Raw genomic sequence first — 72,089 nt, forward strand, 5'->3', positions numbered from 1 at the left:
CAGCAACAACAAAAAAAAAAAAAAAAAAAAAAAGGAAGAGAGAATGAAACACAGAAAAAAGGAAAGAGGGAAGTAAAAAAGAAAAAAGGCAACAAAAGAAAAAAGACAAAGAAGGAAAGGAAGGAAGAAAAATAATGAATAAAAGATAGACAGAAAGAAAAAGAATAAAGAAAAACAGAAATAAAACAGGAAGAAAGACACAGAAATGGAGAAACAAAGATGGGAAGGCAGAAAGAAAGGAGACAAAAAAAGGGAAAAAAGAGAAAGCAAGATAAAAAGAGACATAAAATAAAAAAAGAAGAAACAAAGATGAAGAAAGAAAAAGGAAGAAATAAGAATGAAAGAACAAAATATGAAAAAATAATTAAGAAAGCAAAAAGACAGAAAAGAGGAAAGAAATACAGAAAGAAGAAAAAGACAGGAAGAAATATAGAAATACAGCCAAAAAAATGTAAAACAAAGCAAGAAAGAGAAAAAGAAAAAAGATGAGCAAAAGATGGAGGATAAGAAAGGAAGAAAGGAAGAACAAAAGACTAAGATTGAAGAAAATGGAGACAAAGAGACAGGAAGAGAGCAAAGAATGAAAACATGAAAAGGCAGAGAAATTCAGAAAGAAAATAAACCAGACAGAAATAGAGAAGGTAAAAACAAGAATAGAGAAAGCAAGGACAAAAATAAAGACAGGAACAGAAAAAGAAAAGGTAAAACAGAAAGAAATAACAGAATAAAAAGAAAGACAAAAAGAAAAAAATAGAAAAGAAAAAAGAAATCAGAAAGAAGGAAAAAAAGAAAGGAAATAAAACAAAGAAAGGAGAAAATGAATTAAGAAAGAAAAACAAAGAAAAATTTGAAAATGACAGAAAAAAAGAAAAGAGGAAAGGCAATTAGAAGGGAGAGAAAAGTTAAAAGAAACAAAGAAATAAAAAGCAAAAACCCAAAGAAGGGTGAAAAGAGAGAATGAAAGATAGAAAAAAGAAAGAAAGAAAAAGGAAGACTTGCAGAAGACTGAAAGAAAAATTGAAAGACAAAAAGTAGTAAGAAAAATATGAGAATTCAAGGAAAAAGAAACACAGAAAATGAAAGGAAAGGTTGAAAGATACCAAGAGAGAAAAAGACAAAAAGAAAGAGTGAAAAGTAGGAATATATAAACAACAACAAACAAAAGACAAGAAAAGAAAGAAACAAACTGGAAGAAAGGACAGAAAAATGTAGGAAAGAGGAATTCAGGAAAGGATGAAAGGGTAAAAGGAAGAAGGACAAACAAAATACAGACTGAAAGGAAGGAGGAAAGAACAAAATAAAAAAAAATAATGAAGATGGGAATATAGAAAGACAAAATAAAAGGCAAAACAGAGAAATAGACAGAAAAAGAAGAATAAAGAAAGGAAGTTGGAAAATGAATAAAGAATGAAAAGACAGGTTAAAGGAAGAGAGTCAAAAGGGAACAAAGATAGAAATAAAAACAGAAAAAAATGAAAGAAAAAACAGAAAAAAGGAAATGATGCTATAAAAAGGAAAAACTAAAGAAAGAGCTGAATAAGGGCGGGTAGAAACAGAAGACATAAAAGAGAAAAGGTAGGAAGTAAAAAAGAGAATGAAGAAAAACAAAGAATTTGATAAAGAAAAAAGGTAGAAAGGAAATTAAGGAAGCCAGGAAGGAAGAGAGAGGCAGGAAGGAAGAGAGAGGCAGGAAGGAAGAGAGTAAGCCAGGAAGGAAGAGAAAGGCAGGAAGGAAGAGAGAGGCAGGAAGGAAGAGAGAGGCAGGAAGGAAGAGAGAGGCAGGAAGGAAGAGAGAGGCAGGAAGGAAGAGAGAGGCAGGAAGGAAGAGAGAGGCAGGAAGGAAGAGAGAGGCAGGAAGGAAGAGAGAGGCAGGAAGGAAGGGAGAGACAGGAAGGAAGAGAGAGGCAGGAAGGAAGAGAGAGGCAGGAAGGAAGAGAGTAAGCCAGGAAGGAAGAGAAAGGCAGGAAAGAAGAGAGAGGCAGGAAGGAAGAGAGAGGCAGGAAGGAAGAGAGAGGCAGGAAGGAAGGGAGAGACAGGAAAGAAGAGAGAGGCAGGAAGGAAGGGAGAGACAGGAAAGAAGAGAGAGGCAGGAAGGAAGGGAGAGGCAGGAAGGAAGAATGAAAAACAGGAAGATAAATAGAACAAAGAGAAACAAAAGACAGGAAAACAGAGAAATAAAAGAAGAAATAAAGGACAGAAAAGAAAATTAAAGATGGAAAGAAAGGAAAAGAAAAGAAAGAAAACAAAGACAGCAAAGGGAAAGCGAACAAAGAGGAAGAAAAACAAAGGATGAAAGATGAATGAGTGAAAATAGAAAATACAGAAAAAGGAGAGCAAGGAAGAAAGAAGAAAGGAAGAACGGAAGATAGAGATGAAGAAGCAAAGACAGAATGATCAGGAGAAAGAAAGGCAGGGAGGGAGGAATAAATGAGAGAAAGAGCTCTGAAAGAAGAGGCAGGAAGAGTGGAAGGAAGAAAGGAGGAAATATAAAAAAAGGCAGGTGGAGAGAATATGGGAGCGTTTGAAGGGAGAAATTACAATCTCAAAAACAAATGAAAAATAAAGAAAAATGCCTAAAAGAGAGATGAAACAAATAAAGGAAAGACAGCATTCAGAAAGAAATGTGGAAAAAAGATGAAAATGAAGAAAAACAAAAAAAGGCAGAGTGAAAGGAAAAAAGAAAAAGATAAAAGAAAGTAAAGGAAAAAGAAAGGAAGAAATAAACAAGAAAGAATGACAGAAAGAAGAAAACCTGAAAGAAGAAGATAAAGGACAGACGAGGTGAAAGGAGGGTGTACAGGAAGGAGAAATGAAAACAGACTGAAAGAAAGACGAAGAAAGGACAAAAAGAATGACAGAAAGAAAAAGGAGGAAAACCACAGATAAAGACAAAAAGACAGAACAGCAGCACACCCAATACACTAGCACAGCAGTGCCCAGGCTACCCCACTGCAGCGGCACATCTGCTGTACCAGCACAGCAGTGCCCAGGCTGCCCCACTGCAGCGGCACACCTGCTGTACCAGCACAGCAGTGCCCAGGCTGCCCCACTGCAGCGGCACACCTGCTGTACCTGCACAGCAATGCCCAGGCTACCCCACTGCAGCGGCACACACGCTGTACCTGTACAGCAGTGCCCAGGCTACCCCACTGCAGCGGCACATCTGCTGTACCAGCACAGCAGTGCCCAGGCTGCCCCACTGCAGCGGCACACACGCTGTACCTGTACAGCAGTGCCCAGGCTACCCCACTGCAGCGGCACACCTGCTGTACCTGCACAGCAGTGCCCAGGCTACCCCACTGCAGCAGCACATCTGCTGTACCAGCACAGCAGTGCCCAGGCTGCCCCACTGCAGCGGCACACACGCTGTACCTGCACAGCAGTGCCCAGGCTACCCCACTGCAGCGGCACACCTGCTGTACCTGCACAGCAGTGCCCAGGCTACCCCACTGCAGCAGCACATCTGCTGTACCAGCACAGCAGTGCCCAGGCTGCCCCACTGCAGCGGCACACACGCTGTACCTGCACAGCAGTGCCCAGGCTACCCCACTGCAGCGGCACACCTGATGTACCAGCACAGCAATGCCCAGGCTGCCCCACTGCAACAGCATACATGATGTACCAGCACAGCAGTGCCCAGGCTGCCCCACTGCAGCGGCACACATGTTGTACCAGCACAGCAGTGTTCAGGGATGCTCCCCTGCAGCAGCACACTGGGATTTACTAGGATGGTAGCAAAAATAGATGATCTAGTACAATATCACAGGACACATGGTGTAGTAGATAACAGTGAACACAGCTGTGCTAGAGCAGCAATGCATGTGGGTGTATTAGTTTATCACTACCAAAAAATGTAAAGGTACTACTCTACACGGATGGACTAGCTCAGTAGGGCACATAGACACAGTAGTAAAGCAGAGCACATGGATGAACTAGTACAGCATACATGGATGTACTAGAACAACAGCATAGATTACTAGAATAGCAGTGTACCTGTTTATCCTAGTACAACTGTGCACATAATGTACTGGTATACCTGCACACAGGAATGCACTCATGCTCGTGGATGTATAGAACAGCAGCACTAATGGATGTAGTAGTACAGAGATGCATTGGTGCACTGGTACAGCCCCGCACACCAATGAACTGTCACAGTGGTGAACATGGAAGTAATGTTACAGCAATACACGCATGATGTTGTAATACAGTACAGGATATCAGTACAGTAGTGCGCATGGATATCCTAGTACAGCAGTGTCTGTGTTCTGACTTAGGTAGGATGATAAAAAAAAGAGGGTCCCTCCAGAATGTAATCCAGGCTCTGTGGCAGCGGGAGGAGGTTCAGCCTCAATGTACTGAACCTAGAACAGCCGTGCAGAAGCCTATTTATTGATTGTTACCCAAAAGTTGTTTATGGGTAAAATAAGTTCCTCATACCAAAGCCCCTGATCCAATCCACATGTTTCATGAAGGGAAACTTCACACCTCTGCAGCTTTAGTCCTTATTGTGCATTGTTTGCTGTACTCAATGACGCAAGACATTCCAGGTGCGCCAGGACCGTCTTGTGACCAAAGTCATGCAAAAGCTGTAAAGTTCCTTCAGAAAAACAGCTCTATAGACAACAAAAAACAATTGCTGTTTTCTACAATGACTTCTTCAAGGTCAAAGCACTTCTAGAAAACAGCTATTCATTCTGATGATCACCCTGGATACAGTGAAAGGCAACTACTTCATTCTAATGTTCACACTGGATACAGTGAAAAGCAACCACTTTGTTCTGATGTTCACCCTGGATACAGTGAAAGGCAACTACTTCATTCTAATGTTCACCCTGGATACAGTGAAAAGCAACCACTTTGTTCTGATGTTTACCCTGGATACAGTGAAAAGCAACCACTTTGTTCTGATGTTTACCCTGGATACAGTGAAAAGCAACCACTTCATTCTGATGTTCACCCTGGATACGATGCTTCTACCAGAATTCCTCTGCACAGCAGTGCACACGTGTCCTCGTCCATCCACGAACATGGATGTCCTAATAAAGCAGGGTACATGGGTGTATTACTACAGCAGAGAGACTGAATTACCAGAAGAGAAGCGCACATGGACTGACTAGTACAGCAGCTTGCAGTGATGTACTAGTACAGAGGTCCACTTGGATCTGCTAATACGGTGGTGCGAACAGGTTTACTATATAGTTGTACACAAATATGCAATAGACATTAGTGATACTGATTTACTAGCACATTACTGCACATGAACCTACTATTAGAACAGTGCAAATGGGTGTACTGGCACAGCAGTACACATGGGTGGACTAGTACAGCAGGACATACCTACTGGTCACAGATATCCTAGTACAGCAGCACACAATATTTTGCACATGTGGATCAACTAATACTGCAGAGTACATGAATGAGCTAGTCCAACACTACATACAAATGCACCAGTACAGCAGCCCACATGGATGTACTAATTCACATGGATGTGCTGGTACTGCAGTATGCACTGATGTAGAACAGCACCACACATGACTGTACTAGTACAGGATAGCACATGCATGTATTGCACAACAGTGCATTAATGTCCCTAAAATAGCACATATGGATCTGCTAGTACAGACACCAAACTTCTAGAGCTTCAGCACATAGAGATGCGCTGGTACAGCATGCACATGGGTTTTCTCCTACATCAAGGTGGGAGGTATCTTGCGTTAGTGATGGGGTTAAAGCTATGGTGAGGGTTTAGGTTAGGCTTGAGTTTAGATAAGGTCTTGGTATAAGATAATTAAATCTAGTGGCTAGTGTTAGTTTTATCTTTAGAGTTATGGTTAGATTTATGTTTAAGGCTAGGGTTAGGGATATGTTTAGTGAAAGATTATCAGTTGTATCTAAGGATAGGGTTATGCGTATTATTAGATTATGGTAGGACTGGAGCTATGCATGCATTATGGTTAGGGTTGTGGCTACATTTATGGTTAAATTTAAGGCTAGGCTTAGGGTTAGTTTGAGAAAGGGTTATGGATATAGTTAAGATTATACCAAAGGTAAGGGTAAGGGGTTGATGCTAGGTTAGTATTGGGGTTGAGATTATGGTTAATACTAGGATCATGGTTAGACTTCAAGCTAGGTTTAGAATTGGGCTTGGAATATTCTTATGGTTGGGCTAAGACATAGTCTAGTATTAGGGTTAGTGTTAGGGCTGTGTTTAGGGGAAGGATTAAATTTTTGGTTTGAGCTAGGAATCAGATCAGATATGGATGTTTAGAATTAGGGTCAGGTCTTGAGCAAGAACATGTTAAGATTAAGGTTAAGGATAGAGAAGCTTGTTGGAGATATATTCCACAAACTCTCCTTGTTCACAAGTCACCTTTGAGAGTAAGTTGTTTCTTTTTGCACCAAGTTCCCACTGCCCACCACCATTAAAACACCCATAAGCCTAGTTCCAGACCTGGCCCAGGAACCATCTTGGTCACTGAACCACGTTAGCGTGGTAAATGGTTTCTTCACTTTACCTGCTCCATCCCTGCTGTCCTCTGCCTAACCCTGACTCTAAACCTAACCCTAACCCAGACTCTAACCCTAACCCTGACCCTAACACTAACCATAACCCTGACAGTGACCCTGACCCTGAACCTGAACCTGAACCTGACCCTGACCCTGACCCTAACCCAAACCCTAACCATAACCCTGACACTGACCCTGACCCTAACCATAACCCTGACACTGATATTGACCCTGACCCTGATCCTGACCCTTACCCTGACCCTAACCCCTAACCCTTAGCCTATATACCAAATCTAGCACTTTCCTTTTACCGATAACTAACCTTATCCATAATGAGAATGATAAAACTAGGTCAGAGCTGAGAATTTCCCCAGCTCATACCTTAAAACTAACCATAACATTAACATTAAACCAATCACTAACTCTAGGCTTCATACAAATGCCAAAGCTAGCTGTAATAATAGAGCTACTTGGCTCTCACATTTAATCCTAACACTAACCCTAAGCCTAATCCCCAATCTACCTTTAACCACAACCCTCACACTGCCTACCCTAACAACATCAATAACCCCACTCAATCTCTAAAATTAACCTTAACAGTAACCTTGACTCTAATGTTAACATTAACCTTCAGTGGTGCTATAAATAATAGCAGTCCAAACTTAGCCCTAATAAAAATATTATCTCTGATCATTACTCTAAGCCTAAACACTAAAGAAAACCAAACTATGGCCATAAACCTACGTCTAATTCTACCCCTAAAACTAAACCTCAGGAATAACCATAAAACTATGCCCAGGCAAAATACTGACCCTAGTATTAAAGCAAACACTGACAAGACCCTAAACCTAAGCTAGATCTGAACACATCCCTATGCTCTAATCTTATCCCTGTCCTAGCACTAACCATAAACCAAACTCTAAATTTAACCCTAACCCTAGTAATAACAACAATCCTAAAACTAGCCCTGACTCTAACCATAATTCCCCAAACACTGCTATAAATCTTCCTCTAAATCTAATTCTAAGCTTTACCCTGATTTCAACACTGAAACTACTGTAATCCATCTTGAAGCCCTAATTGTAAACACAACTCAAACCATAACCATAGCTTTACCATAAACCTAATGTTAGTAACCAGAACACTAACCCAAACCCCATCCTAACTGTGGTAGTTTGATGTCATTGGTCCCCATGATCCCATAATCTTACAGAGAGCAGCACTCTTAGGAGGGGTGGCTTTCTTGGGGTGGTGTGGCCTTGTTGAAGGAAGTGTGTCACTATGGGGGCAGGTTTTGAGGTTTCACATACCCAGGATACCGCCCAGTGTGTCAGTTGATTTCTTCTGGCCTGTAAGATACAGCAGGCTAGCTCCAGCACCACCTCTGCCTGCACTCTGCCATGCCCCCTGCTATGACAATAACTGACTAAACCTCTGAAACTGGAAGTGAGCCACCTCAAAAAATGTCTTCTTTATAAGAGTTGCTGTGGTCATTGGTGTCTCTTCACAGCAATAAACACCCAAACTCAGACACTAACCCTAATCCTCGCCCAAGTCCTAAGCCTAAACAAAACCAAATTGTGGCCATAAATCTAAGCCTAATCCTACCTCCAAAACTAAACCTCAGGAATACCCCATACCCAAATCACATGTCAGTATGTACATGCATGTTGACACTAACCCTGATCTTACAATCAGCATAACCCTAAAGATAGCCCCAGGGTAATATATAACCCTATCACTATATTCAACCTTAACCCTGACCCTGACCCTGACCCTAACCCTAACTGTAAGCCAATAATTAACTAAACATAATCCTAGGTCTAACTCTAACCTAACCCTAACTGTAACCCTAACCATATGCTAATTCTACTCAAGTTTTACTCTCACCAGCCTTGACCTCACCTCTAATCCTAGCACTAACCCTGACCTTAGCTCTAATTCTAACTCTAGAATTAGCTCTAACATTAACTTTACATGCATGAAGTTTCTGAGCATAGTCACAAGTCTCTCTGTGTGTGCATGTTCACACAAATGCTTTATCCAAATATGGTCACATGTTGGTGGTGTGTGTGTGTGTATGTGTGTGCATATATATACATTGTCATATAGTTACATGTCAAGGTGTACATGCATGTTCATACACATGCAATGGTCACATGTTGACATGTGTGTAAATGTTCACATGCATGTAGTCTCAGAGCATAGTCACATGTCATTATGTCAACACATGTTTGCACACAAACAATGCCTATACAGGGTGAGCATGTATGTGCATATTCACATGCAGGCAGTTTCCAAGTACAACCACTTGTTGGTGTTACTTGCATATAGTTTTCAAGTATGATCACTCATCGGTATGTATGTGCATGTTCATATGTATGTGATTTCTGAGTATGGTCACATGTCAGCATGGACACACCCATTCACACACATGCGGTTTCCTAGCATGGTCTTTCTTTGGACTGCTAGTTCTTGAATAATGACAAACTTTTTATTGATTATGACATCTTGGCCTTAGCTTAGGCTTGTTCCCAACTAGCTATCAAAGCTTAAATTAACCCATTTATATTCATCTATGTTCTGCCATGTGGCTTATTTCCTCTCCTCAGTACTGTATGTCTGACTTCCTCCATGTCTGGCTGGAGAATCTCCCACAGCCTGATTCTTTCTCAGAGATAGGAATCTCTTCCTGGAAGTCTCACTTATCCTCTCCTGCATAGCTATTGGCCATTCAGCTTTTTATTAAACCAAAGTGCCTTAGGCAGGTGAGGAAAGACACAGACTCATTTTCACACAGTACAAAAAGATTATCCTGACATTTTCCCCTTTTAGTCCAATAAAAGGCTCTTTCTCTAACATTGATAAGCTATATACAATAAGGACAATTATCAGATAAGAATTACATTGACAGTGTCCAGTCCATTTGTATTTGGCAACTTTGGAGAAGGTATTCTATTATCTATCTTATCTTGGTGGGTCCAATGTTTTGTACCTAAATCACTTTCTATCATAACTTGTATTATAACCTAAAACTACCTTTTTAGACCTTAAAACATCATCTTAGATAACTTTTTTCTCTCTCAACCTTTATAAACTTTACATCTCTTTTGTGAGTTCCTTTTCTGTATTTGGTAACAAAGAAAACTATAAAACTATAACTATCTAGTCTTCAATCACATCAGAGACCTGAGAAGGATAGATATTACCTGAGTAAACAGGAAGCACAGAGTAAGCAACTTCCAAAACTAAGAAATGACAGAGATATATGGCTGCCTGTACAGTCTCAAGGTTCCTCTGTAATGTTGGAGCATCCCTCTTTGGCCTACAGGCCTAGAATATCTGACAAGACTTTTCTGTGAAGCAGGAATTTTGAATAACTGTCTCTCCTTGTCTTGGCAAAATTCAGCAGTCAACTTCTTTTGTGTCCTGCTTGTCCACTTCAGGAAGACTACTGTCAGTAGTCAATGCAAGGACGGTTTCTTGCTCAGTGACTGGCTTTGCCACATTTGAAGCAAACTCAATATGGAGGTTCTTCAATGACTATCATCTTCTTTGAAGTATATTTGTACTGCCAGAATCCAGACATGTCTCACTGACATGAAAAGCCTTAGGTTATTAAAATATTTTAAATGCCATATTCTGTAGATCTCTGAAGTGTTTGAAGATTGTCTATCTAAAATATATTTGTTTAACCTCAAAAATATACCTAACATAAATACAAGTTTGATTTATAGGTGACTAACTACTAACTTGAATTTCTTAATTGTCCTAAATAGTTTGTAATAGTAGCTTTCAAGGACTATAGCTTTACATTATATTTTTAAGTGAGTTGCATAGGTACAGACCTTAAACAAGAGCAGAAAATATGTACAGTATGTTGCAACAAAATAAGCTTGAATTTGTATCAATATACAAAAATCCATACCAATGTAAAATATTTGAGAGTGGTGGTTGCTTTTTAGTTTAAAAGTAGATTCACTAATCTACCCTTTCATCTATCATTCCTAATCCCCCTTTTCCTTTCATCCCATATTCTCCTTCCTTTCCCCAACATTAGATAAGAGAGAAAGAAGGATAGAGTAAGGAAAAGGAAACAAGAAATAAAGAAATAGAGGGAAAGAAAGAGAGAAAGAAATCTCTTATTTTAACTTCCTTTGTTTAGTTTACTCCCTGAACACGACAAATAAAAACTTGTAACCAACCCCCCTAAATGATGACAAACATCCACAATCCACCAAACTACCAAAATCCACCACCCCACCTCTTGTGAATGTGAGGATCATGTTCTTAAAACCACTTCCTGCTATTTAGATAGGGGGATGACAACATCTTTAGGGGACCCTGAGAAAATTGGGATAATGGTCAAGCCCTGGGAGAGCTACCTGAATAATTTGTTGTCCAGTCTCTGTGTGATGAGAAAGTACAGGGCTTAACTAAAGTCCTGCCTGGAGTAGTCTGTGAGGCTAGACAACCTTAGCTAGCTGTTTTGAAGTTGTTCTGGATGCATTTTTGAGGAAACTGCAATGGAGGTATTATCTGAGTCTAGAACATCTAGGCTACCTGTCTTGTCTTCATTGGTGCCTAGTCCTTTTGTTCTGAAAACACACAAACTTTTAAAATTTTTAACACAAGTATGGAATGTGCAGTGTGTACAAATCAGCTAAAGATGATTTTCTGCTCTATGTTTGAGCAGGTAAAAGGCATCTGTCAACTTTCTAAGTCCATTTGGACTGCATAATCAAACCATAATATAAATCTCTATCCATGCCATATGAAAGGATGGCATGTAATAATAATTCATGAGGACTCTGTAGCCAACAAGATTTATCATTTCTCATCCAGTCTCAGAGCTGTTTCTATATAGAGGGACCAGAATATACATCACCTACCTTGTAGTTTTACTTGGTTTCTTCCTTCATGTCTATAACTGAGATTTTCAGGAGGTCTCCTGGTCAAATCTAATCTTCATTAATTTTGAAGGAATCCATGGCTTTTTGTTTCCTGTGGAAACAAAGGCATGACCTCTCCCCAATGTAACACATTTCTTGACTTCCATTCTGAAGTTAAGACATCCTTAAAATATATAGGCTGGTTTAATCCAGCAATTTTTTCCACACTCCAACGTCTCTCAGCAGCTGTAGTTTTTGGCTCATGAACATTTAAAAAGTTTAAAGTTAATAAAGATAAAGCACAATATAGGGTACAAAAGTTCTGTGTTATGGTATTTCCTATCTTTACATGGCTTATTAATTTTATATTACTTTACTCTCTCTATAAAGATTTCATTTTATTATTTTCAAACTATTTTTTATGACTGTCTATACTCATTTATTTTTTCTTTAGCACCTAAGCATATTTTCAAGCATACTGTGTCTGTTCAGAGATTTTCTTAGTCTAGACCTTGCTTTCTGTGCCCCCGCAACCATTCTCTGACCATGTGAGCTAAGCCTTAAAGGACCAGGCCACCTCTGTGCATCTGTAGGCTCCTTCTACAGGTCTGCTTACCACATGGTCCTGGTGGCTGGCTCTGCCTTCCTCTGGCTGGCAAGCCACTGCTTGCCCTTCTGTGGGAGCTTGGCCTCACCCTACAGGCACTGGCTAGGAGCCACGCCTACCCATCCTAGCTCTGGGAAATTGCTGGGCCCATTTCTACCTCGTATGCTACTATGTAGCATGCCAGCTGCTCACAGGCCCTATGCTTGGATATATGTGCCTCCATGTTGGATACCCAAATATAACAGGTTTTTCTCTGAATGGTCAGCTCCCAAATAATGACATGGAGACTTTTTATTAATTATGAAAGCTTGGCCTTAGCTTAGGCTTCTTCCCCACTAGCTCTTAAAACTTAAATCAACTCATTTATATTAATCTATGTTCTACCACATGGCTCATTACCTCTCCTAATACTCTGCATCCTACTTCTTCCACATCTGGCTGGTGAATCTCTCACACCTCTGATTCTTTCCCTGAGTTCCTATCTCTTCCAAAAAGTTCTGCCTATCCTCTACTGCATAGCTATTGGCCATTCAGCTCTTTATTAAAACAATAAGAAGGTGCCTTAGACAAGTGAGGAAGGACAGAGACACATCTTCACACAGTGTTAAAAAATATTATCCCAACAAATATATCTCCCTGTATGCAGTTTTTATTGGCAGATGTTTCATGGCTTTGCCATCATTAACATCTTCAGGCCTCTACTGAAACCCAGGCTGTCCTTTCACAGCTTCTTACAACAGACTCTCAAGGCCTTCATGTGTTCCTACATGAAGGAACTTCCCTGAGACACACTGTGTGGTCTCAGTGGCTCTCTGAAACCTAGACAGAAAATTCATGACCCACTCACTCTTGTCTTTATGCCAAATTTAGCTGCCAGTTCGGAGTGGACTCTGGTTACCATCACCATCAGCTTTTGTATTTGGTTGCTTTCTAGGAAAAGTAGTAGGAATCTCCTCAGGTTCTCTTTCACAAGTTGGAGGCTTAGCTGGGTAGGGTCTTACCCTAAGGAAACCTTTTGGTTTATATAGTGTGTCTTAGGGTTTTTATTGCTGTGATGAAACACCATGACCAAAAGCAACTTGGGGAGAAAAGGGTTTGTTTGGTTTACACTTCCACATTGTAGTCCATCACTGAAAGATGTCAGGACAGGACTCAAGCAGGGAAGGAACCTGGAGGCAAGAGGTGATGCAGAGGCCATGGAGGAGTGCTGCTTAATGGTTTGCTCCTCATGGCTTTCTCAGCCTGATTTCTTATAGAACCCAGGACCACCAGTCCATGGATGGTAGCACCCACAATGGGCTGGGTCTCATCAATCACCAATTAGGAAAATGATTTACAGCTGGATCCTATGGAGGCATTTTCTCTATTGAGGTTCCCACCTTTCAGATATTCTTGTCTGTGTCAAGTTGACATAAAACTAGCTAGCACATAGTATAAAACAGGTCTCTCCTTGATGGAGTTACTTAACAGTTACAATTGCAGCCTCTCTTCCAGCAGTTGCCTAGGCTGTAACGTTGTTTACTGGTGCTCTTTTTCTCTCCAAAACTGAACATTTTGTAGTTATTTCCTATTTTCACATTTTCATAGTAGACCTGCATATAAGCATCGCTGGTAATAATCACACCACAGACTCAACATTATGCAGTCTTGAAATCTCTTCCACTGAAGACATGAACCAATTATTTTAAAAAATGTATATAAGTGTTTTGCCTGCATATATGCCTGTATATCACATATGTGACTGGTGCCCATGGAGATCATAGAGGGCGTGGGATCCTCCAGAACTAGAGTTACAGAGGGTTGTAAGCAACCATGTGAGTGCTGGGAATCAAACCTGGATTCTCTGGAAGAGTAGCCAGTGTCTCAAATGCTGAGTTATCTCTCCAGGCCCAGTATAGTATTTTTAAGGTTAGCTTCAGTCAATTTACTCAAGACATGGGCAGAAGGCAGCCATATTCTTTGTCCAATTATCTCAGGAATGGTCTGTAGCCTAGTTGCTAACCTCTTGAGCTAGGCCACCACTGACTACATCGCTTGCAGCCTTCTGGGCTCCTACTGTAATGTCTCTTTAACCTCGTCTTTTAGCCTTCATTTTTTTTTTTCTATTCCAAAGCACCAGAGTCTTCTACATTCCTCCAAGGTCACGGTCAGGTTCTTCACAGCAACACCCACTCTCTGGTACCAATTTCTGCCTGTTACTTGTCCTACTTTACTTTCTGTTGCTCTGATAAAACATCATGACTAAAAGGAAAGGGTTCATTTGGATTACAATTCCATGTGAAGATCCATCTTTGAGAAAGGCCAGGGCAGGGCCTCAAGGCAGGAACTGAAGCAGGGGTCAGGGAGGCAGGCTGTTTTCTGGCTTGCTACCCAGGGCTTACTCAGCTACATTCCTTATACAGCCCAAGGCAACCTGCCCAAGGGTGGTATCTCTCATAGTAAGACAGGCCCACCCACATCAATCATTAATCAAAAAATTGCCCCTGCAGACCTTGTAGGCAATAAAAGGTCTCTGCCCCCTATTATACATATACCGCCACCATAATCAGGAAGAAGAATGTGTGTGTAACAAAGTGAGAACATATGTTCAAAAATTGAAAATTTATTTTTGAGTTAATGAAACATATAAATGTTACCTACACTGCTGCTTTGTGTGCCCTGTTTAAGGAATAAGAAAGATTCTTCCATGTGCTTAGAGATTAAGAAAAGAATGTCACAAAACTGTAATAACAAGAGCATTGACTAAAGGTTCAATGTCCATTATGAGATTGATTAATGAAATATTGTTACAATAGAAAACCACAGAGCAATGTAAAATGAATAAAACAGCTACATGTTTCAGCATTAATAAATTCACAAGGTGTATTAAGTATAAAAATGAAATAAAGTTTCAAAATGCTATATGAATATAATAGACATGAAAAATAAAAGTAAAAATAACTATATGATGTCTAAAGGTTATAACAGTATAAAACCATGATTGAGAAAGAAAACGAACAAATGCAAGGCAATTTTTAAAAGAAATTTGAAGATATGGGCAAAATGTTAATATTTTGCAAAATGTTATAGTGAGTCCAGAGGTATTTTATATTGTTTTTACACATTTCAAGATAGGAAAATGCTTCTTCAACATTCTAGTAATTTTACATTTTGTGTCTGCTAAAATTAAATCATACTTGCAGAAATTCTACATAGTAGTGAAAACTGGAAAACTAAGGGTTAACTGCAATCAGAGACAGAGTGAACATGAGTTTTCCTTGTCACTGAATTGCCTTTGGATGTAAGCAGAGCTCATCTGAAGTTCAGCATTTCGAGGATGGAACATCTAAGTAATGCAAGCCCGTCTCCGACAGTGTACCGAGGGAGCACATCTGTGGAGAAAGGGGAAGAGCAGGAGTCTTGGATCACCAACAGGTCCTTGCATCTTGTCTCCATTGGAGCTCCTTAGAGAGGGTAGGAGGCAATGTATGACTGGCCACAGAGAAGTAGGACAAATCATTTGCTCATTGTTTTCTTCATTCATATATGAATTCCACTACTATCTGTTGAACATACACTAAGTTGCCAATTCTCTTTTTCTGAATTCCTTATTAAAGGAATATCAGAAATGAAGCCTCTATTTATACACCTCACACCTCTTTCTGAGCCCTGGCCCCTATTCCATATGCACATTCATCTTTCCCACCAGCTAGCATGTTCATTTTTTTGGATATGTCTTATTGGTTGACATCATAGGAAAATTCAACAATATGTGAGCAGACTCTCTGGAGTTTATGTATTGAATATTACTCCATTTTCACACCTGCAACTTCTACACTCAGAATCCCAAGGAATATAACTAGAAAATTTTCCAACTCCACATAATGCACAGGGTTGGGAGCCTCTAAGAGTTCCAAATGATATTTGGGGGTAAAGAGAGTATTCACAATCTCCTCCTGAGGCTAGATAACATTTGTGGTAATCTTTGAAGGAGTATCCTGTGCACACTGTATATTTACTGTGAAGTCCTCTTGCTACCTATGGCCATGGTTGTGAGCTCACCCTCTTAGGACTAAGGTCCATTTTCAGACTCACCAATCACCGGTTCCATCGCTTATACATGTAGATAGATAGTACAATCAGCACCAGAAGTCCCTTGAGGCACAGGAGCGAAGCCACAAAAATATGGATATATTTCTCTGAACCTAAAATACACAGGACAAAGGGACCAACAAATGGGGTCATGTGAGTTGAAATGACCAATGTAAGGTCGGTATCCAGGGAGTTCCTAGTATTTCCCAATTCTGATCCCATCCTTGGGCTTATTGCTATACAGTTCATGTCAGAAATAAGAGACCTGTGAAGTTTACCTTCAATTTTTCCCCCAACAAACACTACCTAAAGATCTGACATTCATCAGTTAATGTGCCAACATAAATATAATCAATGCCTTGTTTCCAAGATCTAGTGATCATTTAATGTAACCTTTGTTGTAATCTTAGAACATTGGCATTGCAAGTAACATCTTACAGATAAAGAAATGGATCTCTGAGTCATGGTTGACTGTGTTGCCTAAACTTACACAACTGTAACTTCTGAAAATTAATTTGAGAACAATTTTACATAAATTCAAATAATAATAATAGCAGCTGATATTTAGTGTAGAAAACATATCAATTCCATATCCATTGTATATTAATATCTAATCCTCAAGAGGATTCTATAAATTAGGAACCTGACTTACACCCTATTACAGGTATGTAGACTGGTGAACAGAGGATATTATGTTTATTAAATAACTAAGTAGAAATAACTATCATTAGAGTATCATAAGGCTGTCCCCAGATATGACTTTTTAAGTATGTCTTATAGAACAGTGTACAGGTAAGCTTACTCCCTACTCCAGAGACTACTTTAAGCCAGAGTCTTAGCGATAAGTATCTCATGGTCACTAGTGGATCAACACTAAGCTAAACTTTCTCTAGGGCATTTTAAAACATGAACTGGTAGAACATTCTCCTAATAAATAATGAGAGAACCATACTGGATGGTCACTCTAAAGGAAGCCACTGCCTGAAGACCATTCTATCTATTTAAGAAACCACAGACTCCCAATTTGGACAAGACATCAATTATCATGAAACTCTTTATCTTCCTAGTATCTTCTGTAATGCAATGAGGAAACCAAGGTGACCCCAATATGCCCAAGAGAAAAGAGGTGAACTTACTTAGGATCCCAATGGCTTTGGATGTGACATAGGATGCTGTAGACAATATAATGCTGGCCTGGATGGGAGGCTGGGCCTCATGTTCTACCTTGCAAGTGAGTACTCGATCAGGCCTCTGCACTGATGTGTTTATTGGCTTTGAAATTTCCAGAGTGTAGGACCCATCCTCATTTTTCCTTGGTGTAGGCTGCTCCAATCTCTTGAGCACATGGCAATCCTCTAGCCAGGTGAGATACACATCCTGTGGATAGAATCTCTCCACATGGCAAGTAGCAACCACACTGGAGACAGTTGAGGACTGGGACACTCTCACTGTAGGAGGAACTGAGACAAACATCCACATAAAGCAAATCATTGCTGCAGGAGATCTATTGGAAGTCCTTTGAGGGTGTGGTCCTCTGCTAGGGACCAACCTAGGACCTGCCACAAATAAGAATTTGAGGATTGGTTGATAGGGGTATGAATAGAGAAATGCACAGTAGGATGAGAGTCAGAATTCAGGTTTGGATAGATGGATGGAAAGATGGGTTGACAAGAGATATCCCAATATTTCTTCTTTTCATTTTGAGCTATAGAAAATGTATCAGATCCATTTAGCAAACTACGAATCAGTCGGCTTACTCTATGACTAAGTAATTCCAAGATTTGAAGATTCACAGACACTAAGTGTTAGAGACCAAGATACTAAGAATTTTACATAGAAAAAAAAACTCTTCAGTTTGGAGAAGTTAAATAATTTGTCCAATGCCTCAAGTAGCAAATCTTGGGGTTACAGCAGAGACAGCATGTGTACACTATATTACAGCGACAACCAAACCATAAGTCTTCTGAAATTAGGACCTGGTGGCTTCTAGAAGGGATTCATTCCATCGGAGCTGTCAGCATACAATACAATGTGTTCACAATGGCAGACAATGGTCATGGGGTTGGAAATCCCATTATGATCCTTTACAATGTCTTCAAATAAAGTAGCAGCATGGTAGAAACATCACACTAAACTGAAGGCTGAGTGGTTTAGATTCTGGTCTCTACACCAACATCAAAGCCAACCAGACTTTCTGTAAGTTGCTTTTGCTCTGTTTCTGAGACTTTGAAATTAAGACATTTCCAAATCAGCTCACTGATGTCTAAATTAGACAGATTTCAGCTCTAGTGTAGATAATGTAAATCCTTATGTGTTATAACTTGAAGGAACTCAGGGTTTGACCCCTTAAGTCCTGCTTTTAGACCAAACAAAGACATTTCTACTACAGAGAAACCTAGCTGGAGATACATGTGCTGAGCAAGGAAAGGTTGGAACTGCAGCTAATTTGATAAGTAATCAGTTCATTTGTGAAGATTTCTCTGTTCTATGACTTTTCTTTCTTAAACAATTGTCCTAGCTCCGGGGAATTATGTAAGAAATATTTGGGTAAAGAGGCCTCTCTGAGAAATAGAAGAGCTTTTGTGGGTGGACTGGGGTGGGTGGGGATGGGAATATGAGGGATCAGGTGAGGGTCAGGGGTGGGGGGGAGAGCACTGAAAGAGCCTACTGGAGAGGGAGACATTTCAGGGTCTGATAGAAATCTGGTACAAGGGAAATTCCCAGAAGTCTACAAGGGTGACCCCAGCTAAAACTCCTAAAAGAAGAGGATGTGTAGCCTGAACTGACCACTTCCTGTGACCAGGCAAGACTATCAGTAGAGGCACTGGGACACCAAGCCAGCCACATAACCTTTGACCTACAGTCTGTCTGGTCTATGGGGCGTGCTGGGGTTATGGGTGACACAGAGATTGTGGGAGTGGCCAACCAATGACTGGTCCAGCCTGAAACCCATGCCACAAGAGTGAGTCCACCCCTGACACTGCCTGGAGTGCCAGGACCCAGAGGTTGGATAACCCAGAGACCTAGGATAGAAGCAAACATGACTAGGGGGGAAATGTCAATGTCATGATGCCTAACAATATTCTGCTATACTCATAGAATGGTACCTAGCCCAATTGTCATCAGAGAGGTTTCATTTAACAACTGATGGAAACAGATGCAGACCCACAGCCAAACGTTAGGCTGAGCTCAGGGAATCCTATTAAAGAGAGGGAGGAAGGATTGTAGGAGCCAGAGGGGTCAAGGATATCACAAGGAAACCCACATAATCAACTAACATGAGCTCACAGGAGCTCACAGAAACTGAACTGACAACCAGGGAGCCTACATGGGACTGACCTAGGCCTTCTGTTTATATATATATATATATATAATATTACAGATGTGTAGCTTGGTCTTCTTGTGAGACTCCTAATGTGGAAACAGGTCTGTCTCACTCTTCTGCTGGCTTTTGGGACCCTATTCCCCATACTGGGTCACCTTGCCCAGCCTTAATAGAAGGCAAGGTGCTTAGTCTTACTGCTATGTTTTGTCAATGTCTAAAGAAGGTCTGCTCTTTTCTGAATAGAAACAGAGGAGGAGTGGGTGGTACAGAGAGGGGGGAGGTGGGGCAGGGACTTAGAGGAGAGGAGGGAAGGGAAACTGTGGTTGGGATGTAAAATAAATAAATAAGTAATTAAATAAATATTAAAGAAAAAAAGAAGCTGCCCTAAACTACTCTTTCCTATTTGATATCCAAACATACTGAGAGTGATAACACAGCAACCTGAATACATAAATAGTAGAGATGGACAAAGATCACCCACATGCTCATCAGCTTTGCAATACTGGGTGCTTTCATGTCTGAATCTGTTGCCTTTCAGAATAAGACAAAGAGTACAAGATACCTGTACCAATTAAGTAAGGCAGACCCCCCAACCCCGGCCATGTGCGGTGTTGGTTGTGAACTATGCTTACTGGGGGTAAGGCAGACCCCCCCAATGTGCTGTATTTGTTGTGAACTATGCTTACTGGGGGTAAGGCAGACCCCCCCATGTGCGGTGTTGGTTGTGAACTATGCTTACTGGGGGTAAGGCAGACCCCCCCATGTGCTGTATTGGTTGTGAACTATGCTTACTGGGGGTGGTGATATTAGTATTTTTGTCCATGTAAAATGATGAGCTTGTTTCCATGGTGATAGTATATTTCTTCTATTACGCAGCGACAAAAAATGAGGAGGAAAATACTTTGTAAATTTTGAAAGTCTTATATGCTTTAGGTAGTTTATTTATTGGTCAGTTTTGGACCTTTAAATTTATTTCTCAGTATGAAATATCATGATTTCCCTGATTTTACAGATCTACCAAGCATTGGTGCATCCTGTGAAAATCAACAACAACAAAAAGAAAAAAAACTGACTCAAATCCAGATAGGAGTAATGATCTCAGGACAACATAGTCCCTACAATTTAGAAGCTCACAAAGCCCTTCAAGTATTGTTTCTATAGAACGGCAATACTAAGACCAAACCCCAGAGAGTAGATATCCTGTTTTTGGATGAAGGAAGTGAGTTCTGAGTGTTAATATGAATAGTTAGAACAACAACTTAGGCCACTCTGCATAGTCATTCTGAGCAGAGCATGGTGCTAAGCACTTTACAGATTCTGTTTCTAGTGTTACCACCAAGTAAGGCCATTCCTCAGAGAGTGAACTGGCACCAAGAGAAGCCCACAGCCTACCTCAGCCAGAAAGAGAAAACAAAGTCTTACCACGGAGGTACTGATCCAAGTTGATGACCTTCTGGAAAATCACTGATAAGTTGTGCTCAACCCGACAGAGAACTGAAGATAATATGTCATCACTCTCCAGGGGGACAAGCACACTGCTAGTCACATTGTAGGTATTGCCACTGGAGAAGACATTGGTGTGGGTCTGGAGAGAACTATGGTGGTTTTTGAGCCAGGTCACAGTAATTTGATTTGTTGGTAACTCAGAGGAGGCATACTTCAGTTGGATGCTTGTGCCAGCTGAAGACCGATGCAGGGGGCCTTCAAGGTGATTAGAGTAGTCTTTCTTTCCTGCAAGAAGAGATGTTCCACATCACATCAAATTCTAGTGTGAACAGTTTCCAGGAGCCCATCTGCAAAGTCCCATAACGTCCTCTTTCATGGAGACTTGGATATTTCCTTCTGGTAGGAGGATTCTGAAGCTGCTAGCAGATGGCAAACAGTAAGACTACAGAGCATGCAGCTCAGAAGACCACCACCACACAGAAGACATTCATAGGAAACAATACCATGCTCTCCGGCCCTTCTAGAATTTATCAAATCCCCCCAACAACTCTACATGTAGCTGTTTCCATCCTCATTTTACAACAAGAAAAAGAAGGCAACAATGGATGGGAGAACATGTCCAAGTCCATAATAAGTGGCACAGGCAAGTAGGCTAGTCCCAGGGTCTGGGCCTCTGACATTATACTCAGACTTTCCTTCAGTCACTGCTAAAGGGCAATCTCTTAATGCCCACAGCCAGGCCATACAGAAAGACTGGCAGCTACATCTGACTCACACACACACACACACACACACACACACACACACACACACACACACCCATGAGCCCCAGCAACTTAACTTTCCATGACTCTGACTCCTCATTAGTAAAGTGTGGTGAATCTTATTTCTTGGGGTTAACAAGGAAACTGATGTTGAATGTATGATGTATGATAGTCACTTTACAAGTGTCAACTACATTAAAATCTCAAACCACCTGAGGAGTTGTTATTATCTTTTTAAAAAAATAAACACAGGTAGCTCATGCATTGATTTTCCACAAAGAGTCCCACAACTCTGCAAGTGACATCCCTACACTCTCAGGTCTAGTTCTGGGAGTAAGAGTCACCCATTGGAGTTTCCTGATGAGTTCCCACAAGCCCATCTGCACACTTCCAGCTCCAGAAGTACAGCTTTCACAGTAAATCTTTCTAAGAAGTCTACCCAGAACCCAAACTAACCATTCCATCTCTGAACCCAAGCTCTGGTCACACAGTTCTTGCACCATCCCAGCATGAAGTAGGCAAGAATCATACTTCAGACATACAACCAGGGAAAGAAATCCACATGCATAGGTCACATTGCAAAATCAACTATGAATGACCAAGATGCTATGTCCTGCCCCCACAACCACTAGTTCTGTAGAAACATTTCCCACTGAAGGTTACCCAGATGAACTATGGGATAAAAATGTAAATGAAAAATTATAAACATCATTGAAGAATTCAAAGAGTTTAAAGGAGACACAGACAGCCCAATGAACTTAAAGAATATACCGGCAAATGCCTGAAAGATGCTTAAGAAAAGACAAATATAAGGATGGACAAGAAAGAAACTTTGGAATTGGACAACTAAATTCAGTAAAGACATAGAAATGTTAAAGAAAACTCGAGCTGAAATAAACATGGGACTAAAAACTCAACAACCCAATTGAAAAGAATTACAAGGAGGATGACAAAATAGAAGTTAGATTACCAGGATTTGAAGATAAAGCAGAGAAATTGGACCACTCAAGCAAATAATATGAATAAATATTAAAAAAAAAAACCATGAAAGTAGCATTCAGGAATTATGGGATGCCATGAAAATAGTCATAAATGAAGAAGGGTCCCAGATCAATGGCATAGACCAGATCTTCAGCAGAATCATTCCCAAATTGAGGAAAGCCATCCCAGTACAAATACAAGAAGCACACAGAATACCAAGTGGGACCAGTAATGAAATCCCCCAAGGCATATTAGAATTAAAACATGAAATACAAGCTGCAAGAGAAAAACCACAAATCACAGATAAAGGCGAACCCATCAGAATAAAATCTGACTTCACAATGTAAATATGAAAAGCCAAAGGAGCCTGGAACAGTGTACTTCAAGTTCTGGAAGAATGTAAGTGTGTTTATGATAAAAAAAAGTTCTGGAACATATCTCAAAAAATAAAGGCTATGTACAACAAAACTATAGCCAACATAATGTTAGATGGGGACAAACTGAGAGCATTTCTTCCAAAATCAAGAAAGAGATGAGGACACCCACTCTCCCCTCTCTTATTTGCTGTCATGCTCCAAGTCCTAGCCTTAGCTTTCAGATAGGAGAAAGACACAAAATTTAATTGATAAAACAGAAAGGGATAAGGTCAAATTATCCCTATTTGCAGGTGACATGATTCTTTTTTTCTTTTATTGAAAATAGATTTTCTTCTTTTATTGAAAATAGATTTTCTTGGGGACTGGAGAGATGGCTCAGCAGTTAGGAGTACTGGCTGTTCTTCCAGAGGACCCAGGTTCAATTCCCAGCACCCATATGGCAGTTCACAACTGTCTGTAATTCCAGTTCCAGGGGACCTGATACCCTCACATCATTTCACATAAAATAAAGTTCTATAAATTATTTTAAAAAGAAAATAGATTTTCTTTTCATACAATATATCCTGATTATGCATTTTCCTCCCCCTAGTCCTCCTAGTTCCTCCCCACCTCCCCTCCCATCTGGATCTATGCCCTTTCCATCTCTTGCAAAAAAAAAGATGGTATGATTATATATATATATATATATATATATATATATATATATATATATATATATATATATAAGATTTATTTATTTATTATGTATATAGAAGAGGGCACCAGATCTCATTACAGGTGGCTGTGAGCCACCATGTGGTTGCTGGAATTGAACTCAGGACCTCTGAAAGAGCAGTCAGTGCTCCCAACCTCTGAGCCATCTCTCCAGCCCAATGGTATGATTCTTTAAAGACTCTATTACGTCTACTAGAAAACTCTTGGATCTAATGAAAGTTGACTGTAACATTTCAGAAGACAAAGTTTAATATAAAAAAGTAGTCTTAATTCATACCAAAAGTACTCTCAGAAAAAATTATATAACATTGGGATGCTCTTTCCTTGGGAAAACTATTTCCTACACTCTCAACATTCTTTAGTTACTTGTAGTTCTTTGTGTAGTATTGAGCCTCATGGTCTTTCCCTCACCCACTTTAGCATTTCTATTGTCATTATCTTTGTTAGATCATGTTTAGTCAGTCGTGTTGGTGAAATATGAGTGTAGCATCTGTCATTCTTAGGAGACAGGATCTCAGAGCAAACTCCCTAATCATTTGGCTGTTATGATCCTTCTACTCCCTCTTCCACACTGTTCCCAAAGCCTCATGTTCAGGAGCTGTTTTGCAGATGTAGCCATTGGAACTGGACTCCAGAACTCTATTTTAAAAGATAATTTTTTAATGGTCTCCATTCATTGCAGAGAAGTTTCCTTGATGAGGGGTGAAGGTTACACTTACCTGTGTGTATAAGGACAAATATTTAAAATGTAGTTAGGGGTTATGCTGCTTTAGAAAAGTGTGGTTTTAGGTTCACCAAGATCTATGACTTTAGTAGCCCTGGGGAGTTGGCTAGATTTCCAGTACCAGGCATGATGTCCCTCTTGTTGAATGTGTTGTAAGTCTATTTAGAGAGCAATGGTTACCATCAAGGTATACATGCCACTGCTACACCCTTAGGATCATCCTGCCATGTTGGTCACTGTGGTTCATAGGCATCCTAGCTGGGTAGAACTATTGCTTGCTTCTGTCTTTTGGAAGTTTGCATGGCACTTTCTGATACCATGAAAGCTAGTCCTCAGGGGAGAGATATCCTGGTCAGTTCCAGTTCAGGGGCCTCTGGGCATTGTGTATGAAGTACACGATGTTCAGCAGTAAGAACTTACCTTTCACCTCTGGGGTCAACCAAAGGCAATAGAAATAGCCTGTATGTTTTGGGAGTGTCTTGAACAAGCCTCAAAAGGAGGCTTCTCAGGTCTGATATTTATTGGGTATTTGTTAGATGGCCTTTGAGTCTTGGAGGGAGTATTGTTGATTACCCAGTACTAAATGGTCAGTCCTGAAAATGTACCTACAAGTAACATTATACAGACTGAACAGGTTGTGTGTGTATTTATGCATACATATGTATATATATGCATATATATATGAATAAGTGATGGTTGTCACAACTATTCTTCGTTTTCAACTTGACTACATGTGAAATTAACTAAAACCCAAATGACTGGGCACATCTGTGAAGGATTTTTTCTTAATTAAATCATTTGAAGTGGGAAGACCCGCTTCTAATCTGGACCTTTGAAGTGGTAAAATTCATCTTTAAGGTTGGTCACGCTTTCTCCTGGAAGTCTACATAAAGGATATAGAAGAAAGTAGTGTGCTCTCTTTCTTTGCTTGCTTGCTCCGACACTTGCTAACAAGTCTATTCTTTAACTAGAATTAGAGCCTGCTTTTCTGGGATTCTGGTGTACACTGAAGACCAGCTGAGATATCTTTTTTTTTATTTTATTGAAAATAGATTTTCTTGGGGACTGGAGAGATGGCTCAGCAGTTAGGAGTACTGGCTGTTCTTCCTGAGGACCCACTCCAGCTACATGACCGCACGCATGTGCAGTTCAGCAGCTAAGCAAGGGGTCATGTGTCTTATGTCATCATCACACACTGCGCTGTGTGGTCACACAATCTTCACATGCATGGTGTAGCTCCATAAGCCCACCTGTGCCTTAAAAAGCTGGACATAGACTCCTCCTCTTCCTCTCTCTGTCCTCCTCTACCTCTCTCTGTTCTCTCCTGCTACCTCTCTCTCTCTCTCTTCTCTGCACATGCTTTTTCCCCAGGCTTGGTTCTTTTGTCCCCCGCCCCTCTTCCTAATAAAGCTCTAAAAAGAAAAAAAAAAAAAAAAGACGAACTCCATGCTCCTAGATTGGTAGAATTAATATTGTGAAAAATGGCTAAACTGACAAAATTAATTACAGATTTAACACAATACATATCAAAATTCTGATGTCATATTTCACAGATTTAGAAAAAGCAATGCAAGGAATTAATATAGAACAAAAAACAATCATGAATAGCCAAAGCAACATTAAGGAGTAACAATACCACTGAATGCACTATAATATCAGACCTCAAACTATAGTACCTAGCTATAGTGATAAAGATAGCTTAGTACTGGCATGAAAATAGACAGGGAGATCAATAGAAAGAATAGAAGTCCTGGGAATAAAAAGTAAAAGCTATGCCTGCTTAATTTTTGAGAAAGGAAGCAAAAAGGGAATTGTTTACCTGAGGTCACACAGAGAGGCATTGCTCACACTGACCCTGCAGTATGACACTCGTCCATTCAACTGCAAAGTTCACACATGAGCTCCAAGAGCTGGGGAGGGGACATGCAGAAGAGGGACATACATGATAAAGTCACAGGCCTGGGCTCTCAGACATCACTGAAGTTTAAGTACTTGATTGAGGGAGCTGAGTGTCATGGACAGATGAGACATTTCCAGAAAAGTAAATACCTTCCAACAGGATTTGAGAAGCGTTCTGTGACAAACCTGAGGTCTGTGTTCTCAGGTGACAGAGAAGAGAAACACAGAAACGCCACAGTTAGTTTGTGATGTGACAGCGGCATTGTAAGCCTAGTGCTCTGTCACTGATATCTTACTCTGTCTGCTGCCTTCCAGCTCTCAAGTGTGGGACAGGAGTCAGGGGGAACAGTGCTGTGCAGTAAGTGCTCTGTGGTGATATGTGCTTAGTGCTCTGTGGGTGATATGTGCTTAGTGCTCTTTGGGTGACACCTAGTGAGTGCTGTGAGGGTACTAAGCACACAGGACAGGTGTGTGAGAAGATGTGCACAGGAGTCAGGGCTCTGAGGAGAGGGATCTGGGAAGGCTGTGAAGGTACAGCTACAAAGATGTGCTAGTACCAACTAGAAGAAGCCTCAGTGTCCAGAGAGGAAACTACCCCAGTAGACCCTGAGCTGTCTGGAACTATCAATGTGATGCTGCCATGGGTTCATCCTTCAATGGGGGGTCAGATGTACTAAATGGTAGTGTAGGAGAAAAATAAGACAGAAAAGAAGAACCTAGTATGAAGTATTAGCAGGTCATATTTATGTAAGTATACACACATACATATATGACAATAATGAAGAGATTGTAAATTTCGGAAGGAATGGGGGACACTGGAGGAGTTGGGAGGAAAGTGTGGAGTGGAATGATGTAAACACTAGTCATGTATACAATTCTCACAACAGTATTATAATAGAAAACTTTAATAAAAATGATGTAACTTGCTTCCCAGAAAAAGCATTATTTTGGAGTTTGTCACTCAGATCTGGACATCCCACTGGGTGAATATTATTCTTATTTCTTGGGCAATGCCAATAGGACCCAAAGAAATTTGAAGGTTTGTGTGATCATTAACTTTGAGAATTCTTAGAGCAGCAGAAAAGGGCTGGTTCTGTAACAGGGCTAGACAGAAATCAAGGCAGAAGCCTGCTGTGAGACCAGGCTGTTGGCTTGCCTGGCCCCTCCACTCTTTCTCTGGTAGCCACCTGCCCTGCACCACACTGCAGAGAGCCACACGCTGCCTTACCCCTGGCTTGCCCATGCCCGGCTATTATTCTGTCTCTCTGTGACTGTGCACCTGCACCTACACCTCTACATCAGTTCCTTCCCAAGAGGATGAAGCACACCTGGATCAAAGAAACAAGGAAGCTCTGGCTTGTAACGTCACAGTGCCCCCTTGTGGGAGAAATAGTATCACCTGGAAAGAGTGTATGGAGAAGAAATAGAAAAAATCACCATCAGGAGTGTGTGTGCAGAGAAAAATCTAAAAGGAGCAGAGAGAAGGGAATAACGGTAGGGGGCGATTTACACCCAGGTTGTGTGACCCTTTTTCCTAGCCAAGAGAGTCAATAATTCTGAAGCTCTTCAAAGCTGCTTTCCAGAAACATCCAGCTGAATTCAATGTCTTGAATAAATGCCTTCCCAGAAATTGTTTGGAGCCCAGTTATCCTTATCCTTGGCAATTTTTTGCAAAAAAAGAGACTCATTTCTTTGTGGAAGTATCTGGAAGAAGAGGGGTGCAGTTGGGCATGGCTATGCAACAGCATTCTCACTGGGGAGGGCTTCCTTTCTGCAATCTCACCAAGTGTTTCCTGAGTATCTAGCCTTTCAGCCACAATGCCCTGAGGATATGAAGGAGACAAGGCACATACCTTTGTGCTTATGGGAGGCCTGAGCTCTCAGGGTGATGTTGATCCACAGTGGAGGCTGGTCATACTGGAACACCCAGCAGCTAAAGGTGCTCTCATTTGATTTGGCATCTTCCTGCAATGTGTGCTTTAGAGAGTATGTCCCATCAGAGTTTCTGGTGGCCTGAGAGATATCAGGAGTCAGGATCTTGTTCTTATTCTTAGTCCAGGTGAGTTGCACATTTTGGGGGTAGAAGTGGTTTACATGGCAAGTCAGGTTCACTCTTTGATGAGCATGATCAGGGATCTCCGGGGGCTCTGAGGTGATCTTCAGTGTGGGGATAACTAGACAGGAACAATAAGTGAACAGAGGTGAAATATTGGTACTGTCTATTTCCTTATCCTAATGTCTCTCAGTCATTTTGTTAAGATTCGACTGAGTGGTTGATTGGCAGGGTCACAAAAATTCCAAGATGAGTTCAGATGAACTCACTATGTAGCCAGGGATGACCTTGAGGTCCTTGATTCTTCTGCCTCTGCTAAGCCATCTCTTCAGCCCCTCTTTTCTTTTCTTTTCTCTTCTTATATTCCAGCCAGTTGAATTTGTGCTGCCTGTAAACTCATGGGTTTGGGACAGTGGACTATGCTTAACCTACCAGGGCCACACCCTTAGAGAAAGCTCGCTGTCATTCCTTCAGAGACTACAAGCTGTCAGGAGGTCACAGCTAGAGGGCAGGGATCCATGAGGACCTCCATTTCATGCTGGAATGTCAAGTGCCTTGATCTTGTGCAATTCTTGGACAGGTGCTGTGAGTGAACAAGTGAAGTTCACAAGTTCACTCTCTTTTTAAATAGACAACTTTGTATATGTTTCATGTAAGACAAATAAGGATAAGTATAAATATTCATGAAATGTAGCTGGAAAAACATGGGTATCTACTGGTCAGAGTTAAATGTTCCATATCATGACATTGTGACATATAATTATAGAAATTATTAAAATAAATTACCCCACAAGAACAGGGACTCTACAACCACAACACCTACAGCAGTGCCTGGTTCACAGTAGCTGTTCATTGTTTATTGAGCAAATAATATTTTACACAATGCTGGAGTTTTCCATAACTCAGGATCCTATGCATAGAAGACAAGCACTCCAAGACTGAAGTACATCCCCAGCCACCTCTTTCAATTATTTTATTTTATTTCACTAAGTTGTCCAGGCTGGCTTTGAACTCAATCTTAACCCTTTAAGGACTGGAACTTGTTATATCCCTGTCTGTTCCCCAAGGAGCTGAGATTACATACTTATGCCACAAGGCCCAGCTAGTAATGAATATTTAGAAATTTTTAAACATTAGCAATGAAATAAACAGGACAAATATGTTTAAAGAGGGATGCTAGGTCCATACAATAGCAAGTCAAAGATTCGTAAACGACTTACAGTTGGTTAGGCATGGTTCATGAAGAACAACTGGTTTAATTTTCAGAGGAAACTTACATAATAAGTGTTGTTTTTATGCCAAATTTTTAGAGAAATCGAGACACAGAACATTTAAGACACATGGCCAATATTAAGTAGCCTATGAAATGATACAGTTAAGACCAAAGCCCAGCTGTCCAGCCAGGGCAAACTGTACTTTTAATCATATTCATTGTTCAAGGTTGGCAGTGATCAATTTCTATTCCCCGTTTTTAAATGGGGCATTTTGCAAAACCTCCACATTACCAGTGTGGCCCCACCACATATATCAGTGATCACTCACCTACGAGCACTTGAGAGAGATTGATTGTCATTTTTAGGGGCTCATCGAGGTCCCCATGGGTGACTTCACAGGTGATCTGAGAAAAGATGTCTTGTTTGGCCAATTCCACCCATGCCTTACTTGTGACGTAGTAAACATCTTTGCTGATAGGCAGCTGCTGTGGGGCTGAGGCTGGAAGTTCATTATTGTCCTTCAACCAGATAACACTGAGGTTCTTGGAGCTGAAAGGACCAGCGGTGCAGTTAAAAGGCACGGAATTTGAAGTGACCGTCCTCTGCTCTGGACCCTTCAGAGAGATGAAAGGCTTCCCAACTACAAAAACAAAAGCAAGCAAACAAAACCCAAAAGCCCGTTGTGACAACCTTCCCAGTGTTGGAGGAAGCATTATACAACAGTTTGTGAACCCTATCAAGGCCTGTCCCATGAGTAACGAAAATTGTCCTTTCTCCTGAGGTCACTCTTTCAGAATATAGAGCAATGGCTCCCTCAAGTCAAAATGCAGTAGTACCCTGTCCCTGTGCTCGAGGGAGAAGATACTACCCATGATATCTGACTTTGAGGAGAATGCAAATTCATCATAATGAACAAACAGCAAATAAAATATGACTAGTGTCGGGGAACGAATGTCCTCAGGAAATTCAACATGTGCAGAGATAGAAAAATGAGGAGTCATTCTAAAAGGGTGGTCAAAAGGACATTTTGAGATAAAACAAAAAATCTGTGTATAGTCACAGTGCATGAAGTTAATCTGTGCACCCAGGAGCAGAGGCAGTCAGATCTCTGTGAGTTCAAGTCCAGCCTGGTCTACAGAGCGAGATCCAGTACAGCCAGGACTGTTACACAGAGAAACCCTTTCTCAAAAAAAACCACCACCACCACCAACACAAAGAAAAATAGGACAACTGAGGAATGAATAAAATTCATCTATGGAAGAGAACACAGGGAGAGGGTGTGCATATACTTGGGCATATGCCAAACAATCAACCATATGACCAGCTGCACAGCTCTTTGGCTGCCTCAGGCAGCAAGACTTTAGGAGGCTTAAGAAAACAGGTCTACTACAAGACTCAAAATTGCTTTCTACATGTGCAGATCTAATTCTGTAGATTGCACAGTCTTTTCATGCTGGGTTTGAACAGATAATAGATAATGCAAATTTGAGCTACAGACTCATACACACACACACACACACACACACACACACACACACAAACACGCACGCACGCACGCACGCACGCACACACACCCTACATAGGCATGCTATTTAGCTTTGAAGAAAAATGTACTCACAAAATTTAAAGGATAATAAATGGACTTCTCATGTACAATCTTTTTGAGATCACAAAAATCTCAGATGGAAAAAACTGCGTATTTCTTCTCATATATGGAGTCTATCATCAACATATGCATATATGTAAACAAAATAGAAAAGAGAACTAAGAAGTACTAAACATAAGGAAGAGAAAGGACTGAATGCAGATGGTGGATATGAGTTATGAAATAAGATATGAAGTTAATTGTTTTAGTTACACCTCTGTCATGGATTTTTTTATTTTGATAGTAGATATATGTATAAAATATATTCAGTAGTGAAAGTGTAAAGTCCACTGAAGCTGCACAACTTCCATTCCAGTTGGATAGTCTAACTGCATAGAAGTTCATTAAGCTGTCTAGACATTGGGTCTGGTTAACTTTGGTGTGTAGTTTTTTTGTAATTTTTTAATAAAATAGTTTACTTAAAATTTCTAGCTATCAATGAAGAAATAAATAAAACAGTACAAAGAATCTACATATCTGAGTGGTAGTTCTCTGAGAAGATAAAGACTGACAGGCACCTAGCCCAATGAAGTGAAAGAAAGGAGATAACGCAACAGAACCAGATATGAGCAGGAAAACATTATAATAGACACCAAAGAGATTTAGAAGGTCATAAAGGAATACCTTCAAATACAAATAAAATACTGACCAAAACAAAACAATCCAAGCCAAGACAGATTCACGGCACAATTGTTCCAGACTGTCAAAGATCTCCCACAACACTTCTTACAAATTGTTTAAAACAGAAACAGAAGTAACACTTCCATTCTCTTTCTACAAAGCTAGTGTTACTCTATATACAAACCAGGCAAAGATACAACAATAAAGAAAACTACAGGCCAATGTCCACAGTGAACATAGATGCAAAAATCGTCATCAAACTAATTGCATACTGAATATGGGTATGCATTTAAAAAACCATCCACCACTATTAAGTTGACTTTCTCCTGGAGATGCAAGGATTGATAGGTAACTCAGCTCATTTAATAAACCATATGGACGTCAAGACAAAAGTCATATGTTCGTCTCCATAGATGACAAAAAGGTCTTTGGCAAAAAGTCACTAAGTGTTCATAATATAAGTTGTAGAAGGACATCAGCAGACTTACATCAACAAAAATAAAGGCCACATGTGACAAACCCACAGCCAACATCATCTTAACTGGAGAAGACCTTGAGGCAATCCTGTTACAATCAGGAGAGACAAGGCTGGTCACTCTCCCCACTCCTGTGACACAGTGCTTGGAGCACTAGCTAGAGTAACACAAGAGGGGCACAAATTGAGTGGGGTTAAAGTCGGAAGAGCAGTTGAACTCTCCCTAATTGCAGAAGATATGTGATGATGAAGTCCTTCTATGATTGATATAAGGACATATTTAATATTGTCAAAGGCCTTTTCTACATCTGTTGAGCTGAGCATAACAGATTTGTCTTGAAGTCCATTTATGTGACTTATGCATTTTATGTAACAGATCCCAAAGTCCCATCAGGAAGCTTCTAGATATTGTCATCAATTTCAGCAAAATGAGAGAATATAAAATCAACTTATGAAAAAAATCTATATATGCCTTTCTATATACCCATAACAACAACGAAGGCTGCCTTGATACCTCAGATTTTTAATATTGTCTTGTTTTCTGTCCAGCTCTGGGACAGGCACCATGTAAACTTGGAGTAATCACTACAGAAGCTCAACTGTGTCCCAGTGTTCAGATGCCATGCAGGAGCCAAGGAAGGGAAGCCTTGCATCTCTCATTGATAGATGAAACAATTGCCCACACTGACCCTGCAGTATGACACTGGTCCATTCAACTGCAAAGTTCACACATGAGCTCCAAGAGCTGGGGAGGGGACATGCAGAAGAGGGACATACATGATAAAGTCACAGGCCTGGGCTCTCAGACATCACTGAAGTTTAAGTACTTGATTGAGGGAGCTGAGTGTCATGGACAGATGAGACATTTCCAGAAAAGTAAATACCTTCCAACAGGATTTGAGAAGCGTTCTGTGACAAACCTGAGGTCTGTGTTCTCAGGTGACAGAGAAGAGAAACACAGAAACGCCACAGTTAGTTTGTGATGTGACAGCGGCATTGTAAGCCTAGTGCTCTGTCACTGATATCTTACTCTGTCTGCTGCCTTCCAGCTCTCAAGTGTGGGACAGGAGTCAGGGGGAACAGTGCTGTGCAGTAAGTGCTCTGTGGTGATATGTGCTTAGTGCTCTGTAGGTGACACCTAGTGAGTGCTGTGAGAGCACTAAGCACACAGGACAGGTGTGTGAGCAGATGTGCACAGGAGTCAGGGCTCTGAGGAGAGGGATCTGGGAAGGCTGTGAAGGTACAGCTACAAAGATGTGCTAGTACCAACTAGAAGAAGCCTCAGTGTCCAGAGAGGAAACTGCCCCAGTAGACCCTGAGTTGTCTGGAACTATGAATGCGATGCTGCCATGGGTTCATCCTTCAATGGGGGGTCAGATGTACTAAATGGTAGTGTAGGAGAAAAATAAGACAGAAAAGAAGAACCTAGTATGAAGTATTAGCAGGTCATATTTATGTAAGTGTACACACATACATATATGACAATAATGAAGAGATTGTAAATTTCAGAAGGAATGGGGGACATTGGAGGAGTTGAGAGGAAAGTGTGGAGTGGAATGGTGTAAACACTAGTCATGTATACAATTCTCACAACAGTATTATAATAGAAAACTTTAATAAAAATGATGGCAACTTCCTTCCCATGAAAAATCATTATTTTGGAGTTTGTCACTCAGATCTGGACATCCACTGGGTGAATATTATTCTTAATTCTTGGGCAATGACAATAGGACCCAAAGAAATTTGAAGGTTTGTGTGATCATTACCTTTGAGAATTCTTAGAGCAGCAGAAAAGGGCTGGTTCTGTAACAGGGCTAGACAGAAATCAAGGCGGAAGCCTGCTGTGAGACCAGGCTGTTGGCTTGCCTGGCCCCTCCACTCTTTTTCTGGTAGCCACCTGCCCTGCACCACACTGCAGAGAGCCACACGCTGCCTTACCCCTGGCTTGCCCATGCCCGGCTATTATTCTGTCTCTCTGTGACTGTGCCCCTGCACCTACACCTCTGCATCAGAACAGTGGTTCCTTCCCCCAAGTGTATGAAGCACACCTGGATCAAAGAAACAAGGAAGCTCTGGCTTGTAACGTCACAGTGCCCCCTAGTGGGAGAAATAGTGTGTGTCTGGAAAGAGTGAATTGGGGAAGAAATAGACGAAATTACCATCAGAAGTATGTGTGCATAGAAAAATCTAAAAGGAGCGGAGAGAAGGGAATAACGAGGCGGGGAGGGGGAGCAGTTACACCAACTTTGTGTGACCTTTTTTCCTAGCTTAATTAGTCAATAATTCTGGATCTCTTCAAAGTTACTTTTCAGAAACATACAGCTGAATTCTCCAATTGATTAATTGCCTTCCCAGAAATTATTATGATCCTGGCTATCCTTAACATTGGCAATTTCTTGCAACCAAGGGTCAAGAAGAAAAACTTGCAATATGATGAATGCAGCAAAGGAGACTCATTTCTTTGTGGAAGTATCTGGAAAAAGAGGGTGCAGTCAGGCTTGGCTATGCAATAGATTTCTCACTAGGGAGGTCTTCCTTTCTCCACTATCTCCAAGGGTTACCTTGAGTCTTAAGCCAATCATCCAAGATGTGTAAACAGACAGGGAGCTTTTCTGTCCTGACTACCTGGTCCCAAATAAATACACTGAATCTTATATTATTTACTAAATGCTCAGTCAGATGTTCATGCTTATTATTAAATAGATCTTACTTTTAAATTAATCCATACCTATTAATCTATGTATTGCCACGTGGTCCGTGGCTTTACTATTCTCTGGTATCTTGCTTCTTGGGCAGCTGGTTCATGTCTCTCTGGACTCTGCCCTCCTTCATCTCAGTACCCAGTTTGACTGACCTGCCTAATTTTATCCTGCCTTGCTATTGGCCTAATAGCTTTATTATTAACCAATGAGAGTAATACATATTCACAGCATACAGAAGGATCATCCCACAGCAGCAATGCCCCAAGGATACAAAGGAGACAAGGCACACACCTCTGCCCTTACTGGAGGCCTGTGCTCCCAGGGTGATGGTGATGCTCTGTGGATGCTGGTCATACTGGTACAACAGGCAGCTAAAGGTGCTCTCATCCGATGTGGCTTCTTCCTGCAATGTGTGCTTTAGAGAGTATGTCCCATCAGAGTTTCTGGTGGCCTGAGAGAGCTTAGGAGTCAGGATGTTGTGCCCATTCTTAGCCCAGGTGAGTTGCAAGTTTTGTGGGTAGAAGTGGTTTACATGGCAAGTGAGGTTCACACTTTGATGCGCATGATCACGGATCTCCGGGGGCTCTGAGGTGATCTTCAGTGTTGGGATAACTAGACAGGAACAATAAGTGAACAGAGGTGAAATCTTGGTACTGTCTTATTTTCCTGTCCCAAGGTCTCTCAGTCATTTTGTTAAGATTCGACTGAGTGATTGATCAGTGGGGTCCCAGATTTCCAAGAAGACCTTGAACTCACTATACAACCAGGGATGACCTTGAGTTCCAGATTCTTCTGCCTCCGCTAAGCCATCTCTTCAGCCTCTCTTTTCTTTTCTTTTCTTTTCTTTTCTTATATTCCAGCCAGTTAAATTTGTGCTGCCTATAAACTCATGGGTTTGGGACATTGGAGAATGCTTGACCTACCAGGGCCACACCCTTAAAGAAACCTCGCTGTCATTCCTTCAGAGACTACAAGCTGTCAGGAGGTCACAGCTAGAGGGCTGGGGTCCATGAGGACCTCCATTTCATGCTGGAATGTCAAGTGCCTTGATCTTGTGCAATTCTTGTACTGGTGCTGTGAGTGAACAAGTGAAGAGAGTTCACAAGTTCACTGTTTTTAAATAAATAACTTTGTATATGTTTCATGTAAGAAAATAGGGACAAGTGTAAATATTCATGAAATGTAGCTGGAAACACATGGGTATCTAATCTGGTCAGAGTTAAATGTTCCATATCATGACATTGTGACATATAATTATAGGAATTATTAAAATGAATTGCCCCACAAGAACAGGGACCCTGTAATCACAACACATACAACAATGCCTAGCACACATTAGCTGTTGTTCATTGTTTATTGAGTGAATACTTTACACAATGCCAGAGATTTTCCATAACTCAGGATCCTATGCATAGAAGACAAGCACTCCATCTCTGAGGTATGTCCTCAGGCCCCCTTTTCACTTATTTTATTTTATTTCACTAAGTTGTCCAGGCTGGCTTTGAACTCAATCTTAACCCTTATAGGACTTATTATATCCCTATCTGCTCCCCAAGGAGCTGAGGTAACAAGCTGTATATCACAAGCTCCAGCTAATAATAAATATTTAGAAACTTTTAAACATTAGCAATGATATAAATAGGATAAATATGTTTAGAGAGGGTTGCTAGGTCCATACGATAGCAAGTCAAACATTCTTTTTTTCTTCCAGTCTTTTTTATTTAATAATTATATTTATGATATTCATTAATTACCTTAATTGTAATCATTTATTACATTCATGATATTATGTCCTGACACTACTGTCCATTTGTGGAGTTTTTCCATCACACAAAACAGAGGTTCTGTAATTAGGAAATCATTGTTCTTTGTTCCTTTCTTCTTTATCTTGAGATAACGTCTAATCTTTCTGTCTCTATGAATTTGTATATTCTATATATTTCATGAACTACAATTCTGTAGTATTTTACATTCTTGAATGCAAAAACATTTTATGTATAACTGCAGGAGAAATAATACACAGATAGCCTGAACATAAAAACAGGTTATAATTTAAAATTTCAGGGTTATTTTAAACAGTAAAATATTTTCTTTGTAGAAAATTGTATAAATGACAACATTTTCCATTAAGCCCCTTTAAGCCAAATGATAGCTGAATTATACATATGAATATTGATTAAATTCTGGGATACAGGAGAGACCTATCTTCATCTGTTCAGAGAGCTATGTTTTACTTAAGTTGTGTAAGTGAGATCCCATTCATCTTCCCCTCCACTGTTTGATTTATGGCAGACATTTTTCTGTAGGCTAATCCATTATCTAAAAAAAAAAATTCAGGGGCTGGAGAGATGGCTCAGAGGTTAAGAGCACTGACTGTTCTTCCAAAGGTCCTGAGTTCAATCCCAGCAACCACATGGTGGCTCACTACCATCTATAATGAGATCTGGCATCCTATTCTGTGAACATAATAAATAAATAAAAAATATTTTAAAAAAAATTCAGACTGACACCCACAGATCCAGGGAGGCTACTAACAGGGGGGACCCTAGGTATATAGTAAGTTGTAGTAAGTTTTGGTTTTACCCAAACACTGGGCAAACTTTAGTGAAACATTTCACTATTAGGATGAGAATTTGTAGTGTATCAAGCAGATGAAAGAAGATGATGGCCAGACTTTCAGGAGGGGAGGCTAAGATCTTTTCAGGTCAAACATTCTTAAACAACTTACAGTGGTTAAGCATGGTTCATGATGTTCTAGGAGAACAACTGGTTTAATTTTCAGAGGAAACTTAAAATAGGTGTTGTTTTATTCCAAATTTTTAGAGAAACTGAGAAACAGAACATTTAAGACACATGGCCAATATTAAGCAACCTATCAAATGATACAATTAACAACAAAGCCCAGCTGTCCAGCCAGGGCAACCTGTACTTTTAATCATATTCATGGTTCAAGGCTAGCAGTGATCAATTTCAATTCCCCATTTGTAAATGGGGCATTCTGCAAAACCTCCATGTTACCAGTGTGGCCCCACCACATATATCAGTGATCACTCACCTAGGAGCACTTGAGAGAGATTGAAGGTCATTTTTAGGGGCTCATCGAGGTCCCCATGGGTGACTTCACAGGTGATCTGAGAAAAGATATCTTGTTTGGTCAATGCCACCGTTAACTTGCTTGTGACATAGTAAACATCTTTGCTGATAGGCAGCTGCTGTGGGGCTGAGGCTGGAAGTTCATTATTGTCCTTCAACCAGATAACACTGAGGTTCTTGGAGCTGAAAAGGCCAGCGGTGCAGGTAAAAGTCACGGAATTTGAAGTGACCGTCCTCTGCTCTGGGCCCTTCAGAGAGATGAAAGGCTTCCCAGCTAGAAAAACAAACAAACAAAAACCAAAGACCAGTTGTGAGTACCTTCCCAGTGTTGAAGGAACCAGTATACAACAGTATGCAAACCCTACCAAGGCCTGTCCCATGAGTAATGAAAATCGTCCTTTCTCCTGAGGTCACTCTTTCACACACATAGAGCAATGACTCCCTCAAGTCAAAATGCAGTCCCCTGTCCCTGTGCTCAAGGGAGAAGATACTACCCATGATATCTGACTTTGAGGAGAATGCAAATGCACCATAATGAACAAACAGCAAATAAAATATGATTTCTATGGGGGAATGAATGTCCTCAGGAAACTCAACATGTGCAGAGATAGAAAAATGAGGGGTCCTTCTAAAAGGGTGGTCAGAAAGGACATTTTGAGATAAAGCAAAAAATCTGTGTATAGTCATGGTGCATGAAATTAACCCCTGCACTCAGGAGGCAGAGGCAGTCAGATCTGAGTTCAAGGCAAGCCTGGTCTACAGAGTGAGTTCCAGGACTGCCAGGACTGTTACACAGAGAAACTCTGTCTCGAAAAACCAACAAGACAAAACAAACAACAACAACAACTGAGGAATGAATAAAAACCTCCTAGGGAAGAGGAGACAGTAATGTCATTTTGGGCCTGAGCAGAGAGAGTGCACGTGTTAGGGCACCAATAAAATGACCATATGACTTGCTTCAGGCAGCAAGACTTTAGGAGGCTTACGAAAACAAGTCTACTACAAGACTGCAACATTGCTTTCCTCATGTGCAGGCTTAATTCATTAGCTTTCACAGTCTTTTCTGGCTGGATTTCTATGATTGACACTCACCCCTGCACTGTGCCCATCCTCACAGGCTTAGTTCTGGATCTGCGCCCTGTGCATCACCTTTGCAGACTCAAGTCCTCACACATGCCACACACCGAACACTAGCTTCAGGAACACACCTCACATACCCTTTTGTCTAGGGCATCCTCTTACCCCCACCTCTCCTGTATTATGTCTACACTCACAGGCATGTCTCTGGACACTTACCTCACATACAGCCATTGCATACTGGGTTCCCCTGACCCACACCAACCCTGCATCCTCTCCAATTTCCCAAACCTAATTCTACATGAGCCAATCATACACCAGATATTCCCATCCTGCCTCCATTTATTCAGTCCTTGCACTGGCCCAATTTAATGCAACCTAGAATCTCCCAACAGACACACACCAAAGAAAGTCCCCATGTTTAGTAAACATGTCAAAAATACACAAAAATATGAAAGAACAAAAAGGTATGTCCCTCTCTTGAATCACACCAGCCCCACTAAATTCTCTCTAGGGTGAATCACATAGTTGAATCCCAGAACACAGAATTTAAAAGAACAGTCATAAAATTTATCAAATAAATCATGAAACTTAAGGAAGACATAAAACCACAGCTCAATGAATTTGAAGAGGAAATCAATAAATGCACAAGAAATTATCTGTAGCTGAATGAAATGAGGAACAAAATCCAGAATTCAGTAAAGTGAGGAATATCAAAGAAAACTTAGGCTGTAACAAGAGAATTGAACACTCAATAACACAACCAGAAGCTCGGGGGAAGCCTTACAAATAGGATGGATCGAGTAGAAGATACAATATCATGTCTTGCATGTAAAGTGGAGGCATTAGAATATTTACACAAATAATAATTATAAAAATTTAAAGCAATAAAGGAACATTCAGAAACTATGGAACAACATAAAAGGATCAACACTTCTAATTATGGAAACAGATGAAACAGAAGAATCCAAGTCAACAACAAAGACCACATCTCAACAAGACCACAGGAGAAAACATCCCCAAACTCAGGGAAGGCACAACCATATAGACACAAGAAACACATAGTCCAGCAAATAGACATGACCAGAAACAAAACTCCCCATGCATGTTATAGTTAAAACATTAAATATACTGAACAAAGAGAGAGTACAAAAAGCAGAAAGAGAAACATTCCTGACTCATGTCTGAAGGAAACCCCATCATATTAACTGCTGATTTCTCAGTGGAAAATTCACGAGGCTGGGGCAATGCTCTTCAGCTTCTAAAGGACCACAAATGCCAATCTAGACTGGCATCTGTACCCAGAAAGCCTACCTGCAATGGAAAAAAGCCTCTCCATCATGAAACAAGCTAAAATAATCCGTGTTCATCAAAACAGCCCCGCAGAAGCCTGGGAGCAAGACTTCAACAGAGGAGAGGGTAAGCACCACCATGTGATTATGGAAAGAGAACCAGTGACCCTATAGTTACTCCCTACCCCGGCCAGGACAGCTAAGGTCAGGAGAAGACCTGACAACAAAGGCAGGTGAGGTCCTGTGGAAAGGGAACCTCAGTCTGGGTTAATGGATTTGCAAACTGTTGCTGTCCCTCTGGAAATGAGAGGAGAAAAAAATCCCTGTGGGGAATTCTCAAGAAGCTAAAAATAAATCTGCTCTGTGGCCAGCTCTACCTCTCTTTGGCATTTGCCCAGAGGATTCAACACCGTACCTCGCAGATACTTGCTCAACCAGGTTCAGTTTTGCTCAGTCCCATAGTTAGGAACTGAGAACAACCTGAAGTTGGGAGCACATTCCATGCAAGGAAGGATGCTTCATTCAGCCTCAGGCAGCCAGGCCTGTGACAAAGCACTCACTACTCCTAAGCAGGGTCTCTCCCCTGCAGTAAGGACGTTTGCCCTACTCCTGGGGCCAGTTTCTGGAGATTCAGAGCAGTGGTTTAGTTGTCATGCTGTGTGCCCTTGCGCCCCTACTGTGCTCAGACTGTGAGTTATATTCTAGGGTCCCAGTGACAGGAACCCTCCTTTCAAAGTCAAGTTGCAGGAGGAAGACCAGCACTCCTGCAGTGACACAGGAGGACATGGTGGAGAGCAGTCCAGGCTCTGATGCCTTCCCCATGGCGCCTGAGGGTTAGAAACCACGCCCAGGTACAGGGGCTCATTTTACCCACAAACCCACTCTGGGAGGACTGGATTGTTGCCTCTGCTTCCCGGGGAGCAGAGACTCAGAGAACTTTAGGAACTTGCTCCAAGTCACATGGTCTGTCATTGATTAAGAAAGGTTTAGCAGGTTCCCCTGACATTGGATCCAGGATTCATTACTCTCTCTCCCTCCTTGTACCCTCCATCGCTCTCCCTCTCTCCCTCCCTCTTTCTTTCTCTGTCTCTCTTTTTCTCTTTCTCTCTCCACCTCACTATCTCTGTCTCTCCCTCCTCCTTTTTCCCTCCTCACTCTCTACATATATACATATATATATATGTATATATATATGAAATATTTATGAATATATTTATATATCATACTTCTAGAACTGATAGCCATGAGGTCCAGAGTTGACCTCACAGAACCCAGGCTCCTTCCTTACCACCAGGTCCCCAGCTCCCAACCATATGTCACATGTTCTTCCTCTGATTCCTGAATCCCGCTACTTCCCTGTCCCTAAAAGGTCTACAGTATGGAAAAGGTTCAAAAGCCCAGGGAAGTTCCCTGGGACGCAGCTCCTATCTAGAACAGGATTTTGGCACCTCTGAGCGCTGCCCTGTGTGTTCTGAGTCTCCATGACCAGGACTCACCTGCTAATGCCAGCAGAAGTGTTGGCAGGAGAGGCCCCAGGACCTCAGCCTTCCAAAGTGCAGAAGCCATGGTGAGAATACGCTGGGTGACAAGCCTGGATGAAGCTGTTCATGAGCCCAGGAGCCTCTGGTTGGTCTGTTCCCCACCTCGGCTGTCTTGTAGATCTCTGTTGCCCACGCTTAGCAGAACCTGGGCAGAAATTTGAGCCACAGTGAGGGAAGTGGTTATTGTGGCTATGGTCTCTGTCCATCCCCTAAGACCACAGCCACAGAAAGTTTACCATGTTGCCTGGGTGTGGTTTTTCTGGAACCCCATAAGCCAGACTAGGGAGGGACTGAGCTCACCCCCAGCTTCTAGCTGCAGAACTGGTCTCTAATGCACTGAGCCTTAGACCCCCCCTTCCTGGAGGGACTAACACGTTCAACAAACATCACTGCCACTCAGAGTCTGCTCCATGATAGTCCTAGGACAACTTCTGGAAATGTAGAATGGATGCTGAGTCCCAGAAAGGCAGGTACAGTGAACCTTGTGTACAACCAGACACGATGAAGACAACATGGTCTTTAAAACCCACCCCTTGGTCTCCACTCACCTGGGCTCATAAATGTGGCCTGGGCATTTCCTGTTGTTCAGAACCATATAATAGTTACCAAGCTACAGAAAAATGAACCCAAGACATAGCAGCCTGTTTCTCTGACTGATAGGGAAAAGCTCTCCCCTGGGTTTCTCACCATCCCTTACTCTGCTCTGTTTGACTTCTCAGTTGTTTACTTGGACAAATGCTCTGCTTTGTTGTTTTGATCGTTTGGTTGGGTTTGTTTGTCGTAGTAGGAATTGATGTAATGATTTTATGCATATTATATAATTAATCTATTACCGAGATACAACACCAACCTTAACTGATTTTATCTTCTTCTCCTGTGAAAAATAATTTGACATGAAAGGTGCTGCATATGCTAAGTGCATAGAAGAAATACCACAAGAATAAGGAGACCCTTGGTGTCAGGTGTGTCCTCAGAAGTGATAATGAAGCAGGCCCACCTTCTGTCCCCTCTCATACCACATCCCACTTCCCCCACATAGTGTCCACTCAACTAATGTGGGAGGAGACTGAGTGGAATTATCAGCCTGAGAGGGAAACCTTTATGGAAGTTTCTCCCTTTCTTCCAACTACCACCACTCAACTAAGCAGGGCACTCCAAGAAAGAGAACTCCCAGAGACCCAGGTGCTCCCAGGAGGAAGAAGTGGGTCCTCTCTCTTCTGGTACAGGTTTACTGGACTATATCTTCATGCCCTGTTGATGAGGAGGAGAAAGGAGGAAGTGAGAAGAGGCAACCTATTGGGGAATAAAATGGAAAGAGAAGAGCCAGCTTCCTCAAGGCAGAGTGATGGGGAGTGAGGGGGAGGGAGGTGGAGAAGCCTGTGTAAAGGAAGAACATGTTCTGGGGTACTGGCTCCCCACAAGAGGTCCCAGAAGCAAAGATTCAGCATGGACTCCCAGGTTGGAGCAGAGGAGCTGAGTTAGATAACCTAATCCAGGCAGAATGGCAAAGGACACAGACCCTTTAGAGATGAAGGTATGGGTCATTTCTCCAGGGAAAGAGCTAAGACCTGCTGAAGTGCTTGCTGAGGGTGGAGGAAATGCAGAATGGGTGGTAGAGGAAGGTAATTATACATGCAACCTAAGACAACGTGATCAGTTGCAGACTCGAGTACTATAATTGACATGAGTGTTGTTGCTATATTTTGCTAATAAAATATTTGTACAGATATTTGTGTTTTCCTTTAATTTCTTTACCATGTAATGCAACATCTATTAAGAGAATATCAATAGTTTTCATATTTAAGTTTGAGATACTAAAAGATGTCTCTCAGGAGACATTTCCCCCATTCTAAAATTTATAGTGTTTGTGGCTGTACGAGGGATAGCTATATTAGACATAATTATGACCTGGTAAAACATATAATGCTTATATTATTGTATATGGGATAGTTATACCATGTTAGTCATAATTATTGTCTGGTTATTTTTATCCTTTAACCTTAAGCATGACATAAGGAGATAGATTGTGTATCAAGTTGACAAGGACTGGATATTCTTGGTTGTCAACTTGACTACTCCTGGAATTTACTTAAACCCAAGTGACTGAGTTCACCTGTGAGGGGTTTTCCTTAATTTAATAATTGGAAGTGGGAAGACCCACTTTTAATCCAGTTCTTTTGATGTGGGAAGATCCACCTTTAGTCTTGGCCATACCTTCTGCTGGCAGCCTCTATAAGATATGGAAGAAGGAAGCTTGCTCTCTTTGCCTGCTTGCTCTCACTTGTGTTTGGGTGGGAGCTCCACCACAGCCCCTAGCACCCTGGTATCCCTATACCCAAAGAGTCTGGAATGTTTGGAAGGAGTCTGGTGGAAGATCCACTACAACTCTCCTCCCCATCTCTTTCCCTAAACCTGCACATTCAAAGCCCACCAAACACAGCTCCTTCCTAAACCTGCCCTTCAAAGCCCACCAAACACAGCTCCTTCCCAAACCTGGCCCTTCAAATCCCACCAAACACAGCTCCTTCCCAAACCTGGCCCTTCAAAGCCCACCAAACACAGATCCTCCCCGACAGAGGCTCAAGACCACTTCCATAGGGTATATAAGCATCATCGCATAAAACAGACACATGGTTCTTCTGATATTGTGTCCCCATCTCCTCACTGTGGGCCAGGGAATTGCCTGGGAGTGTTTTACCCATTAAACCTGGGCTTGCCAATTTGGTCTGATTTGGTTTGCTGTATCAGCAGAGAGGCCTTCAGGAGGCCTAAAACCAAAAACTGGCAAGTCCATTTCTTCACTTGCTTGGAGGCTACTTCTTCAGAATTCCAGCACATAATGAAGATTGGCTGAGGCATCTAGCCTACTGGACTGAAAAAACTGGATTCTTGAAACTTCTGTTGGTAGACAGACTGTGTGTGTGTGTGTGTGTGTGTGTGTGTGTGTGTGTGTGTGTGTATCATATATCTATCCATCCATCCATATCTGTCTGTCTATCTCTATCTATCTATCTATCTATCTATCTATCTATCTATCTATCTATCTATCTATCTATCTATCATTCTAAATGCCCATGGTGTGAACCAATTTACATACTTAAGGGGACAAATACTTTTGATTATCTTAATTCAACAATTGTGAGAGGGGCAGATTTGGCGACTCTGTATATAAAAACTTATACAATTTGTGGAAAAATAAGGAAAACAACAAATAAGAAGTAAAAACACCACTGAAAACATTGTAATTTCTGACCTCAGACCATAGCACAGAGCTATAGTGATAAAGACAGCATAGTACTGGCATGAAAATAGACAGGGAAGTCAATAGAAAAGAATAGAAGTCCTGGGAATAAAAAGTAAAAGCTATGCCGCTTAAATTTTGAGAAAGGAAGCAAAATTGTGCATTGGAAAAGATAGCCTATTCAATAAATGATGCTAACAAAACTTCATTTCTACCTGCAGAAGAATTAGATTTTTATCTTTTACCTTGTAGAAAGATCAAATCAAAATACACCAAACACTTAATTTAAAACCTGAGACTGAAATTTCCAGAACAAAACATATTGGAGATCCCGGAGAGACAAGAACTTGTTGAGTAGACCGCTAACCACACAAGAACCATCCCCAAGTGTCAACAGTTGGGACTGCACGAACATAGGGTTTTCTACAGCAAAGGCAACAACAGTTGGCAGTCAGACTGCCCAAAGAGTGGGAGGAAGTCTTTACCAGCTGTACTTCAGACTCTGGACAAAGATCCAGACTTCATAAAGACTGCATGACTTAAATACGAAGGAAACAAAACTGCCGATCACCAAAAGGGCAAAGGAACTAACTAGAAAGTTTTCAACCAAAGAGACACTAATGGCCAATATCTATTTATTAAAGTGTTACTATTTCTAGCCATTAATAAAATGTAAATTAAAACTACTTGGATGCACCACCTCAGCCCAGTGAGAGTGGCTATCTTCAACAAATCTGACAACCAATGTTGGAGGGGATGTGGAGGGAAAGGATCCTAGTCACTGTTGGCAGAGATACAAGTTAATACAGCCATTGAGGAAATCAGTGTTGAGATTTCACAAAAAATTACAAATGGAACTACCACATGATCTAGGTATTTACTCCTGGGTATATACCAGACACCATCACACCTCCCACAGAGTTATTTGTACCCATGGGTCCTTGCTGGTTTATTCACTATAGCAAAGAATGGAAATCAACCTAGCTGTACATTAACAGTGAATGGATAATGAAAATTTGGGATGCACACACACACACACACACACACACACACACACACACACTTGTCAGCTTTGAAGAAAAATGTATTCACATAATTTTAAGGAAAATGAGTAGACTTCTCATGTATAATTTTAAGTGAGACACAAATCTCAGATAGAAAAAACTGCATATTCTTTCTCATATGTGGAGCCTAACAACAATATATGCATATATGTAAACAAAGTAGAAAAAAAGAACAAGAAAGACTAAATATAAGGAAGGGGAAGGACTGAATGCAACTGATGGATATGAGTTATGAAATAGGATATAAAGTTAATTGTTTTAGTTCCACCTCTGTCATGGATTTTTTATTTTGCTGGTGGATAAGCGTATAAAATATATTCAGTGATGAAAGTGTAAAGTCCACTGAAGGTATACAACTTCCATTCCCAATGGTTATTCTAACTGCATAAAAAAGTTTATTGAACTGTCTAGAGGTTGGGTCTAGTAAACTTTGGTGTGTAGATGTTTTTGTAGGATTTTTATAATTAAGTTTACTTAAAATTTTAGATATCAATGAAGAAATAAATAAAACAATACAACGAATCAACAAATCTGAGTGGTAGTTCTCTGAGAAGATAAAGATTGACAGACCTCTAGCCCAATGAACTGAAAGAACAGAGATAATGCAACAGAACCAGATATGAACAGGAAAACATTATAGACACCAAAGAGATTTAGAAGATCATAAAGAATACCTTCAAAATCTATACTCCATTATGTAAGAAAATAAATAAACAAATTTCTAGATTCTCCTAAACCACCAACCATAAACCAAGAAAATATCAACAACTTAACTAGACCCATAACAAATAAGGAGATGGAAACAGCAATAACAAAAATAAAAAACTGACCAAAACAAAACAATCCAAGCCAAGACAGATTCACAGCAGAATTGTACCAGACTGTCAAAGATCTACCAAAATACTTCCTCAATTATTGTTAAAAACAGAAACAGAAGTAACACTTCCAGTCTCTTTCTATAAAGCCAGTGTTATTCTGTATACAAACCAGGCAAAGATACAACAATAAAGAAAAGTATAGACCAATATGCATGGTGAACATAGATGCAAACATCCTCAACAGACTAGTTGCTAACTGAATATGGTTATTCATTTAAAAAACCATCCACCACTATCAAGTTCACTTTCTCCTGGATATGCAAGGATTGATAAGTAACTCAGTTCATTTAATAATTGAAATGGATGTCAAGACAAAAATCCTATGCTCATCTCTATAGATGCCAAAAGAGTCTTTGGCAAAATGTCACTGTGGGTTTATGATATAAGTTATAGAAGGACATCAGTAGACATATGTGAACAAAAATAAAGGCCACATATGACAAACCCACAGCCAACATCATCTTAAATGGAGAAGACCTTGAGGCAATCCTGTTACAATCAGGAGAGACAAGGCAGGTCATTCTCCCCACTCCTGTGACACAGTGCTTGGAGAACTAGCTAGAGTAACACAAGAGGGGCACTAATTGAGTGGGGTTAAAGTCAGAAGAGCAGTTGAACTCTCCCTAATTGCAGAAGATATGTGATGATGAAGTCCTTCTATGATTGATATAAGGGCATATTTAATATTGTCAAAGGTCTTTTCTACACCTGTTGAGCTGAGCCTAACAGTTTTGTCTTGAAGTCCATTTATGTGATTTATGCATTTTACATAACAGATCCCAAAGTCCCATCAGGAAGCTTCTAGATATTGTCATCAATTTCAGCAAAATGAGATTTTTTTTTTTAGTTGATCTTTTATCCTGCCACTATACTGAAGGTGTTTATCAGCTGTAAGTGTTCCTTGGTCAAATTTTTGAGGTCACTTATGTATACTATCATGTCATCTACAAATAGTGAAAGTTTGATTTCTTCCTTTCTAATTCATATCCCTATGATCTCCTTTTGTTGTCTTATTGCTCTAGCTAGAACTTCAAGTAATATATTGAATAAATATGGGGAGAGTAGATAGCCTTGTTTTGTTCCTGATTTTATGGAATCACTTTGAGTTTCTCTCTATTTACTATGTTGGCTGTTGGCTTGCTTTAATTGCCTTTATTATGCTTAGGTATGTTCCTTGTATTCCTGATCTCTCTAAGACCTTTATCATGAAGGGGTGTTGGATTTTGTCAAAGGCATTTTCAGCATCTAATGAGATAATCATGTGTTGTTTTTCTTTCAGTTTGTTTATATGGTGTATTACATTGACAGACTTTCATATGTTGAACCACCCTTGCATCTCTGGGATGAAGCCTACTTGATCATAGTGGATAATTGTTTTGATGTGTTCTTGGAGTCTATGTGCCAATATTTTATTGAGTATTTTTGTTCATGAGGGAGATTGGTCTGCAATTCTCTTTCTTTGTTTGGATTGGGAATCAAAGTAACTATAGCTTCATAGAAGGAGTTTGGTAGTGTTCCTTCTGTTTCTATTGTGTGGAATAATTCAAAGAGTATTGGTATTAACTCTTCTTTGACGATCTGGTAGAATTCTGTGTTGAAACCATCTGGTCCTGGGCTTTTTTGTTTGGGAGTCTTTTAATGACTGCTTCTATTTCCTTAGGGGTTATAGGTCTACTTAAATAGTTCATCTGCTCTTAATTTAACTTAGGTATGTAGTACCTATCCAGAAAATTGACCATTTTTTTTAGATTTTCCATTTTTGTGTAGTACAGGTTTTTGAAATATGACCTGATGATTCTCTGGATTTCCTCATTGTCAGTTGCTATATCTCCCATTTCATTTCTGATTTTGTTAATTTGGATGCTCTCTCTCTGTCTTTTGGTTAGTTTGGATCAGTGCTTGTCTATCTTGTTGCTTTTCTCAAAGAACCAACTCTTTGTTTCATGATTCCTTGTATTGTTCTCTTTGTTTCCATTTTATTAATTTCAGCTCACAATTTGATTATTTCCTGGCATCTATTCCTCCTGGGCGACTTTGCTTCTTTTTGTTCTAGAGCTTTCAGGTGTGCTGTTAAGTCACTAGTGTGAGATTTCTCCAACTTCCTTATGTGGGCATTTAGTGCTATGAATTTCCCTCTTAGCACTGCTTTCATAGTGTCCTATAAGTTTGGGTATGTAGTATATTCATTTTCATTGATCTCTAGGAAGTCTTTAATTTCTTTCTTTATTTCTTCCTTGACCCATTGGTGATTCAGTTGAGCATTATTCAGTGTCCATGAGATTGTAGGCTTTCTGTAATTTTTGTGGTTGTTGAAATCTAACTCTAAATCATGGTGGTCTGATAGAATACAGGAGGTTATTTATTTATTTATTTATTTATTTATTTATTTATTTATTTATTTATTTTGGTATCTGCTGAGATTTGCTTTGTGACTGAGTATGTGGTCAGTTTTAGAGAAGGCTCAATGGGGTGCTGAGAAGAAGGTATATTCTTTTTTGTTATGGTGGAATGTTCTGTAGATATTGATTAAGTCCATTTGAGTCATAACATCAGTTAAGACCCTTATTTCTCTGTTAAGTTTTGATTTGGCAGATCTGTCCAGTGGTGAGAGTGGGATGTTGAAGTCTCCCACTATTAATGTGTGGTGTTTTATGTGTGATTTAAGCTTTTATAGTGTTTCTTTTACATATGTGCGTGCCCTTGTGTTTGGGGCATAAATGTTCAGAACTGAAGCTTTATCTTGGTGGATCTTTCCTGTGATGAATATGTAATATCCTTCTTGATCTCTTTTGATTGATTTTAGTTTGAAGTCTATTTTGCTGGATATTAGGATAGCTACATTAGCTTACTTCTTAAGACCATTTCATTGGAAAGACTTTTCCCAGCCTTTTATTCTGAGATAGTGTCTATCTTTAAAATTGATGTCCTGCTCTCCATTCTGTTAGCCTGTGTCTTTTTGTAAGTGAATTAAGTCCATTGATATTAAGGGATATTAATGACCAGTGATTGTTAATTAGTTCCTGTTATCTTTTGGTGGTAGTGTGTGTGTGTATTTCTCTTCTTTGGGATTTATTGGTATGGGGTTATCTATTGCCTGTGTTTTCGTGGGTGTATCTGACTTCCTTAGGTTGGAATTTTCCTTCTAGTGCTTTCTGTAGGGCTGGATTTGTGGATAGGTGTTGTTTAAATCTGCTTTTGTCTTGGAATGTCTTGTTCACTCTGTCTGTGGTGATTGAAAGTTTTGCTGGGTATATTAGTCTAGGCTGGCATCCATGGTCTCTTAGTGTCTGCATTACATCTGTCCAGGTCCTTCTGGCTTTCAAAGTCTCCACTGAGAAATCGGGTGCTATTCTGATGGGTTTCCCTTTATAAATCACTTGGTCTTTTTCCTTTGCTGCTCTTCATATTCTTTCTTTATTCTGTATGTTTAGTTGTTTAATTATTATGTGGTGAGGGGACTTTTTTGGGGGGTCTAGTCTGTTTGGTGTTCTATAGGCTTCTTGTATCTTCATAGGCATTTCCTTCTTTAAGTTGGGAAAGTTTTTCTCTATGATTTTGTTGAATATATTTTCTGTGCCTCGGAGTTGGTATTCTTATCCTTCTTCTATCTCTACTATTCATAGGTTTGGCCTTTTCATGATGTCCCAGATTTCCTGGACATTTTTGTGTTATGACTATTTTGGCTTTGGTATTTTCTTTGACTGACGGATCTATTTCCTCTGTTGTATCCTCTACACCAGAGACTCTCTCTTCCATCTCTCATATTCTGTTTGTTATGCTTGCATCTGTGTTTCCTGTTTGTTTACTCAGATTTTTCATTTCCAGCATTTCCTCTGTTTGTGTCTTCTTCATTGTTTCTATTTCCCTTTTCAGGTCCTGAACTATTTCCCTCACATGCTTAATTGCTTTTTCATGGTTTTCTTTAAGGGATTTATTGATTTCTTCCAATTTTTTATTTGTCTTTTCCTCAATTTTTTTTTATTGATTTCTTCCAATATTTTGTTTGCCTTTTCCTCAATTTCATTTTTTCTTGAAAGGCCTCTAGCATCTTCATGATGCTCTTTTTTAAATTATTCTTTATTAAAAATTTTTCTACTCATTCTATATACTACCCACAGATTCACCCCTCCTCCCACTCTCCAGCCCATCCTCCCTAGCCACCCCACATCCTCACCTCCCCCATATTAAGGTCTTCTATGGGGAGTCAGCAGAACATAGCACACGGAGCCTAGGCAGGTCCAAGCCCCTCCCCACTGCACCAAAGTTGCCCAAGGTGTCACACCACAGTCACTGGGCTCCCAAAACCCTGCTCATGTCCCAGGGACAGATCCCAATCCCCCTTCTTGGGTGCCCCCCAAATAGTTTGAGCCAAACAACCATCTTCCATATCCAGAGGGCCTAGTCCAGTCCCATGGAGGCTCCACAGCCACCAGTCCACAGTTCATGGGCTTCCACTAGTGTGGCCAGTCACATGATGCTATTCTTTTTTATAAAAAATCTCTTTATTAAAAAATTTTCTACTCATTCCACATACTATCCACAGATCCTCTCTCCTCCTTCCTCTCTCTCCCCAAGCCCTCTTTCCCAAGCCACCCCTCTTATCCCCACATCTCCCAAATCGAGGTCTCCCATGGGGAATCAGCAGAGCCCAACACACTGAGCCTAGGCAGGTCCAAGGCCCTTCCCACTACACCAAGGCTGTGCAAGGTGTCACACCACAGGCACCGGGTTCCAGAAGCCTGCCCACAGACCAGGGACAGATCCCAATCCCCCTCCCTGGGTGCCCCCCAAACAGTTCAAGCCAAACAACCATCTTCTATATCCAGAGGGTTATTCCAGTCCCATGGGGGCTCCACAGCCACCAGTCCACAGTTCATGGGCTTCCACTAGTGTGGCCGGTCATCTCTGCACATCCTCCCATCACGATCTTGATGTCCTTTGCCCGCAATATCTCTCCTCTCTCTCATCAATTGGATTCCCAGAGTTCAGCCTGGTGCCTGGCCATACATCTCTGTATCTGCCTCCATCAGTCACTGGATAAAGGCTTTCTTAGTAAGGTCATTTTCTTCTGCTTCTTATACATTGTGATGTTCAAGTGTAGTTGTTGGAGGAGGGCTAGGTTCTGGTGATGCCATATTGCTCTTTATGTTGTTGTATGTATTTTTGCCTTGACATCTGCCCATCTCCTCCTCTAATTGGTATAAGAGGTGTCTGTGTCTGAGCCAGTTGCTATTGGTCTACTCTGAGCTTGTTGTGTCTGTGTCTTAGGGGACCCATGTGGGTCCTATCTCTTGGTCTCATTGGAGCAGGCAGATTCTGTGACTCATGGAGCTGCTCTTGGTCTTATCAGGGCTCTTGGTCTAGACAGAGCTGACAGATTCTGTGTTTTAGGAAGCCTCTCTTGGTCCAATGAGAGGTGGCAGATTCTACATCTCAGAAAGCCACTCTTGGTCTAATGAGGGCTGGCAGAGTTCCTGTCTCAGGAGGTTGGTTACTCTTGCTCCAATGAGAGCTGGCAGTTTGGTTTTTGTGCCTCAGGAAGTGGCTGGGGTCTCAGGCAGATGGGTATGGGGGCAGGGCTTGTAGATTGCAGGGTCCGGTGTGGGGGGTCTAGGTGAAGTGGGGGCCTTCCTGCAGGAGCCCTGCCTACTGGCCAGCAACTGGGACAGAGTACCCTTTGAGAATCCCTACAAGCAACCAGAAAAGGGCTGGTTCTGTAACAGGGCTAGACAGAAATCAAGGTGGAAGCCTGCTTGAGTACAGGCTGTTGGGTTGCCTGGCCCCTCCACTCTTTCTCTGGTAGCCACCTGCCCTGCACCACACTGCAGAGAGCCACACGCTGCCTTACCCCTGGCTTGCCTGTGCCCAGCTATTATTCTATCTCTCTGTGACTGTGCCCCGGCACCTACACCTCTGCATCAGAACAGTGAGTGGTTCCTTCCCCCAAGGGGATGAAGCACACCTGGATCAAAGAAACAAGGAAGCTCTGGCTTGTAACGTCACAGTGCCCCCTAGTGGGAGTAATAGTGTGTGTCTGGAAAGAGTGAAATGGGGAAGAAAGAAGAAATTACCACCAGCAGTGTGTGTACAGAGAAAAAAAAGTCAAAGGAGCAGAGAGAAGGGAATAACGGGGGAATTTACACCCACTTTATGTGACCTTTTTTTTCTAGCTAAGGGAGTCAATAATTCTGGATCTCTTCAAAGGTACTTTCCAGAAACATCCAGCTGAATCCACTGTCTTGATTAATTGCCTTCCCAGAAATTATTTGGAGCCCAGCTATCCTTAACCTTGGCGATTTCCTGCAACCAAAGGTTAAGAACAAAAACTCACAGTATGATGTGTTGTGATATTTTGCTTGTGTTCTGACAAATAAAGCTTGCCTGAAGATCAGTGGATAGAACTATCTACTAGTTATCCATAGAGGTTTGGAGGTCTGTACAGACAGGAAACAGGAAGTGATAAGGCTGGGTGGAGAGAGGAAGTTTTAAGGTGGGGCAGAGACAGGTGCTCACCTCTTTTCAGTCTGAGGAGTTGGAGAGGTAAGAGGTGACTGTGGCTGCTCCTTTACTTCTCTGATCTTTCAGCTTTTGCCCCAATACCTAACTCTGTGTTTTTATTACTAAGACTAATTAGTCACATCATCTGGCATCCAACTTTTGGAGCAGGAACTCACAAAAAGCCATGTGCCTGTTGCTTTGGAGCTACTGGCATAGGCTGGAGCTGAACATGGCCAGAGTCACTACTCCTCCACTATGTTTCCCTTTTGTTCCCCCAAGCACTCTGAGCGAGTGATATTTTTTTCTGTTGTAGCCTCTGCAGCAAATTCCACATGCCCTTGGGTTCCATACTCCCAGAGTTAGCACCTGACCACCAGCCAGCTCTGCCTTTAGGCATCTCCTGCCATATGTGCTTTTCCCTCACAATCCCCTGTGTGCATTTTGCAGACAGTGGGCTTCCTTTCGCTGTCGGTGTGGGTTTTCCCTGGACCCACTCCTTGGGTTGCTGCCAAACTACATAGCTGCCTTGAAAACCCGCTTGGGCTTCTACTGTTCTATGTAGCAACTGTCAGCCTTGCTTCTTCACCGTCATCATCAGCAGATTTGTTGAGACTATAATTGGTATTTCTCAAAGGGGGGAATTAGCTAAATAAAATAAAATAAAAAAAGACAGAGAGTGTTTTCCCATATTAAAAAATGGGAATCACTATTATGATGGAGGGTGTTAGGTCTCTGTATGATACATGGATGGTTGAAAAATGTAACAATTAAATGAGAGGATAATTAACTTAGATATGATTTACATATTGTCAATTATAAATAGTATCAGTTTGATCATTCTTGTCTTATCCCTAAAAAAGGTGGTTAATATGAGTGCCAAGATACAAGTTTTAGAACAACTTTTTTTGGGGGGGGGGGTTGAGACAGGGTTTCTCTGTGCAGCTTTGCGCCTTTCCTGGAACTCACTTGGTAGCTCAGGCTACTTATTAAAACAGATCATAGAGATATTGAGACCCAGACAGAGGAATTTAAAGGAGAACCAATCTCAGTGTTACATTATAAGCTTAGAGAGTAACAGCCCAAGGTTTTCAAACAACAAACCTTAATTTATCCAGTCACCTTACAGGAACTGCCAAATAACAGGTATTCCCAAGGCTATGCAAGAGCTGAATCAACTCCTGTGGAAATATTAGATTTGAGGAGATTTATGGAAGTGATAGTCTCATATGGTTTATATTCACCTTTTGTGAGGCAGATGTTAAATTCATGGTCAACTAGTAACAGAATTATCCCACAAGACTGGAGATACTTGGCAATTTCTGTATTGGAACCTGGTCTCTAATTACAGTGGAGGACCTGGTGAAAAGAGAAGGCTAAGACAACTGAACAATGAAGTAGGGCTAGAAGTATTGGAATCTCCCAAGACCAACTTCTTGGAGAAAGCAATTATGGTGATGTACAAAGACAGTCTCTATATGATGATCACACCTTGGATCTATGTCATGCAGCAGCTTTGAATGCTTGAGACAGAATTGAAGGAGTTGGAAAGAGAACTGAGTCATTTACTAAAGTTGTACAGGACCCAAAAGAAACCTTGACTGTTTTATTATTTTTTAACAAAAATTGACTTCAGCAGTCAATAGAATGATATCAAATTCAGATGCTAGACAAATAATAATTGAATCTCTGGCTTTTGAAAATGCTAATTCACAATGCAAAAGGGCCTTTTAAAGGAAAGATCAATGCCCATAGTGGTGTGGATCTGAGATATAGTCAATATTGATCTCATAACAATGATGATACTTGGATAGGAGAGGTGATTTCCAGAGACTTGAAGAAAAATCAAAATGTCAGATATTTTAACTGTGGTAAACAAGGTCACCTAAAAAGAGACTGCAGGCAGGGCAGTCCTAGAAAGTGTTTTTTTCTAGGAATAATCCAAACAGAATGCTTCTCCCTTCTGGAGTATGCAGAAGGTATGGCAAAGGCTGACATTGCACCAATGAATGTAGATCAACAAAGGACAGACACAGTAACTCTTTGCCATCAGAAAACACTCTGGGGGACCTCTTGAAGGCCCCCATATCAAATTTGGTTCAGTCATTTACTGTGACCATGGGGGAAATATCTTCTCAGAGCAATTAAAGAATCTAATGCCTATTATAAAAACAAACAAACAAACAAACAAACAAGAAACATACTTCTCTGGATGATAGAACAGCTATTGAAGATAAAACAAAAATTTCAGAAGAAACTGTAAAGCAAATATTTTGGCAAACTTCTACAAATGATCAAAGACCAAAGTTAAAAATATGAATAAATGACATTGTCATTGAAGGTCTTATAGACAAAGGTGAGGATGTAATGATAATTGCACCAGAACCATGGCATCAAAATTGGCATCTTCAGGAGGTATATGTTCAGCTTTTAGAGATTAGAACATTATCTCAGGTAAAACAAAGCATGAGATGGGTCTAATGTATAGGGACAGAAGGACAGAGAGAAAAATTAAAGTTATGTGTGGCTAACATAGCAATGAATTTATAGGCACGTGATTTGATAAGGAATGGAATACACAAATTAATATTTTTCCAATCTCAGAAACAAACTGTAAACTAACATTTTTCTGGAAAAAATATTAAAAGGTATTATGAACAATAGTCACTGACCATTCATGTTGTACAAGAACAGGGCACAATAGCACCCGATCTTTCAAAAGTACCAACAGTCCTACCTTCAAGATGTTGATAGACAAACCTGTATGGGTTGAGCAATGGCCCTTGACATCATAGAATTTTCAGGCCTTGGAAGAGCTGGTACAGGAGCAGCTAAATGCTCAGCATATTGAAGAATGAACCAGCCCTTTGAATTCTCCTGTATTTGTTATTAAAGAGAAATCTGGAAAAAGGAGAATGGTAACAGATCTAAGAGCTGTTAATATGGTGATTCAGCTAATGAGTTCTCTACCTCCTGGAATCCTTTGCCTCCTCTATTACTTAAAGGATGGCCTCTTACAGTTATTGATTTAAAAGACTATTTATTCACTATACCTTTACAAGAAAAGGATAGAGAAAAATTTACCTTCACAGTATGTACTTATAATAATTCCCAGCCTGTTAAGAGATATCAATAGAAGGTTCTCCCACAGGGAATGTTAAATAGCCTGACTCCGTGCCAATATTTTGTACAAAAGCCATTGGAAATGATATGTAAGCATTTTCTTCAATCTATAGTTTACCATTATATGGATGATATTTTTCTAGCTGATTCAAATGTAGATACCTTAGAAAAAATGCTTGAAGGAGTAAAGAAAAATTTGCCTCATTGGGGATTACAAATTGCTCCTGAAAAAAATACAAAAGGAGGTTTTATTAATTACCTAGGATATAAAAAGTGCTTATAAAAATTCAGTGCCAAAAGGTACAAATAAGGAGAGATCAATTGTGGATGCTTAATGACTTTTGAAACTTGCTGGGAGACATTATCTAGCTACAGCCCACTATTGAGTAATAATTCAAGAGCTGAGTAATTTGTTTCAAACCTTGAAAGGTGCCAAGAACTTAAATAGTCCAAGGGAATTATCAGCTGAAGCTGAGAGAGCAGTTGTTTTGGTGGAAAAGAAATTACAGGATGCACACGTGGATCCAGAATGTGGATGCACGTTTGGTTGCATTCTGCTCATTTTATCCTCTACACATCCCCTACAGGGATTTTAATGCAGAGGGAAGATGTTATCTTAGAATGGATATTTTTGCCACAAAAACATAGTAAAAAATAAAAAAAAACTTACATGGAAAAAGTTTCTGAGTTGATTCTAAAAGGAAAATAGAGACTTCTTCAATTAGCAGGAATAGACCCAGCACAAATTGTAGTACCTTTTACTAATGCTGAAATTGACTCATTATGGGCAGAAAATGAACATTGGCAAAGAGTCTGTAGTAATTTTTTTGGAGAGATTAACAACAAATATCCCGCAAAGCAAGAAAATTCAATTTATAAAGAGAACTTTCTCACACTGTATGGGGAACACTAATTTCTGGAACCCTTACATTCTATACTGATGCAAACAAATCAGGAAAGGCAGGTTATAAATCAGGAAATTTGAATAAAGTGGCTTAAATCCCTTATGACTCTGTCTGAAAGTCAGAATTGTATGCTATTCTCATGGTATTATTAGATTTTCCAGACCCTCTTAATATAGTTATTGGTTCTCAATATGGTGAAATAGTTGTTTTACATATTGAAACTGCTGAATTTATACCAGATGACACAGAATTGGCATTATTATTTATTCAGTTACAAGAGATAATCAGAAATAGAAGTCATCCCTGATATGTAGCACATACTGTATCCCTTACGGGTCTACCAAGCACTCTAGCACAAGGTAATAATGATATTGAGTAACTATTGGTAGGAAATGTGCTGGAGGCCTCAGAATTTCATAAAAAATACCATATCAAATGCAAAAGTTTGAAAAAAGATTTTTCCATCACTTGACAACAAGCCAAGGAAAATACGAGAAAATGCCCTACTTGTTCTTTATATAACCAAACTCCTTTACCTTCAGGAAGTAACCCAAAGGGTACTCAAAGAAGTGAATTCTGGCAGATGGATGTGTTTCATTTTGTAGAATTTGGAAAATTAAAATATGTATACCATACCATAGATACATATTCAGGATTTCATTGGGCAACTGCTTTGACTGTTGTTAGCTCAGTTGGAAGAAGGTTATCCAAATATTCCCATAGTAGTGGAGAAATTGTGCCCAATGAATGATCAAATACACTGTTCTTAGAAAAATAATTGAATAGAAAAGCTATGATAACATGCAAGAATTTCATTGCAGGAAAACAGCTAATATTCAAGAACCAATATTACCAAGACTCTTTGAGCCTCAGCTTGACCTCTGGAAGTTCCTTTGCTTCTTCCATGTATTGGCTTATCATAATCAGCTGAAATCCTACTTCATATTTCTGTGGCTCCCAGCATATTCCCAAGAGGTGAGTTGGGTGGTTTCTTGCTGTTCAGTGCGTTATAGATATTTGTCATTGTTTAGAGTGTTTGGTTACAAGTTGTAATTGGTAATGGTCAGGAAAAAAGCTGAAGAAAAGAGATTAGATTCAGTGTTCTTGTTTTGAAAAGAAAAAGGTGGAATATAGAAATGATAAAATTAAAGGATAGATTATTGAATCTATTCTGAAAAGAAAAGGGGGGGAAATAGATATGATAGAATAAAAGGATTGAGCCAGGCGGTGGTGGCGCATGCCTTTAATCCCAGCACTCAGGAGGCAGAGGCAGGCAGATCTCTGTGAGTTTGAGGCCAGCCTGGTCTACAGAGCAAGATCCAGGAAAGCCACAAAGCTTCACAGAGAAACCCTGTCTCGAAAACAAAACAAAACAAAAAAAAGAATAAAAGGATTGATTATTGAATGTAATTTTAAACCAAAAAAGTAACTACTAGTTTTAAATATTTTACATTGGCTTTGACTTTTTATATTGATACAAAATTAAGATTAATTTTGTTACACTGTGTGTATGTTAGAGAAATAATAGGATAAAAAGACAGATTATTAAATATACTTTTAAACCAAAAAAGCAATAACTAGATTTTTAATATTTTCATTTATTTTGATTTTTGTTTAGTTATACAAATTTGGGGTTATTTATATTAGAACATACTATACATACATTTCTACTCTGTTCAAGGTATTGTACCTATACAGCTCCTTTAACAATGTAATATAAATTTCTAGTCCTTGAAACTTATTATTACAAACTATTTAGGGTAATAAGGAAAAGCAGGTTAGTAGTTAGTAACCTATTGCAATTAAAAGTTATAGTCATATTAGGTATGACTTCAAGGGTCAAGCAGATACATTTTATGTAGATGGGTGGTTTTCAAACACTTCATATCTATAGATTATGACATTTAATATGTTTTAATAACATAGGTTCTTTTTTATGGCAACAAGACATATCTGCTCCTACCAGCACCAATCTACATCAGAAAAGATGATGGATATCAAAGAAACTCCATATGGAATTCACTCTTTTTGTGGTAAAAATCAGCCACTGAGGAAGAATGTGCCCTTGCCTCAACTGCTGACATATGCTGTCTAAATTGGACAAGCAGGACACAAAAGAAAAGAATGATGCACCTTGCCAAGACAAGGTAGGAAAGCCCTTCTGAATATCTTGCTTCACAAAAAAGTCTGGCTGATATTCTAGACCTGTAGGCCAAATATGGATGCCCCAAAGTTACAGAGGACCCTTGGGTGACTGTCCAGGGAGCCAGCTATTTCTATCATTTCTCAAATTCTTTGGAAGTCTCTTGCTTGCATTTCCTGCTTATTCAGGTAATATTATTTACTTCTCATGTCTCTGATGGGGTCGAAGACTAGATAGTTATAGTTTTCCTTGTTAACAAATTCAGAAAAAAAAAAAACTTGCTAAAGAGGTGTAAAGTGCATGAAGTTAAGAGACCTCAGGAGATAGTTTTGGGTTGGTAAAAAAAAAAAATTTGGATAGAAGATGAATAAGATACAAACCTTTGGACTCACTAAGATAGGATAGATAATAGATTATTTTCCCTGAATTTGTCAAATGTTAATGACCTAGACATTGTTGATATAATTATTGTCTGCAAATATTTGTATATAATTATTGTATTTGTTGTATATTGTTTTTCTATGTTAGTTATTTTATTTTAGACAAAAAGGGGCAAACATTGTTATATTTTGTTTGTGTTCTGACAATAAAGCTTGCCTGAAGATCAGAGGGTAATACAGTTAGCCACTAGTTAACCATGGAGGTCTTGAGGTCTGTACAGGCAGGAGACAGGAAGTAATGGGTGGGCAGAGAGAGGACATGATAAGACGGGTTGGAGACAGGAGCTAGCCCCTTTTCTGTCTGAGGAATTGGAGAGGTAAGAGGGGACTGTGGCTGCTCCTTTGCTTCTCTAATCTTTCACTTTTACCCTGATATCTGACTCTGGGTTATTAAGACTAATTAGGGTCACACTACAATGATGAGTGCATCAAAGGAGACTCATTTCTTGGTGGAAGTATCTGGAAAAAGGGGGCCCAGTTGCAGGTCCAATAGCATTCTCTAAAGGGAGGACTTCCTTTCTTCATCTCCTCCAAGGATTTCCATGAATCTCGAGCCATTCAGCCACAATGTGTAAATGGAAGGAAAGCTTTTCTGTCCTGACCTCCTGGTCCCAAATGAACACACAGACGCTTACATTAATTACAAAATGCTTGGCCAGTAGCTCAGGTTTATTATTAATTAGCTCTTACTTTTAAATGAACCCATTTCTATGTATCGATGTATTGTCACATAGTCCATGGCTTTACTGGTCCTCGAGCATCTTGTTTCATGGGCGGCTAGCTTTCAACTTTGCCCTTTTTCATCCCAGTCCCCAGTTGGATTGTCCTGCCTTGCTATTGAACAAACAGCTTTATTATTAACCAATGAGTGTAATACAGACTCACAGCATACAGAAGGATCATCCCACAGCAACAGTGCCCTGAGGATACAAAGGAGATGAGCCTTCTCCATTCTCCATATGGGAGGCCTGAGCTCCCAGGGTGATGCTGATCCACAGTGGAGGCTGGTCATACTGGAACACCCAGCAGCTAACTTTGCTTTCATCTGATTTGGCATCTTCTTGCAATGTGTGCTTTAGAGAGTATGTCCCATCAGAGTTTCTGGTGACTTGAGGAAGCACAGGAGTCAGGATCTTGGTCTTATTCCTAGTCCAGGTGAGTTGCAAGTTTGGGGGATAGAAGTGGTTTACATGGCAAGTCAGGTTCACTCTTGGATGAACGTGATCAGGGATCATGGTGATCTTCAGTGTGGGGATAACTAGACAGGAACAATAAGTGAACAGAGGTGAAATCTTGGTACTGTCTTATTTCCCTGTCCAAATGTCTCTCATTTTGTTAAGATTCAACTGAGTGGTTGATTGGTGGTGACCCAAGAATTCCAAGATGACCTTGAACTCACTATGTAGCCAGAGATGACCTTCAGGTCCTGATCCTTCTGCCTCCACTAAGCCATCCCTTCAGCCCCTCTTTTCTTTTCTTATATTACAGCCAGTCAAATTTGTGCTGCCTATAAACTCATGGGTTTGAGACACTGGAGCACGCTTAACCTACCAGGGCCACACCCTTAAAGAAACCTCACTATCGTTCCTTCAGAGACTACAAGTCAGAAGGTCACAGCTAGTGGGCAGGGATCCATGAGGACCTCCATTTCATGATGGAATGTCAAGTGCCTTGATCTTGTGCAATTCTTGTACTGGTGCTGTGAGTGAACAAGTGAAGAGAGTTCACAAGTTCACTGTTTTTAAATAAACAACTATGTATATGTTTCATGTAAGACGAATAGGGGTAAGTATAAATATTCATGAAATGTAGCTGGACAACATGGGTATCTACTGGTCAGAGTTAAATATTCCATATTGTGACATCATGACAATAATTGTAAGAATTATTAAAATGAATTGCCCCACAAGAACAGGAAATCTATAATTAAAACACCTACAACAGTGGCTGGCACACATTAGCTGTTCATTGTTTATTGAGTGAATAATATTTTACACAATGCCGGGGATTTCTAAGAACTCAGGATTTTATGCATAGAAGACAAGCACTCCACCACTGAAGTACATCCTCAACTCCATTTTTCACTTATTTAATTTGATTTCACTAAGATTTCCAGGCCGGTCTTGATCTCAATCTTAAACATTACAGGACTGCAACCTGTTATATCCCTGCCTGTTCCCCAAGGAGCTGAGATTCCATGTTATATATCACAAGCTCCAGCTAATAATAAATATTTAGAAACTTTAAACATTTGCAATGATATAAATAGGACAAATGTGTTTAGAGAGGGATGCTAGGTCCATACAATAGCAAGTCAAACATTTGCAATCTACTTACAGTGTTTTAGGCATGCTTCTTGGTGTTCTAGAAGAACAGCTGGTTTAATCGTGAGAGGAAACTTACAAAGCAGGTGCTGGTTTTATTCTTAATTTTTCGGGAAACTATGGCACAGAATGTTTAAGACATATGGAGACTATTCTGCAGCCTATAAAATGATACAGTTAAGATCAAGCCCAGCTGTCCAGCCAGGGGAACCTGTACTTTTAATCTATATTCATGTGTTCAAGGCTGGCAGTGATCAATTTTTATTCCCCATTTGTAAAATGGGGAATTCTGCTAAACCTCCATGGTACCAGTGTGGCCCCACCACATATATCTGTGATCACTCACCTAGGAGCACTTGAGAGAGATTGATGGTCATTTTTAGGGGCTCATCGAGGTCCCCATGGGTGACTTCACAGGTGATCTGAGAAAAGATATCTTGTTTGGCCAATGCCACTGATGACTTGCTTGTGACATAGTAAACATCTTTGCTGATAGGCACCAGTGAGGCTGAATCTGGATGTTTAACATTGTCTTTCAACCAGTTAACACTGAAGTACCCAGAGCTAAAAGGGCCAGCGGTGCAGTTAAAAGGCACTGAATTTGAAGTGGCTGTCCTCTGTTCTGGGCCCTTCAAAGAGATGAAAGGCTTCCCAGCTAAAAACAAACAAACAAACAAACAAACAAACAAACAAAAATATGCAAACAATAAAAACAAGTTGTGAGTACCTTCTCAGTGTTGGAGGAAGCATTATACAACACTATGTGAACCCTACCAAGGCCTGTCCCATGAGTAATGAAAATCGTCCTTTCTCCTGAGGTCACTCTTTCAGAGATATAGAGCAATGGCTCCCTCAAGTCAAAATGCATTCCCCTGTCCCTGTGCTCGAGGGAGAAGATACTACCCATGATATCTGACTTTGAGGAGAATGCAAATGCATCATAATGAACAAAGAGCAAATAAAATATGACTAGTGTCAGGGAACGAATGTCCTCAGGAACTCCACATGTGCAGAGATAGAAAAATGAGGATTCCTTCTAAAAGCATGGTCACAAAAGACATTTTGAGCTAAAACAAAAAAAATCTTTGTATAGTCACAGTGCATGAAGTTAATCCCTGCACCCACCCAGGAAGCAGAGTTAGGCAGGTCTCTGTGAGTTCAAGGCCAGCCTGGTCTACAGGGAGAGTTCCAGGACAGCCAGGACAGATACACAGGAAACCCCTGCCTCAAACAAACCAACAAAAGAAAACAAAAATAGGAGGACTGAGGAGTGAATAAAAATCATCTATGGAAGAGCACACAGTAATGTCATAGGCCTGAGGAGACAGAGTGCACAGGCTTGGGCACATGCCAAGGAAATCGACCATATGACCCAGCAGTACAGCTCTTTGGTTACCTCAGGCAGCAAGACTTTAGCAGGCTTAAGAAAACAGGTCTAGTATAAGACTACAAAATTGCTTTCTACATGTGCAAACCTAATTCTGTAGATTGCACAGTCTTTTCATGCTGGGTTTGAACAGACACTAGATAATGCAAATTTGAGCTACAGACTCATACACACACACACACACACACACACCATCAAAAACAATACATGGGCATACTATTCAGCTTTGAAGAAAAGTATATTCACAAAATTAAAAGGATAATGAATGGACTTATCATGTATAATCTTAAGTGAGATACAAATCTCAGATAAAAAACTGCCATATTCCCTCTCATATTTGGAATCTAACAACTATATATACATATATGTAAACAAAGTAGAAAAGAGAACAAGCAAAGCTAAATATAAGGAAGAGGAAGGACTGAATGCAGCTGATGGATATGAGTTTGAAATAGGATATGAAGTTAAATGTTTAGTTACACCTCTGTCATGGATTTTTTTATTTTGATGGTAGATAAATGCATAAAGTATATTCAGTAGTGAAAGTTTAAAGTCCACTGAAGTTATACAACTTCCATTCCAAATGGATAGTGTAACTTTAGAAAAGTTCATTGAGCTGTCTAGATGTTGGGTCTGATTAACTTTAGTGTGTAGTTGTTTTGTAAGATTGTTATAATTTACTTTACTTAAAAATTTAGATATCAATGAATAAATAAATAAAACAGTACAAAGAATCTACATATCTGAGAGGTAGTACTCTGAGAAGATAAAGATTGACAAACACCCTATCCCAGTGGACTGAAAGAAAGGAGATAACGCAACAGAACCAGATATGAACAGGAAAACATTATAATAGACACCAAAGAGATTTAGAAGGTCATAAAGGAATACCTTCAAAATCTATACTCCATTATGTAAGAAAATAAATCAACAAGTTTCTAGATTCTCCCAAACCACCAACCATAAACCAAGAAAAGATAAACAACTTAACTAGACCCATAACAAGTAAGGAGATGGAAACAACAATAACAATACAAATAAAAAACTAACTGAAATGAAACAATCCAGGCCAAGACAGATTCATGGCACAATTGTTCCAGACTGCCAAAGATCTCCCACAACACTTTCAAATTTTTTTAAAAAACAGAAACAGACGTAACACTTCCAATCCCTTTCTACAAAGCCATGGTTCTCTATATGCAAACCAGGCAAAGATACAACAATAAAGAAAACTATAGGCCAATGTCCACAGTGAACATAGGTGCAAAACTCCTCAAAAACTAATTGCAAACTGAATATGGGTATGCATTTAAAAAACCATCCACCACTATTAAGTTGACTTTCTCCTGGAGACACAAGGATTGATAAGTAACTCAGTTCATTTAATAAATCATATGGATATCAAGACAATAACCATAAGCTCATCTCTCTTTAGATGCCAAAAAGGTCTTTGGCAAAAATTCACTAAGTGTTGATAATATAAGTTGTACAAGGACGTCAGCAGACTTATATCAACAAAAATAAAGACCCCATGTGACAAACCCACAGCCAACATCATCTTAACTGGAGCAGACCTTGAAGCAATCCTGTTACAATCAGGAGAGACAAGGCTGGTCACTCTCCCCACTCCTGCCATACAGTGTTTGGAGCACTAGCTAGAGTAAGACAAGAGGGAACACAAATTAAGTGGGGCTCAAGTCAGAAGAGCAGTTGAACTCTCCCTATTTGCAGAAGATATGTGATGATGAAGTCCTTCTATGACTGATACATAGGTACATTGAATTTTGTCAAAGGCCTTATCTGCTCATATTGGGATGAGCATATCAATTTTCGCTTGAAATCCATTTATACGATTTATTACATTTATACATAACAGATCCCAAAAGTTCTATCAGGAAGCTTCTAGAAATTGTCAGCAATTTCAACAAAATGACAGAATACAAGATCAACTTTACAAAATCTATATATGTCTTTATACATACCAATAACAAAGAAAGCTGCCTCTACACCTCAGATTTTTAATATTGTCTTGTTTTCTGTCCAGCTCTGGGACAGGCACCATGTAAACTTGGAGTAATCACTACAGAAGCTCAACTGTGTCCCAGTGTTCAGATGCCATGCAGGAGCCAAGGAAGGGAAGCCTTGTATCTCTCATTGATAGATGAAACAAGTTAAAAAGGGAATTGTTTACCTGTATCACACAGAGAGGCATTGCCCACACTGACCCTGCAGTATGACAATCGTCCATTCAACTGCCAAGTTCACACATGAGCTCCAAGAGCTGGGGAGGGGACATGCAGAAGAGGGACATACATGATGAAGTCACAGGCCTGGGCTCTCAGACATCACTGAAGTTTAAGTACTTGATTGAGGGAGCTGAATGTCATGGACAGATGAGACATTTCCAGAAAAGTAAACACCTTCCAACAGGATTTGAGAAGCATTCTGTGACAAACCCAAGGTCTGTGTTCTCAGGTGACAGAGAAGAGAAACACAAAAACGCCACAGTTAGATTGTGATGTGACAGCGGCATTGTAAGTCTAGTGCTCTGTCACTCCTATCTTACTCTGTCTGCTGCCTTCCAGCTCTCAAGTGTGGGACAGGAGTCAGGGGGAACAGTGCTGTGCAGTACGTGCTCTGTGGGTGATAAGTGCTTAGTGCTCTGTAGATCACCACTAAGCACACAGAACAGGTGTGTGAGTAGATGTGCACAGGAGTCAGGGCTTTGAGGAGAGGGATCTGGGAAGGCTGTGAAGGTACAGCTACAAAGATGTGCTAGTACCAACTAGAAGAAGCCTCAGTGTCCAGAGAGGAAACTACCCCAGTAGACTCTGAGCTGTCTGGAACTATCAATGTGATGGTGCCATGGGTTCATCCTTCAATGGGGGGTCAGATGTACTAAATGGTGGTGTAGGAGAAAAAAAGACAGAAAAGAAAAACTTAGTATGAAGTATTAGCAGGTCATATTTATGTAAGTATACACACATACATATATGACAATAATGAAGAGATTGTAAATTTCAGAAGGAATGGGGGACATTGGAGAAGTTGGGAAGAAAGTGTGGAGTGGAATGGTGTAAACACTAGTCATGTATACAATTCTCACAACAGTATTATAATAGAAAACTTTAATAAAAATGATGGCAACTTCCTTCCCATGAAAAAGCATTGAGTTTTTCACTCAGATCTGGACATCCCACTGGGTGAATATTATTCTTAATTCTTGGGCAATGACAATAAGACCCAAAGAAATTGGAAGGTTTGTGTGATCATTACCTTTGAGAATTCTTAGAGCAGCAGAAAAGGGCTGGTTCTGTAACAGGGCTAGACAGAAATCAAGGCGGAAGCCTGCTGTGAGACCAGGCTGTTGGGTTGCCTGGCCCCTCCACTCTTTCTCTGGTAGCCACCTGCCCTGCAACACACTGCAGAGAGCCACAAGCTGCCTTACCCCTGGCTTGCCCATGCCCAGCTCTTATTCTGTCTCTCTGTGACTGTGCCCCTGCACCTACACCTCTACATCAGTTCCTTCCCAAGAGGATGAAGCACACCTGGATCAAAGAAACAAGGAAGCTCTGGCTTGTAACGTCACAGTGCCCCCTTGTGGGAGAAATAGTATCACCTGGAAAGAGTGTATGGAGAAGAAATAGAAAAAATTACCATCAGGAGTGTGTGTGCAGAGAAAAATCTAAAAGGAGCAGAGAGAAGGGAATAACGGTAGGGGGCAATTTACACCCAGGTTGTGTGACCCTTTTTCCTAGCCAAGAGAGTCAATAATTCTGAAGCTCTTCAAAGCTGCTCTCCAGAAACATCCAGCTGAATTCAATGTCTTGAATAAGTGCCTTCCCAGTAATTGTTTGGAGCCCAGTTATCCTTATCCTTGGCAATTTCTTGCAAAAAAGTGTTAAGAAGAAAAACTTGCAATATGATGAATGCAGCAAAAGAGACTCATTTCTTTGTGGAAGTATCTGGAAGAAGAGGGGTGCAGTTGGGCATGGCTATGCAACAGCATTCTCACTGGGGAGGGCTTCCTTTCTGCAATCTCACCATGTGTTTCCTGAGTATCTAGCCTTTCAGCCACAATGCCCTGAGGATATGAAGGAGACAAGGCACATACCTTTGTGCTTATGGGAGGCCTGAGCTCCCAGGGTGATGCTGATCCACAGTGGAGGCTGGTCATACTGGAACACCCAGCAGCTAAAGGTGCTCTCATTTGATTTGGCATCTTCCTGCAATGTGTGCTTTAGAGAGTATGTCCCATCAGAGTTTCTGGTGGCCTGAGAGATCTCAGGAGTCAGGATCTTGTTCTTATTCTTAGTCCAGGTGAGTTGCACATTTTGGGGGTAGAAGTGGTTTACATGGCAAGTCAGGTTCACTCTTTGATGAGCATGATCACGGATCATGGTGATATTCATTGTGGGGATAACTAGACAGGAACAATAAGTGAACAGAGGTGAAATCTTGGTACTGTCTCTTTCCTTATCCTAATGTCTTGTTAAGATTTGACTGAGTGGTTGATTGGCAGGGTCACAAAATTTCCAAGATGACCTGAACTCACTATGTCGCCAGGGATGACACTGAGGTCCTGATCCTTCTGCCTCCACTAAGCCATCCCTTCAGTCCCTCTTTTCTTTCGTATATTCCAGCCAATCAAATTACTGCTGCCTATAAACTCATGGGTTTGGGACAGTGGACCATGCTTGACCTACCAGGGCCACAACCTTAAGGAAAGCTCGCTGTCATTCCTTCAGAGAATACAAGAAGTCAGGAGGTCACAGCTAGAGGGCTGGGGTCCATGAGGACCTCCATTTCATGCTGGAATGTCAAGTGCCTTGATCTTGTGCAATTCTTATACTGGTCCTGTGAGTTCACAAGTGAAGAGAATTCACAAGTTCACTCTCTTTTTAAATAGACAACTTTGTATATGTTTCATGTAAGACAAATAGGGATAAGTATAAATATTCATGAAATTTAGCTGGAAAAACATAGGTATCTACTGGTCAGAGTTAAATATTCCATATTGTGTCATCATGACATATAATTATAGAAATTATTAAAATGAATAACCCCACAAGGACAGGGACTCTATAACCACAATACCTACAACAGTGCCTGGCACACAGTAGCTGTTCATTGTTTATTGAGCAAATAATATTTTACACAATGCTAGAGTTTTCCATAACTCAGGATCCTATGCATAGAAGACAAGCACTCCAAGACTGAAGTACATCCTCAGCCCCCTCATTCAATTATTTTATTTTATTTCACTAAGTTGTCCAGGCTGGCTTTGAACTCAGCCTTAACCCTTTAAGGACTGGAACTTGTTATATCCCTGTCTGTTCCCTCAAGGAGCTGAAATTACATACTTACGCCACAAGGCCCAGCTAGTAATGAATATTTAGAAATTTTTAAACATTAGCAATGAAATAAACAGGACAAATATGTTTAAAGAGGGATGCTAGGTCCATACAATAGCAAGTCAAACATTCGTAAACGACTTACAGTTTGTTATGCATGGTTCATGAAGAACAACTGGTTTAATTTTCAGAGGAAACTTATAAAATAAGTGTTGTTTTTATTCCAAATTTTCAGAGAAATCGAGACACAGAACATTTAAGACACATGGCCAATATTAAGTAGCCTATGAAATGATACAGTTAAGACCAAAGCCCAGCTGTCCAGCCAGGGGAACCTGTACTTTTAATCATATTCATGGTTCAAGTCTGGCAGTGATCAATTTTTATTCCCCATTTGTAAATGGGGCATTCTGCTAAACCTCCATGGTACCAGTGTGGCCCCACCACATATATCTGTGATCACTCACCTAGGAGCACTTGAGAGAGATTGATGGTCATTTTTAGGGGCTCATCAAGGTCCCCATGGGTGACTTCACAGGTGATCTGAGAAAAGATATCTTGTTTGGCCAATGCCACTGATGACTTGCTTGTGACATAGTAAACATCTTTGCTGATAGGCACCAATTGTGGGGCTGAGGCTAGAAGTTCATTATTGTCCTTCAACCAGATAACACTGAGGTTCTTGGAGCTGAAAAGGCCAGCGGTGCAGGTAAAAGTCACGGAATTTGAAGTGACCATCCTCTGCTCTGGGCCCTTCAGAGAGATGAAAGGCTTCCCAGCTAGAAAAACAAACAAACAAAAACCAAAGACCAGTTGTGAGTACCTTCTCAGTCCTGTCCCCTGAGTAATGAAAATTGTCCTTTCTCCTGAGGTCACTCTTTCACACACATAGAGCAATGGCTCCCTCAAGTCAAAATGCAGTCCCCTGTCCCTGTGCTCGAGGGAGAAGATACTACCCATGATATCTGACTTTGAGGAGAATGCAAATGCACCATAATGAACAAAGAGCAAATAAAATATAATTATTTTGGGGGAATGAATGTCCTCAGGAAACTCAACATGTGCAGAGATAGAAAAGTGAGGAGTCATTCTAAAAGGGTGGTCAGAAAGGACATTTTGAGGTAAAACATAAAAAATATGTGTATAGTCATGGTGCATGAAATTAACCCCTGCACTCAGGAGGCAGAGGCAGTCAGATCTGAGTTCAAGGCGAGCCTGGTCTACAGAGTGAGTTCCAGGACTGCCAGGACTGTTACACAGAGAAACCCTGTCTTGAAAAACCAACAAGACAAAACAAACAACAACAACAACTGCAGAATGAATAAAAACCACCTAGGGAAGAGGAGACAGTAATGTCATTTTGGGCCTGAGCAGAGAGAGTGCACGTGTTTGGGCACCAATAAAATGACCATATGACCAGCTGTAATGCTCTTTGGCTGCTTTAGGCAGCAAGACTTTAGGAAGCTTAAGAAAACAGGTCTAGTATAAAAATGCAACATTGCTTTCCTCATGTGCAGGCCTAATTCATTAGCTTTCACAATCTTTTCTGGCTGGATTTCTATGACTGATTCTCACCCCTGCACTGTGCCCATCCTCACAGGCTTAGTTCTGGAACTGCGCCCTGTCATCACCTTTGCAGACTCAAGTCCTCACACACACCAAACACTGAACACTAGCTTCAGGAACACACCTCACATACCCTTTTGTCTAAGGCATCCTCTTACCCCCACCTCCTCTGTATTATGTCTACACTCACAGGCATGTCTCTAGACACTTACCTCACATACAGCCATTGCATACTGGGTTCCCCTGACCCACACCAACCCTGCATCCTCTGTAATTTCCCAAACCTAATTCTACATGAGCCAATCATACACCAGATATTCCCATCCTGCCTCCATTTATTCAGTCCTTGCACTGGCCCAATCTAATGCAACCTAGAATCTCCCAACAGACACACACCAAAGAAAGTCCCCATGTTTAGTAAACATGTCAAAAATACACAAAAATATGAAAGAACAAAAAGGTATGTCCCTCTCTTGAATCACACCAGCCCCACATAAATTCTCTCTAGGGTGAATCACATAGTTGAATCCCAGAACACAGAATTTAAAAGAACAGTCATAAAATTTATCAAATAAATCATGAAACTTAAGGAAGACATAAAACCACAGCTCAATGAATTTGAAGAGGAAATCAATAAATGCACAAGAAATTATCTGTAGCTGAATGAAATGAGGAACAAAATCCAGAATTCAGTAAAGTGAGGAATATCAAAGAAAACGTAGGCTGTAACAAAGAGAGAATTGAACACTCAATAACACAACCAGAAGCTCGGGGGAAGCCTTACAAATAGGATGGATCGAGTAGAGGATACAATATCATGTCTTGCAGGTAAAGTGGAGGCATTAGAATATTTACACAAATAATAATTATAAAAATTTAAAGCAATAAAGGAACATTCAGAAACTATGGAACAACTTAAAAGGATCAACACTTCTAATTATGGAAACAGATGAAACAGAAGAATCCAAGTCAACAGCAAAGACCACATCTTCAACAAGACCACAGGAGAAAACATCCCCAAACTCAGGGAAGGCACAACCATATAGACACAAGAAACACATAGTCCAGCAAATAGACATGACCAGAAACAAAACTCCCCATGCATGTTATAGTTAAAACATTAAATACACTGAACAAAGAGAGGGTACA

General features: G+C 40.5%; 1 protein-coding gene and 1 gene segment (V, D, J or C); both read right to left on the reverse strand.

Annotated features, from left to right (window-relative positions):
- Window positions 1-15,410: 15,410 nt before the first annotated feature.
- Window positions 15,411-42,045, reverse strand: LOC118581883. The segment is given in 9 exon segments: window positions 15,411-15,449; window positions 16,123-16,190; window positions 17,214-17,537; window positions 20,825-21,133; window positions 28,161-28,481; window positions 29,903-30,214; window positions 35,321-35,629; window positions 38,073-38,384; window positions 41,976-42,045. Coding segments are annotated over 9 exon segments (2,064 nt in total).
- A 19,137-nt stretch (window positions 42,046-61,182) lies between these two features.
- Window positions 61,183-72,089, reverse strand: part of LOC118581884 (signal-regulatory protein beta-1-like) — a 12,633-nt gene continuing 1,726 nt past the window's right edge. The window contains exons 2-5 of the mRNA XM_036184295.1: window positions 69,842-70,153; window positions 68,135-68,443; window positions 62,980-63,288; window positions 61,183-61,567 (exon numbers count right to left, since the gene is read on the reverse strand). Coding sequence (XP_036040188.1) covers window positions 61,209-61,567; window positions 62,980-63,288; window positions 68,135-68,443; window positions 69,842-70,153 — 1,289 coding nt within the window. The 3' untranslated portion in view covers window positions 61,183-61,208. The remainder of the gene's footprint in view (window positions 61,568-62,979; window positions 63,289-68,134; window positions 68,444-69,841; window positions 70,154-72,089) is intronic.

This window comes from Onychomys torridus, chromosome 4, assembly GCF_903995425.1.
Source record: "Onychomys torridus chromosome 4, mOncTor1.1, whole genome shotgun sequence".
Classification (NCBI taxonomy): Eukaryota; Metazoa; Chordata; class Mammalia; order Rodentia; family Cricetidae; genus Onychomys; species Onychomys torridus.